Below are 72,089 nucleotides of genomic sequence, written 5' to 3'. Positions count from 1 at the left end.
GTAATCCGGGGTCCACAGTCATAAGCTGCCTCACAACCATCTTATTTGAGCTGGAGATGGAACAGAAAAACCTCACTTGTGCTTGTGACCCACGCAGCCCCTCGTGTCTGCAGGACACTGCTGTCCGAGCAGGCGAGCGGCATCTCCTGCGGGAACGGCTGCAAGTTGCCAACCTCCCGTAGGGCTGCCAGGCACTGGTATTACTCTGCTCTATTCCTGGTGCTGGCAACAGGCTATTCATGGATCTGGCCGTGATTACAGACAGGATAAGCAGGGCCAGTGTCTGGAAAGCCTCTCTCCGAACCTGCCTGTGGCTGCTCTGGGGGAGGTGGAGCTGCTCCTGCAGCCGTGGCACGTACCCCTCCCGCTGCAGGAGGTGATGTTCTCATCTCTTGTGCGCGCGGAGATGCAGTCAGGGAGCTCCAGAAGCGATGGTGTGACATTCAATGCTAACGCGTCCTCTCGTAGAAGCAGCCAACTGCACGCAGCAGCTTTGTGTCAGCTGCACAGTGACACAGCGTACTGGCGCTCCAGCCCCCTGGCCAGGGGGAGAGGTCCCTTCGCCACCGGGCTGTGCAGGGCAGCAGGACCGTGTCCCCTCAGGCCCAGCCGAGGAGATGAAGCTTAGGGGGAACGGGCTCTGCGGCGCGCTGTGGCAGGCAGACGTGCTCGTCGTACGGCCTGACGCCAGGTGGAGCTGCACAAAAAGAACGGCAGGCCCCAGCGCTCTCACCTCGACGTTCCCTTTCCTCAGACAAAATGTCCCCTGCCTTGTCTAGCTTTACTTCTGCACGTTCCTCTCTCTTGCAGGTCGTGGTAGAACAGCTTACGCCTGGCTCCCGGTGCATAGCTGCACGCACGCAGTCACGAAGCAGTTACACACTAACTCTCTTCTCCGCTTATGGGGGACTGCTATCTTCGCATCACCAGGACAGCCCTGCATCTCACTCCCCAGGATAAGCCATGAGCGTGTGGGCAGACTCAGGCCACAGCCACTGTGGGATCGGCAGGACTGCTGTGCTCCCCATTCCCTGCAGCCAGAGAAGGACCTTTATTGCTCCGAAAATGAACAGCTCAAAGGAAGAAGCACTTCTGTGCTTGTCAATCATAGAATCATAGAATGGCTTAGGTTGAAAGAAACCTCAAAGATCGAGTTCCAGGCCCCTTGACACAGCAGGGTTGCCACCCACTACATCAGGCTGCCCTATTGTTGTCTATTTCTTCATCTTTATTTTTTTCTTCAGTGTAATATGCCAGTGGCTTAAGCCCCGAGGATTTCAGAGAGCCCTGTTATGACAAGAGCACGATGGAATCGAGGCAAGGTTCCTTCAGCCCGACACTGCTCATCTGTTCCTGCACCACCAGTTCTGCATCTTCCTCACAGTAGCAGTTCTTCACTCCAGCATTCTCTGGTTCTTGCTCAGAGTGCAAAATTAAAAATAACAAAAATAATTTCCAGAAACAAAACAGACTTGTCATCTGTGTGGAGGTGTTTCTCAAGAGGCTCCTAGAAATTTTCTAATATCACTTTGCTTCCCATGTACTTCTCAAGCCCATTCGTGACTTCTGTCACTTGGAAGCTGGAGATTTTTAAATGAAGGAGAAAATCCCCACGGAAATAAAGCAGATGTTTTTCACATTATATACATGTATAAAATATATGTTTATTTATGTACATGTCTTTTATGTGCATATTTAAAAGGTTAATGGTATGTGTGTCTATTTATATATATATATGTATGTATGAATGCATACACATTTATATGTAAAAGGTCAATAGTGTGAGTAAGGAAACCGAGTTTCAGTATTTCTAGCTGTTCTGTTTAATTTAAAAACACTGTAGGTCACCTAGGATGGCCATAAAGGCTGGTAGTCATCACCACGTTCTGCAGGTTTTATAGGCTTACCTTCAGAGAAAATCCCCAATGCAACCTTTTCTCTCTCAGCCTGCTAAATTCAACAGAACTCTTTATCATGTGGTACTTTCCATCTAATTAGTGGAGGGAGAGGGCAACTGAAGATTGCAGTACAATTTTCCCCAAACAATCCTAATTTAAAATGAACTAAAGGGCCTGTGTGAAACCAATAAGGAGAAGAAAAAAAAAAAAAAAAAAAAAAAAAAAAAAAAGGTGGGTAACAGATGGTCCTAGAACTGAGGGAAGCTCTCTAAAATGAGCTCAACCAGACTAAGCTGTGAGAGGCTCCCAGCAAATAGGCCAAAATAGCCCCTGCAAAATACTGGAGTCATTATCAAATACACAGAGCTGTCTGCAAACAAGGCAGTGTTTGTACTGAAAGGAAGACTGTAAAAAGTACAGCCTCCTTATTCTGCATATTTACCACAAATGACTTTATTAAAAGTGTGTATTGCTGTTCAAGTGCCAATAATAAACTTTCACCAGATGCTTCTCTTTCTCTTGTCAGTCCAATACAGGTGTGAATGCAATACATGTATGATTTCGTCCTGCCAGTCTTACTGGGAGGTAGGGAAATCTGATTGCAGTTGATCTTACTTGTGTTTCTGTATTCCTCTTCAGAAGACTGATAAAGGCCCTGATCGAGTGGAGCACACAAACACATGCTTAGCTTCAAGCAGCCTTGTTTTGTAGTTGCAGTAATTTCACATCAATGGGAACAGGCATATGCTGGAAATGTGGTGCTGGCTTGAGTGCTTCTAGGTACAGCCTGCACAATTCTGTGCTTTCTGACCACTGTGTTGGTCTCCCTCTGGAGAGCATTGGGGTAGAAGCAGGACTTGGTTCAGGAGGCTCAGCTTCCAGATTTGGAATGAAGTTGATAGTGACTGCTTTCCACTCCCACTGCAAACATAGAACACTGTCAGCGCAACATAGTAAAGTCTTGAATTGCCTTTTTTTTTTTTATCCAATTTCCTAAGGATATAAGGTTAATGTGACCATATTCTGCACATCGCTGCTGTACCTTTCTCCTCCAAGAATGCCAGAGGCAGGATTTAAACATAAAGTTGACAACTTGGAGAAACAGACTGCAAAATATTAGGATGAAAATCTGTAAAGACAAGTGCAAAGCACTAAACTTGTTTAGGAGTAATCAATTTCATGAATACAAATTGGGACCCACTAGCTAGGAAGTAGAGGAGAATTGGTTCTGGAGATTGCGGTGGGTCATAGACTGAACAAACCTGTGACAGACTGCTGTGAAGTAAATGAACACTGTGCAGGGCTGTACAAGCATCAAGATGGCCAGCAAGACCTACAAGCTGTCCTGCAGGTGTTTCTCCTGTATGTTTGCCACTGGTAAGGCCTCTGCTGGAGTTTGTCTGCATTGTCATTCATAAATGCAAGATTTGGAGTAACTGATGTCAGAGGGGCTGTGGAAAGTCCAGTGTTGGAAGATTGTATGTGTGCAATAGCGAGATGCTAAACTGACAGATCAGTAACATTTGCTCCTATGCTTGGGCAGATATCTCCTGGGGTTCAGGTCACCATGTGGTGGCCAGCCATAAAACACGCTGATGGAATAAAAAGGCTTCACACATTCCAGCTGTGCATGGAAGCCCTTGCTTTCAGCCAGTACCCAGAAGGCAGGACTATCTGTGTAGTCTGTATACAGACTACACAGGCAGGACTATTATGTAGTCTGCATCACCATGCCTGTTTTAGAGGGAGCAGAGAATAACGCTGAGAGAGAGAAAAAAAGGCACAGCCACCAAAGATTTCCTGTCTTCTTATAGAAACATGGGAGCAGCGTCATGCAAGAGTCACATGGAAAAAGAAAGCAATTACTGGAATAACGTAGGTGTGTGCTGTGTTTGTTTTGTTTTCAGTTTTAATACGCTGAGAGACTTTGAACAGAAAAAGGCAACTTTGGCCAGCTCCTGTCAGTTCTCCTTTCTCTCTTTCACACTTTATCATTTGCAGATGACAAGGAAGATAACTGTGCTGCTCCACAAAGGCATTGATGGCAGTGGTATTTTGTCTTACAAAGGTTTCAGCGTTCCTCCAAAAAATATCACGCAGAAAAAATGCAAAGGTGCAGCAGCACAGATTACCTAATGAGATTTTGCTCTTGGCTTCCCTAACAGAGATCCTGGCTAACTGCGCTCAGGGAGACTGGAGAAATTTCTGCCCAACTGCATGTTGCTAAAGAGACGTCCAAAAAACCAACTGACCAATTTCTTAACAGCATGATACCCGAGTCCCTCACAGACATGCCTGGCTTTACCCTTCTAATCTTGCTAGCAGGAAGGAAAATCTGATTGCAATTAATCTTACTTGACAAATAGAGAAGTGAGCCAGAAAGGCAGAAGGGCTCGCTGAAGGCAGCTATGTGGCGCAGCATCAGAGCCAGGTCACGAGCTCAGCCCAACACTGCCAGGCATTGCCTCAGGTGCACAGACTGTACCTCCCCTTGCAGCTGGGAACAGAACACCCCAACTGCCCTTAAAGTCAGCATGCTGGTGGTTTTTTGTGTTCTCAGTTCTTCCTCTACTTTATCTTTACCACCACAGTCAATAAATATTCTTACCACTGTCACAGATGAGTCAGATTCAACATTATTTATTGTGTTACACTGCTGCGAGAGCCACGTAGTGAGCAGCTCTCCAGCTGTCTCCCACTGAAAAGGAAATATTTTGATGGAAAAATGAGACTCTGGTTGCCATTGTGCTCACCCGGCTGAGCTGGGGGTACAGTGATAGGTGGGCAGAGGAGAAAGTGTGATATTGCTCAGTGTGAGCAGCACTCAGATCTCCTGTACCCCTTGTGGTGTCAAGAGCTGCTAAGGGCTGGTGTGAGGAAACAATGTCTCACTTGTATCTATATACATAGATAGATATGCATAGAAAGAATTTGAGAAACAATATATCACCATGTAATACAAAGTAAATTACTTGTTGACATGTGTATTTCTAGAGGAAACAGAGATTAGTTTTCGGATACTTACACTTGTGTTGAAAAGACTGTGGAGGGCAAGCTTTTCAACTGCTTATCATACTCCTCTTAATTATTTATTCCTTTTCTTTTAAGGAGTGGTTTGAAAATGCAATACGCATTGCTTTATGCACACTGTTTGCATTACAAGGCAAACCTACCTTAGAAAAACAAATTGCCTCACCTGTAAGCAGCACAAAGACTGATGCAAAGCATTCTCTTGTTAAGCTGTGATAGCCAACGTGATGACTTTTTCTAAAATGCAGTTTTAATAGTTTTGCTATTCCTAAATATATTTGACTGTTTTGTTATCTTGTTCTGCAGCTCATTATTTCCCAGCTGGGAATAGAGCAGACTGTGGGCCAAGGCAGCCGGCAGATGGACAAGGAGGAAGAGCTGCCATCCCCAGCAAACCTCACCCACACTTGCTGGGGAATTGCTTTCCTCAAAGCACAGCCCCAGTTCAGGTTAGCTGGCAGCTATTCATTTCTGAAGGAGTCTTATGATACCCAATGCTAAAAGAAATGCAGCAAAGAGTTCTGAGATGTATTACTACATCTCACCCCTCTTTACAGCAGCAATACCCCCCCTCCCAATTCATGATACACAGAAGAAAAATCTATTGCAAATGAAGACTTTATTCCCTCCTCCCACTTCCATTTCTTCTTATGTCTTAAGCTATGAACAGAACTAATAGGAAAATCCACACCACTAATTTTCCCTTTGGTTTTGGACTGATGAATTCATCAGCTCCTAGACAGAGTGGCAATGCCAATTATTCCAGTCAAGTGTTTTGAGGGATGAAGAAAGGAAGTCCATCCAAGCACACTTATTTAGATGTCTGAGAAAAGAAGTCAGAGTGAACTTTTGAGTTCAGAACTTGGGGGTCCCCGGGGGCTATATTCACTGCAGCAATGGCAATAAATAGCATTGGTTCTGATCTCCCACAGTTTGACTGTACAGCTGGGAAAGCGGACGAGTTTCTTTAACATGTGCTCTGTATCCCAAAATACATAATAAAACGCTTATGGTGCATATGGGACTTGGCTGTGCAATCATTTTGCAGGCAGCAAAGCAAGGGAACGGGCTGCCGGGCCATAAACACACTGCTGACTGCACCAGGGCTTTACCCCCTCACTGGGACACCTCTCATCCCCTCTAAGTGAGCCCTCGTTTGACTGCCATCAAACCATGGTGACAATCTAGGGAGTCATGGCCAAAGTGGCACTGCGGAATTCCCCTTCCTGTGCCGTGTACCTGTTAGCATAAACAAATGCAAATCAATGTGCTTTTATTTGCACAGCGTGCTGCAAAGAACAAAATACATGACTTTTCCAAGACACTTCTCCCATGGTAAAGATGGCACAACTAAGTTATGGTAATTATTTGCGAATGACAATGTTTGTACCAGCAGCTGAGTTAGGGTCTTCTGTCCATCCAGTTGGAGGGCAGCAACGACAGCACTTGAGGTGGATTGTTCCTTTTTCTGTGGTTGGAGAGCTGCTGTTTGCTGTACATAACTGCCTCTAACGTATGGGAAGGGCACAGAATGCCCAGGAGACCCTCTGGGACCCACAGACAGTATTCACAGTGAGTTATTGGGATTATCCCACGCCATTCCTCAAATAAAAGCTGCCTCAGTTCCAGGAAAAGATCAAACATATTAGCTAAATCCCACACATGAGCACTGGGTCCTCCCAGGCAATTTCCAGTTCAGCTCCAGGAAGGCCACAGTGCTGTGAGTGACTGCTCCCCTGTGACTGACTGCGCTGGCATAGCACACATGTCAGGAAGTGCACTCGTATACTGCAAATTGCAGGGCTGGAGCCTGGGACTTCAGATCCTTTAGGATGGAGACCCCTTTTAGTTGGGGGTATATACAGTGCATAATAATAGCCCTGTGTCTAGCATAATGATAGCCTACCACGTCTACTCATTAGCACTGATGATCATGTCGCAGTATTACCAACAGTTTGCTTCTCCAGAAAGCAGCTGGATGGCAGAAGGCACTAAAAAGTTTCCCTCTGCTAACCTACCCGGTGGCATGAATATGGAATGCTAAATCCCTGCAAAAAGACAAAACCTAGACATCCTTCCTTCTCTCATTAAAAGGCACTTTCTTAGGAGGAGGTTAATTATTTAACGAGCTATCTGATTCACCTCCTTAACTCACTTAGCTTGGCTGTCCTGGTCCTCCTGTGCTGTGAGGATGCTGTGCAGTCTCTGCAGGCAAGAGGGATGCTCCAGCACCTGCCCAGGACTGCTGAAGAGAGCTCCTCTCTACAGAATGGGGAGATGAAGGTTGGGGGCAGCTGCACATTTCCCCCCCTGCCCTACCACAGCAGCCCCTGCTGCAAGGGCACGTGGCCAAGACTTGCGTGCAGGATGGCTGCAGAGCCCTTAATGGGAATGGATTTGTTAGGAGGATGAAAGCTGCACCTTTTAGGATAGTTGATATGATCTTGCAGTCTTACAACGTGGAAATAGATGCAGAGACTCCCATACAGATAATTTGGGGCTGCATCCATTCTGACTTTCCAAAATAACTCAAGAAAATACAGTTGTGTTTACCAGAAACCTTCTTTCAGTGAGTACCTGAGCCTCGGCTGCCCCTGGAGCAGTGGTGTGCCACGTCCACGTAGGTGGCAGAGCCAGCTAAATAGAGAGAGGGAGCAGCAGGCAGCAATAGCCCACATATGTCTGTGGGGTGTGCTTCTGTGGAAATGCAGCTCTGCATCCCATGTGCTCAGTTCTGCCCCATCCTAACCCTCTGGCACCTGCTCTCATTTTAAAATGCTTGAAAATCATCCAGCTGCATCTTTGACCTTCACAGACATTGCTTTCATAAGCCTTCCTTGGTCAGCCTCAACAGATCCCCATTGTGAGATTTTGCTGGGAAAAGACCCATATTTAGAGCAGAAGTCCTGCAGAGAAGAGCCTGCGCTATGAGCTGCTGCTCTTGTCCCACAGTGAGTGATGACGGGGCTGATGGGACAAGGCACTGCCTCTCCCTTTCAGAGGAAACCTGTGGTCTGAAACAGGTCGGTGCCAAGACCTCCAGGAGCAATTAATTCCTAAGTTGGATACAAACATATTTTCTGAGCCTACGCTCTGTATTCTACTGCTATACACATTGTAAAAATTATGGAGAGGAAAAAAAAAAATGCTTTAAGTGGCAATTACACTCTGCTAAGCATACTTTAGCACGACGATATTACGCCTAACAGACAACCAGAGTCCCATGAAAGAAGCAGGGGAAAAATTAGCAGCACCAGCAGAGCGCTGACTGCTGTGACAATCGGTCATTAGCAACATGGCTGTGTGCTCAGCCCAGCACAGCCGCACTGATGGCTGTCCTGCTGGCGCTGACTGCTTCCAGCACACGGCTGGCTGTAATAACGTGTAGGGCACGTCCTGATCACTCCAAATATCTGTTATCAGTAAAGAAATATCATACCTGAATAACAAAATAAGCTCCTCATGAGGTTTTTAAGACGGACACTTATTTGAATTTATTTTTTTCATTTGAAGCCTGAGTTAAGGCTTGTGCGGTATTTTAAATAAAAGCATGCTAACTGCGAATGATCAGGGCATTTGTTCCAGCTTAGTAAAAGACAAATGGCTTGATTAATAAGTACCTTGCTGGAATACGCAATCTAATCAGAAACTTCGTATCAATTGTTTTAATATATCAAAGATCAGGAGAGATAGAGATTCGCTGATTGCTTATTAGCATCACAGTTTGTCCTCTTCTGCTCTGCACACTGTGCTTCTGTACAGTACAGAATTTCTGTGCTCCTAATCCAGATATTATTCTTTTTCAGGGAGCTTTCAGGAAAAGGGGATTTGTAGCTGGTGGAAAGGTCTGATCTGTATTTCTAAGTGGAACGTAAATATGCTGTGTGACCTGGGGGAGCTCAAATATTCTGTTGGTTCCTGTACTTTCCCCAAAGAAACTCAACACTTACTTTACTCCTATGCACTATGAGAATTATTCCATCAGCACTTGTAAGCTACAAAGGTCATCAGTGTGAGGTAAGACACATGTATTATTTGTTTTCTCTTTTGAAACGCTTTGGAGCATGATGTTATGAGATTAAATTTGAAACAAAATAAATGCTGTAACATTGCTTCTAGATGAAATACATTTTCCTGACTTGTCTCTGTTTGCTGATGCTGAGCCCATGTGTCAGCCCCAAATTGAAGTAAATTCACTGCACCACCAGCAATACAGCCATCTCCATGTTTAGTATCAGTGCACGCAGCCAGCAAGCTAAGTTAGCCACACATCATGTAAACCTCCCTTTCAGCTTCACAGCTCCTTAAAATTCATGTGTAACACTGTAAGATGAAGCCCATCAAGTGGCCAAGCTAGTGAGGCTGCCAAGTTGGCTGTGTGTTGGAAGCTGTTTGTATGAATGTGTACATCACGTAGGAGGTTACACCTCTGTGTGAGCCTATCAGCCAGAGCCATAATCATCCAAAGGCTTTCAGATGCTCTAAGGACTGTTTTTAGATGCTCTCCTCCCTGTACAACTAGTGGGTTCAGACACTTCCATCTGTAATGAGCCTATTCTCATTAGAGTTTTGTTTCAAGGTGAGGAACACTTGGCAAATTTATGTTTCTGATGTGTGGCCAAAAATTTGAAATGAAATCAAAATGTAAAATACTACAGTATGATTTCATACATTTCTGTTCCTGCCTTCACAGACTCTGTGGCAGTAATGGGAAGAATATCTTATAAAAATCCCCAGATACTCATTCCTAGAATCCTCAGTGAACTCTGTGTGTCTTAAATCTCAAGTGTGCATTCAGCCTGTGTGAGTAACCTTCATACATAAATACATGTAAGATGAATTACAACTATGTCTATGTAATATATATGTATACACACATTCTCAGGCCCCCTTTCTATCTGAGACATCAGCAGCCTCAATTGTTAGTTGGCCTCTCCATTATTAGGCCAACTGCTAATGGCCAGAGCAAGCACTTCTGAGAGCATGCTTGAACTTTCATGTTTGGGACACAGGAGACTTCTTTGGCTGCAAAAGTATTGGAAAGATCAAGTTCCAGGGAGTTCCAACAAGGCAAAGTAAGACTAACTGCAGTTCATCCATCTGTTCTCCATCTGAAAGCACCAAACACCAAAAGCCAACAGGGGAGCTTAGGGGCAGGACAAGCATGTGTAGGTGTTTCAGATTCGGGCTGTGATGAGTTAAGATGCATGCACAGCTTCAGCTTCTTCGACCACATGAATCATTCAGAGCTTACTGACAACCATTAAAAGCAAGTGAGCTAAATGTTTTATCTTGCAGAGCTGTCCTTAGGGTATTTAATTAAAAATAGGCTCCTGACCAAAATAATTTCATCAAATTATTTCTCATGAAAGCATTACTGTGAAAGAAGGTAATTACTTGGGAAAGACTTATCCCATGACATGTTCTTCTATTATAAAAGTAATTTCCATTCACATTCCAGGTATTCTGGCAAGAAAGGAAGGACCATAGCTGGGTATGTAGCTTTTTTTTTTTCATCTGTAGAGTATTTCAAATGATTTGACAAGTGTTTGACAAATGACACTTTTTGGTTCTCCATTAAAGTTGACATTAAACTCTTGTTTATCGTGGAAGGCTGTGATGTCAATGTTAATGCTGAATTCTCAATTGAAAACAGTCCAAAAAACCTCACTCAGCTGTTTATACACATCAGAATTTATTTGATTTTTGCTATGCTTACCTACTTAAACATATAACAAACCACATGGAGAGAGTCCATCATTTTTAGGATTTAGTATCTCTGCCCTTTCAATAAAAACATGTGAATGGAAAACATGGTGAAAATCCCTTAATTTTCTCTTGTTTTGAAGTCTGTAGAAAAAAAAAAAATGCTATAGACTGAAGTTTCCTGGTATTTTTTGAATCTAAAAAAAATAAACATGACTGCTTTTCAATTACAGCTAGAAAACTTTTCAGGTCTCCTGTTCACATAATAAAGAAATAGTAAAGGACAGGAATCCAATATAGTCTTAAAAATAATAGTAATAATTTAATTTTAAAAAAAAAGCTCACATTCTAAAAACTGAGTTGGTAGAAGTGCCATTATTGGTGTCCCACTTGTCTTGCAATTCAGTCATTTGTCCACAAGTTCTTCATTTCCACGCGATCAATGTGTACATGGAATAATGATTCAATGTTCATCAATGCATTTCTCCCTCAATACAGCTGTGAACTGCTATTTTTTTAATGTCCGTAGCTAGAGAAATGAGAGAGTAAGCAACCCCTCCACAGTCACACAGGAATTCTGCCCATTATGGCAGCTGTCATCTCCTACATCCCAAGATGAGATATTAATCAGACTCTGGAGCATTCCTACTCATTCCTGGTCAGCCCAGACACCTTCCTCCTGCAGCTGAAATCCCAAGCCATGATTTTCACAGCCTACAATGCCCAGTTATTAAGCCTGAGAAACAGATTCCTGTTCTGCAACAGGAACATTTTCATCTCTGAATTATTATAGTACAATTTAATTCATAATAAATAAATGAAAACCATATACTTCGATTTTTAATACTGCATAAAAATCAGCAGCAGAGCTTTTTGACATTGTAATCCAACAGAAAACCAGGCAGCTAGGTTTAAACAGGAAGAGAACAGCAGTTTACAGGTGCTGTATCTGCTTCCCTCACTGGTCCAACAGTTCACAACAGCATCTAATGCAAACTTACCCTCTCCTTGCATTGGTGTCACCTTGTTAAAGTTCACACTTTGCTCATCTGTTCTTGGATAGCATTCTTTTTGATCAAACAAAAAACTTGTTTGTTTGCCTCAAAATATCAGCAAGGATTTGTCTTTCACGAATCAAACTAGTATGGAAGATGTCTTGGTTTGCCACTTTAATCTGGAAAGAAGTGCCAGCATGGCCTTTCCATTCCTCCTGCCCCACCTTCCATCTCTGCCTCCTCTGCCCAAGGAAGGCGAGCTGTGGGTCACAATCCCCAGACTAACGAGTAGTTCCAGCACCTCTTTTACTGCCTTGTTCTCCAACTAAAAGGAGTGCAGCATATCTTAACACTAAGGGAATCAGTAACCCAACTAAATGGGAGCACATTACTACCTCCCGAGGAGCATGCCACTCAGAGACATTGTACATCTGGACAGCATGGGCTCTGGTCACTGAATCCTTTCTCAGATGTAAGATACTTTGTTTTTTACATCTCTTAGAGCACTTTATGTGTTAAGCTCTCAGCTAGGCCTGTTCTGAGACCAATGGGATATCAGCACTAATGCAGTCTTGCACTAGCACAGTAAAGGAAGGAGATGGCAGAACCCTAGAGGTATGAAACCCTGAAAAGCACCACACAATGTGTAATCCTGGAATGCAGAGGGCGGACAGCAGTACGAGAGGCCTCCCTCCTGTGTAACCTGGCATTGGTAAGTTCAGGCAAGTTACATCAACATTGGCTTGATCCATCACTTACACTCGAATAACAGCACCACAGCTATTACCAAATATTTGGTGTATTCTTCCTCCTCCTGGTAAGAGATTTTTGCAACCTTTCCTGGCCCCTCAGCTGATATAAATCTGTATGAGCCTGGAATAATATCTTCTTATGTTTGTCGTATAATAACCTCTACAGCATTGCATCAGATCAATGTCCAGTTTCCCTGATTTATCCCCACAAAACAGTGCCTCTGGGTAGACCGTGTCTTACATTATTCGCCATTTGACAACAGTAACTTGATTCACTACACTGAGAAGGAAACTATTTATTTACACCACATGTAACAAATATCCCAGAGAATTATTCCTTGATTAAGCATTAGACAAGATGGTAATGAAAGATCTTGTTTCACCAGACAGCTAATTGCACTTGTTGGGCATGGCAGCTGAAGAATAATGCAAGCAAACACAGAGATGCAGTAATTCCCTTCAAGACATGCCATGCACAATTCTGCGGTGAACAAAATCAGCTGAGGTCCTGTTGGCCAAAATGTCATTAATGACATTAGGAAAATGCCACTGCTTGCTGATTTATGCAAAGTCCAGGAACTCTTCAGAACTAGGGAGAATGCTGCCTGTGAATTTTAAGTCCAGCAAAGATGCTGTTTCTTATGGCTTTTGCAAGTATTTTTGTCATTCCCACTTTTTATCCTAAAAAAACAGCAGTAAAAGATCACAACTTCTTACTTGATTCAGACACTGAACTAAAAATGTAATTACTTATACTGGAATAATGGACTTTGCACTACAAGGTTGCTAGAAGATTAAAATGTTATTTATTTTACTAATTCCTTGCACCTCTATGGAGGATATCTGGTTACACCAATCTTACTGCATTCACTCGCAGTTCATGTGCACACAGTGTATCACCCTGCCCTTAGATAAATCCTCAACACTGCAGGCCAACAGTGATCTCCAAACAATCTGTACAAGAAGTCTGTAGTTCTCCCTCTTTTATTGTGCTTGGGTCTGCAGCACTGGCTACATCAAGCTAACTGCTAAATGCGAGGTACAATTTTTATTTCTTAATTTTAGGCAGCCACAGTCAGTACCTGAGCCAGGGGCAGGACCCACATAATGCTGTCAGTGGAAGGCATGTAGGTATCTGCTCTGCCACTGTGCACCAGTCCTTGGTGGAGCTCTGGGGCACGTGTGTGGTGAGGGCACTTGGATCAGGGGACGGAATCAGCTGATGTAAGAGACTCAGCCTTCATGTGGCACAGGTGTAGGGACCTCAACAGCACTGAGATTACAGACCTGCCGCTTTCACAGTGCAATGCCTTAGCATCAACAAATACTGAATGTTTGTGGAATTTCATGTCACAACTTACTCCCTTCTACTGTATATCCAGATGATTCAATTCTCGTCAGATTTCTTTACTTGCCTCTAAATGGACTCCTGGATATTTGACCATACTGCCCTTAATTCAGCTCCTGAAACTATCAGCAGAGGGACATCTTTCCTTTTTCAATTTCCTTTGAATGTCATTTACCCATGATTCTGTTAGGAATAAAGCGCAGCTAAATGAATTTCTTTTGTCTGCAGTTAATAAAAGCAGAATTAATATAATTGAGATGGGAGTTTCAAACCCAACCTGCCTTCCAATTTCTTTCAATTATGTTTCATTAAAATTACCCCATGTCATCGGTAACAGTTATGTCAGGTTTACGTGTCAAGGAGAGAACTCAGCTTCAAATGACAATTTTCCACCAAACCAAAACCATGATAGTTCTGTAACTACATTACTGAGCATCCATACTGCTATTCCTCAAATGCAAATTTCTGTGTGTAACTCCTGAGTGAGTTCTTTCCTTATGCAGCTCTTGGATGTGCCACTTAGCTTATGCACAACTGACTGACATTGCTTTAATTTATAGTAAATATCCCTCAGCATCTTTGTATTCAAGTGAGACACTACTTTGGGAACACAGGAACTGCACAGCGCTTCATTCTGCTGTAACAGTATTTGAGTTGTTCAGGTGCACTGATAATTTTTTGTGGTTTTTTTTTGGGGGGGGGGGAGGAGGAGGGGGAGAGGTTACTTATACTTTTATAAAACCCCTATTAAGATCTGTCCTTACCCCATTAGCACAAGTAATAGACAATATGATTTTATGTATTCAAAATCACTGCCTTCTCTGATTTTGTCAGCTGAGTCTTATTTGCTCTGAATCTTATGATTTTCTAATTCTCTTTACCGCTATGGTAATATTTTTCTCTTAATCACTTCCTCACCACACAACACAAAGACTTTTTAGAGAATCCCAGCATAAGGAAGCCTTGTGAGCTATTCCAAGGAAGAAAAGAACAGAAGATACAGTCTTCTAGGGAAGGAGGGCTGTGAAAATTCTCCCTCCCCACATCCTCTGGAAGGGGCTCCAGAAGGCAGAGCAGACTTCCCCCTCACACAGTTTGTTTCTTGCACAGTGGCAGAAATTAGCAGATAACACCTCAGCTCCATACCCACACAGGCCCACTGCATTTATGCAGAAACACAGGTAGGTGTTGATACACCAGCCCTGTTCTTGGAGACTCTCGCTGTAGGAAAATGAGAAAATAAACTACTTAACTGTGCAAGTAATTTCAACTGGAGCCGATTATCCATCTGCTAATACAGTGCAGCCTGGAAGCTCTGCCAGTGACAGATTAAGGTCAAATAAATGATCATTCCTAGGAGATATGCTCCTCTTCCTAAACGTGTTTTTCTCTCCACATGCTGCTCTATGGGGAAATGCTGATCAAGGAGATGATAATAATGCCACGTTATTCATGTTTGGCAGCAAAGGTGCAGCAGTTTCTAGAGTAACACTGGGGTCCAGACAGCGCTTATAGAGACCCTGGTCGAAAGAGCTTACAGGCAAAAAGACAAAGCAGAGGAAGACTAAGAAAAAGAAAGCATTGTTATATTATAAAAACAGAAGCCTGGTGGGAAGTGGGCCATAGGTATATAGACATGGGGTGTGCCTCACAGCCTGCACCCAGCAGGGTGACAGGGTGAGGCTGAAGCCTCTCCACTGTGATATGCATATTTTCCCTTAACCAGAATTTATGACGTTTTTTTTTTTTTCCAGAAACACCTTTTCTAACAGGCTGTTAATGTCACGGACCCTCTGGCCTGCACAGCTGTGTGCACCCCCGCAAACTGCAGGCAACTAAAGGCAAACCTGTGCTATGGAGAGTCTTTAACAAAGGAAGTTACAGGCACGGCGTCTCTGCAATCTGAAATAGAAGAGGTCAGGCAGCCAGGTATTTGATAGCATTCAATTTTATGATGGAAAGGCTGCCGAGGAAGGTATCTCAGGCTTGTTTCAGGTTAGGACACAGGCCTTGAGCACTAAACAGGAAAGTCTCATTCACTCAGGCACACTGAACTGTTGCAAACCTTTGTTCTGACAGCACACACTGCTGTAACTAGGAGAAAGGCACTTTTCTAACAGCCAGGAGAAGCACAGGCACGTTAAGGATGGCTGTGCCAGTCTCCTTCTGCTTGCGCATCCCTCCAATGAGAGCTGCTGGGTGCTGTTACACAAACCCAGCATCCACACATGGTAATCCACAGGCGTCTGCCCCAGACTTGTGTAACAGCAGCAGGGCAAGGAGCCGCGGGGCCTGCTTGGCAGGATAAGGGCCTGGCAGTGCGTCCTGCCAGCTCTGAGGTCATGGCAGTGTAGGGGATTCTAGTTCTCTCCTTATCTTTTGTATATCCTGGTTAAAAAAGAAAAAAGAAAAAGGAGAAAGAAAAAGAAATGGTAGAAGCGAAGCAAAGATGATTTCAGAAGAGAACAGTTCACCGTGAAACAAAATTTGGCACATACAGAAAAAGCTTTTTCGAAGGGGTTTTAAGAATAAACAGTGGTCATAAGCATGCGCTAATTTACAGCACGCTGCTGAAGGTGCTAAGGACATGGATTTGGTCAGTGTTTCTACAATAAACAAACATATTTGGCTACCTGACACACTTTACCTTTCCCTTACTATTTTTACAGCTTCTATGTCTTTTTTTCTCTATGACATGGATACGTTTCAGTTGCAGCAGTGACAGAATAAAACTTCTGAAAAATAAATCAAGGACTTTGAAAAGAAGGAATAGAGACCCTTGGGGAACAAGGACCATACATCTGGTGACCAGTAGCCAGCGAGGCTCAAAGGGCTGCAGGAAGGCATCGCTGGGGAAAAGAATTCATCAGAATATTTATGGAAAGTCAGTATTCAAAGAAGACATCAGAGTGCTTTCTCTTTTGTTCTGGCTGGTTGCTTGCTTTTTTATCATGCCAGAACAACACACTTATATATATATATATATACATATACATATATATCTTGAAAGCAGCAAAGAAAATTAGGGTAAAAGAATAAAGTCATAAAGACAACCCTCCTAAAAAAATAAGGATTTTTGCTTGAGCGTTGCTGGAGTATTTGAAACCTGCTGAAGTTTTAAGGGTTCCTTGCAATGGGAAAATATTGAACTGCCTTAATCACAGAAGGACCAAGAGGCAAAATCTCTGTTATGGAATCCTTGATACCTATTAGGAGCTTCATGGACTTCTCTTCAAAGGTCCAGCACAGAACTTTAGTTAGTTTATTAACTTGTTCCCCATGAATGGAAGATTGGTCACATGAAATCACTTGTGATGTCCTTGAGCCACACATGAAAAGTTTGAAGTGCAGGAACAAAGGTTGAGAGTAGACACAAAGAAGTAGCCAAGAACTTGGGAACTTGGGAACTTGGGAACTTGGGAACTTGGGAACTTGGCTCAGCAAGGTATATTTCAAAATCACTGATTCCTAACAACTGAATTTTAAGTTAAGCAGTTTTTACTAATTAATAACTAACTTGTGTAGTCATGCCTCACATCAGCAAGTATTCAGAGGGTGGAAGCTGCATCTCAGATTGCAGCAGAATGAGCTGAGACAAATCACAAATTTGGGGGCTACTCATGATTTGTGCATTGTTTTGTAGTATATGTATCAGAGAAGTAACAGATTTCAAAGACTGCCACTTACAAGCTTCTAAAGATCCTGTACTTAGCAGCATAAATAACCACATTATCTTCAAAAAAGATTAAAATAGTTCATTTTTTCTCAGATTTCTGCTGACAGGTCAGGTATTCCCCTGCTAAGCAGCCCCTGACTGGTATTCCCCAGCTGAAACCATGGTGCTGGACTAGGGGAGGTTCTATTCAGCCTATGCCACCCACTCTTCCTTCACAGTTAGAAGATGGGAGCCCACCTGTGGCACAAAGGTGGGAAGGTTAATGACAGGGGTGGCACCATCTGTGCTGAGCTGCCCCACCAACCACACAAAGGGAGGAATTCCACCTCCTGCAGTGCTTGGGCTGCTGCCTTGGCATACACAGTGCAAAATGACTCACTCCAAAACACTGAAGTGGGGAAATGGGGAGTAAATTGAACCTGTCTCTCGCAGCACTCAGATCTGTATCTCTCACAATTCTGCACTGTTTTGGAGTGTTACTAATGCATTTTTCTTAGCTGCCAAGGGATTTGTTACTCGGAGGTAAATAAAAGCTGAGTGAAGAGCGTTGCATATGCCACTAGAATGAACCCTAAATCCCAGCAGCACAATTCCAGATAGCTTTAATATGGATAAATAGAAGGCAAATTTGTAAAATAAAATGTTAGATCTCAGTTGTTGTTGCTTTTGTGTTTTGTTTTTTTAATAATTGACTAATGTATTTTTAATTTAATCAAGAACAAAAGACCGGTACAGAAGGAGGCAGAGTTTTTGGTTTTGGATTTTATAAATTAAAGGCCACTACACTGTTTTTAATTGGCAACCTGTCCCTCTCAGCTGATCAGATAAATTTCTCAAAATCCCACGGTAACCTGTTAAAAACTTATCTCTTGTGGCTTAACTTCAAAGTATGCAGTGCAGCATATCACCGTGCAAAATCTTGTAATGGTACTGACAGGTTTGTTACAGTGAGATTGTGTTTTCCTATCTCAGTAATATTATTAGATTTTTGCCCTCGCAACAAAAGCAACAGTCTTTCTTTCCTTAATTATGCTGTAACCCATTGTTCTCAAAACAACATCTTCAGCAGTGTTTGCAATCAAACACAGCTCAGTATAGAAGTCCCTGTTGGTACACCACATTGCTATGTGATAAACAAGATATCGTTTTTATAAACCAATCAACAACAAAAAAATAACCTAATCAGCTTGCTAGCAAGTTCTAAATTCTCTCTTATTATTTTGTTAATAAAATCCCTCCTGGAAATTTCTAGGAAATGTCAAGATTTATGTTTCCTGTCTGCATTCTGAAATGGCATTTTTCTGCAGGTCAATTAGTTCACACTGAGCCCTTGTACCAATTATGCTTCATTATGCTTCTTGTAATGCTAGCACACTGACTGGTGTAATGAAACTCATGTGAGTAATATAACAAACAGTATGCACAGTTAAGACAAAACCTATACCTTTCCAAGGAATGCCTAAATACTGTCTCCAGGTTTCTGCTGCAAGAATTATCATACATCTCTGCAAGAGCCTCTGGCTTGTGTCCCCTTTATTGCCTGCCCACCCATGGGGCAGAGTGTGCTCAGGACACTCTTTCTGCAGCCAGGATATGCCACCTCTGGGCAGTAGGGAGAAAGGGGAGAGCTGATGTGACCTCTCCTCTATGGAGATAGAAAAGCACAGCACAAGAATGATGGAGAGTGTGTAAATGAAGAGCAAAGGCATCTCTTCTTCCACCACTGATTACTAAGGCAGTACAACTGTACTTCTATACTAACATTTTTCTGTTATGTCTGCTGAAAATGGGAAAACCTGTTTTCTCCCCATGCCTTAATGTGTGAGAGCAGGCTAAAAGGGTCATTGAGTTCAAAACATTTGAGTTTCACAGTTAAAAAACTCACGTCTTTAAGAGTCTTACAAAATCCATGCATTCTTGACATGCATTTTGAGTGCCACTTTATTAACAAATTGCTCATAAGTGACATGAACACACCAGCTGTATTGCTGCAGGCTGCACCTCTGCTCACCACTCTGGGCGTCCTTTCAAACAGAACTGTTCGGACACAGAAAAGAATCAAGTGCCAGCCTTGTCCTGAAGAAATGCCTTGACTTCCATACTCTCTCTTCCCTCTTCCCTTGTCATAAGGGAAGTGCATGCTTCAATCTCCTGCACCCATACGGTGGGCAATGCTTTTTCCCTTCAAGTGTACGAGCTCCTCCATCAGCAGTGAAGCAGTGGAACCAGAGATGTGGTGGAAGCCCCATCCTTGGAGACATTAAAGACCAGACTGGATGGGACTCTGAGCACCCTGATCTAGCTGTAGGTAACCCTGTTCATTGCAGGGAAGTTGGACCAGATGACCTTTAAAGGTCCTTCAAATTCGAATGATTCTACGATTCTATCTTGATATTACACAAGTAAAAATGAATAAAGGAAGTAATTTAAATGGGAATATCTACTGCTGAACTCCAAAAACTAGAAAGACTCAGAATATCTTTGACCGTGACCTAACATTGCTTTAATCATTAAAACAAGAATGTTAAACTTAGTTACACCATGTCTGGCATATAAATAAGTGTTCAGATTTTCAGGATTCCCAAGAATGTGCAGTACTTTTGACTTCATAGGTTTTAAAAATTTGTAGTTCATTTTACTCATTTAGTTGCTGAAGTACAACCATAGGTTTTAAATTAGAAGACGTTGACCTTGGCCTCTTTATTTCAGTTTCACCAACTGAAAAGCAGAGATAACAATATTTACCTATGAGTGTCTTCTGATTATTAATTGCTGTTTGTGAAGTAGTTTGACTGTGAAAATTTCATCCCTCGATGCTGCCTTCTTACAGAGAAAGCTAAAGACTTTCTTGTTGCTTGATATTCAAGATGCAATAAAAAGAAGTCACACTAGATTCACGGAATGCATCAAGAGAAAACAGAACCACACGATTCTTACACATCCTTTACTGAATCAGTAGCAGACCTTTTTGGATCTGTAAAGAAAATACATTTTACGAGAACAACACAGAAAGAAGATATTGTATTCTCAGTTTGGTATTACTTGTCAACTACCTCGGTACAGAGGGCAAAAAAAATGTTTCTGAACAGTGACAGCTCCTCATTTTCATAGACTATATCTGTACAGAAGACAGCTGTACAAGGCAACAGAGAGTAAATCAATAGAACCATGCAGTTTACTACAAAGAGGTTTAGGTTAGATATTAGGAGGAAGTTTTTCACACAAAGGATGGTGACGCACTGGAACAGGTTGCCCAAGGAGGCTGTGGATGCCCCATCCCTGGAGGCATTCAAGGCCAGGCTGGATGTGGCTCTGGGCAGCCTGGTCTGCTGGTTGGCGATCCTGCACATAGCAGGGGGTTGAAACTAGATGATCATTGTGGTCCTTTTCAACCCAGGCCATTCTATGATTTTGTGATTCTATGATTTCTTCCATAGAAAATAAAACAAAAGGTATTTTCTTGCCAAAAGGTGCTGAGAAAGGAAGTATAACAGTGTAAAACATTTTGAACTGCATAAATGATGATCAAATTGGAGACATGGTTTGTAAGGGGATATGCTATACGTATAACATTCAGTTTTTGCTTGAGCATCTCTTGGAACAAGTCCCATGACGTGTGCAATTTGTGGAAATTGCATTACAAAAGCACCAATAAGCAAGGAAACTTTTGGATGAGACAGGAGTGTCTTTATTTTAACCTGGCAACATGACAAATGTTTCCAGGAAAAAGAAATCTCCTTGAAGATCATCACATTTCTGCAAAGACGAGAAAGAGTATGATCCTATTAGAGGCAATGAAAGCTAGCAGGGCAAAATATGAAAATAATAATAGCCCCACAGTCATTCTACAAGTTTCTAATACATTTTCAAAGCACACATATCCTTATCAGGGCTCTAATTCATTAAATTGCTAAAATACATTCATCAAGCTTTTCCAGAATATTTAAGTGTATTTGTCTTTCGGTTGAAGCCCCTGGTTAATCACAGCACTGCATGCTCTGGTGAAACACCAGTTAATGCCAGAAAGACCAGTTATCTCTGGAAGAGGCAAAAGAGAGAAAAGAACTCCTCCTCTGAGGCATGACTCCTTGCACATACAATCACATTTTCAAATACAATGTGATATTATTTTGATGCCATGTAAGTGCAAACTAAAAAAATAAATTATGTGAAGCAATAAAGTAGTCTGGTATCCTTGCTGGAGAATACTTTGTTTATCAGTGCTCTAGTTTATATTCAATTGTCTAGAAGAAACAGACTGACAAAAATGCAGGATATTGAATATAATTACTGTGTAGACTTAGATGTCACAAATGTACCTTTAACAATATTTGCTGGCCAGCATTCATTGCATTCCAGAAAGTGAAATAGCTACAATATGAACACTCATAGCCTCAATGGAGATGTGCTATTTGTATATAGGATACTTTCTTTAAACATCTCAGTAAGGAGTCAGACCCTCTCTCCCATCTTCCTGGCTATATAGTTTTGGACAAGCCATTTAAACCATGACTTGTTTAAATATTTGAGTAGTGTCAAAATAAAACATTTGTATGCTTAAAGTCACATTATGCATTGCTCTGCTGCATCTAAGCACCCTCTAATTCAATTTCAGCACCAATAAAATGAGAACGATATTCACCTTTACAACAGGAACTCAGATTCTGTGCTGAAGCATGCCATGGTGCGAGCTCTATTCTAAAGTGCTCCAAATTCTCACAGGCAGGAGTGTTCATGAAATGAACGCATTTGAAATGAATACATTTGGCAGCAAAACTTTTAAACTTTGTCTTTAATTTCTTTACTTTGAAAATTTTTTAATTACTTTCTGTTTCTGTTTCCATGACAATGTTTTTCCACTAGTGGATCGCATTAGATAGCAGGGACCAACTCCCAGTTTGTATTAGACAAAACTGAAATAGAAAGAGGATTAAAAACATTGTATTTCAGAAATAGAAAGTGGGTCACATATTAAGGCTTTCTCCGGGGTTTGCCAGAAAATACTGAATTAGAATGAATTCAGTAATGACTTCCTTACGGTTTACTGATGCAGGACTACAGCAGGGGTACATATCTGGCACCTATCTGTGGTACTTGGCTAGCATTTGATATACCCATGGCTTGATGTTAAATACCACCTGAAACTCTTCCAAACTGTAATGCTATGTCCTGAACATCCCAGAGCCAAAATTTAGGGCTGAAAATGCTGATAGCACCCACTTATACATGGAAAATCTACAGAAGAGGAGTGAATGAATCTTAAATTTCAGAAGTGCAAGAGTAGATGTGCTACACATTTTGTCCATATGAAACAGCATCATCAGGCTTATTCATACTAGCATCAACACAACCTGTTACTGGTTGCCTCACCTGACAATAAAGTCAAAGGAACTATTTTAAGAAAATGTGAAGCAAATACATGACTTACTCTTTGCATGTAGAAAGAAATTCTGTGAGGGAGAAATGAAAGATTTTAGTGTAAAGATTACATTGCTTTTTTCTTTTAGATACCCACTTGAGTGACATCTTTTCACAGGTAAGTGTTCTGCTACACTAGAAGCAAAACAACAGTTTGCAAATACCTTCCCATGCATGCTAATACAGTTGAGAAAATCAGATGATTCAGTATTTATAATTCAGAAAGTAAATACATCTAGGGGATATTTCCCTAGTCATTTTTATAATTTATTCACTTCTAGCAAAGTATTATATTATCAGAAGATATTAAAACCAGGAAAAGAAAATTAAACTTTTAATTGGAGAAATATTTTGCTCTCCCACTCTCTATGTTCCTTAGCCTTCATCCAACAAAAAAGACAGAACCTGGCATTTCAGGCAAAAAATATTTCAATATCATTGTGTGCATGTGTGAAGTATTTTAAGAAAGAATATGCAAACTGAAAAAATAAACAAAAATGAAGTGGGGATTTTTTGAATCCACTCTTCAGACAAGGCTGAGATTTTATGCAAACTTCTGTTTTCCTCAGTATTTTAATGAAACAACATACGAACACTAAAAATAAATTTTCATCAGTTTTCTCCCAAGGAATTCCCTCAGAAATCAAGGGAAATGCAAACACAGAAGTTCCACACTGGGGAATTACTGGAAGCCTCAAGGAGCTTCATCATTAACATAGTCTACAGTAAATTTGAAAAGAGCAGCAATGGGGAACTCCATCTATCTCACTTCCCCTTTCACTTTGCTTGCTCCTTCACTGCCAGCCTTTTATTCACCACCTCCAAAAACATCAAAACAGCACATAACACATTCAGTGCCTTACCAGGAGCATGCTGCAACAATAGTTTTTCAGAGTTCTGAGGAAACTGTCCAAAAAAGTACGTGGCGAGTTTTTTGTTCTTTTCACACTGGGAATCCCCAAAATAACAGCAATTGAGAAAAGCAAGATGATTGCTAATATCTCTTATTCTCTGCCTCCGCTGTCACCACTGAGCCCAAGTCTTTGGTTTCTAGGAAACATCATGTAATTTCCACGTGTAGCAGACATTACTTCTCAGATCAAGCAGGATTTTGCATCAAATATTAGCTACAGCTTAGGAAAACTGAGGCTTCAAAACTACTCCCTCTAAACGGGGTGGACTTTGTAAGTGGAGTGGGTGGCTTAGTAAATGCTGCCAGGTTCATGTTTGTAAATGCTCTTCCCCATGCTCTTCCTCCAGTCAGGTAAGTACAGAAATAAATGTTCTCTCTTTGGCTCTTTTTATCAGCAGGAAATAATTCCTCATTGATCTCTTCAAATTAATTCTTCATCTTTACCTTGAATATCTTTTCCACCTGTCTCGCCAGGCCTCAACTTCTCTTGTTTGGAGGATTTTTGCAAACAGCTCATCTGAGGAGGAGGGAAGTGCCCTCAAATTTCAAAAAGGGTACATAGGCATCCTGCAGGTAAAAATAAGACATAAACAACATTCCTGTTGATCAGAAATTCCAAATACCTAAACAATCCAAGCAACTAAATGGATTTATTTACTTTTTCTTCTAGAAACCTACTCTTTTGTCCTGACCAGATTTTATTTTTAACTATCTCTTTCAGTACGTGAATTTTTTCCCTAGGTTAAATCATTGAATGTGACACTCAACACTCACTGAATCTTCATTCTAATTTTACTATTAGACATGAACCTCATTAAATCTCAGCCTCAGAGCTGTTTATAAAGGAAATGGCTTGTAAACCTTAATGAGGCAAATGATGGGGGCCCAATGCTATATTGTCATTCCAAAAAAAATTTTTTTCAAAGGAAGTTTTGTCTGCATGAGGACAGGTAGGATCTGCTCTGGATATTATAATTTCCTGCCTTGTTAATTCTCAACAATAAATTTTGATGAGATGGTGATAAATAGTTATAATACTAGGCTATTTGCTTTAAGATGGCAATCTTGATTTCTTTCTTTTTATTGCAAAATTTCTAAATACCAACACTTAACTCCAGTGACATTAACTGGTATCTATCCTAGAAGTAAGGTTTGAGGCTGTTCTCTTACAGGAGCCATGGAAACAGTTTCTTTCTGTTCAATTGAAAGCATTTTGCAGACTTATTCTATAGCCTTTCTTCACACTGTTCACTCTTGAATTGCACACTGAAGCACAAATGACAAGAAACCCTGTTTGCCATGCCATTGAAGGCATTTAGAACTGAGCACAATCTGGCTTACCTATATGGCTGTACTCAAGCAGATCAGCATCATGCTGGCAGGACCAAGATCTGCAGCATCATCTCAAGTGGCCAAGGAAGGGTCTGTGTGCAATAGGCTGCACCCTTCAGTGGTGTCTTGCTGCTCATTGTCACATTGCACAGCAAGAAAATATTTGTTCCTATTTTGTTAGAACTCACTCTTTTACTTTTTCTGCTGCTCAGAGTTACCACAGGCAAGAGCCCTTCTGGGCACTGAGCTCTTATGGTAAGTTCTGCCTGACAGCAGTGCAAATGCTCCCTGTCAGTATCAGGAAAACTGAAGTTCTTCCAAAATACAAGTGGTGCTCTAAGAGATAGCACTGTGTCAGCTGGACAGATGGCCACACCAGCTGAGTGGGAAACAGAAAGTTCTCTGAATGGAGCCCTGAAACTTAACAGTGCTGTCATGCTGTAATTTACACCAAGTCCGAAAGATGTGATTTGGAAGCAGACAGATAAGAGTGACAGTGCCAGGGAGCCTTTCTTTACATGAACGCTTGACTGGTGATGGGCAGCATCAGTGCAAGCATTGCTTCAAACATGAAGCAGTGATCTCCAGGATGCCTGGAGGTGAGGGAGCAGTTTAATCCCATTTCTTCCTGGGTTAGCCTCTTTGCAGAGGCAGCCAATCAGGGCACTATCTGTTGCTAATTCTGGTTACAGATATCTGTCTGCTAGACACCACACTCCCCCCCTGCAGCTCTGCATTGGCAAAGGCCCTCTGGCATGGTGGCAGTGCTGAGGTCTGGTTTGTATGGTGTACTCTTGCAAGGCTGTGGACATCCACTACTCAGACCCTGTTACTCATGCTTCTGCGTGACTTTAAATCGGTACTTTCTTTTAATTTAAAAAATGTCTCACACACTGCCTCAAATCACTGCAGAATGCTTGTTTCCTTCTCTGCAGACATGGACCCCAGACAACTGCTGAAGCCTCTCATGTACATGACGTTCACCTCAAGATGCTGTTGAAATACTGAATCATGGAATCACAGAAGGTTGGGAAAGACCTTAGTGGACCATCCAGACCAATTGTCTGCTCACCACCACCATGCCCACTAACCCATGTCCCTCAGTGTGATACCTACATCTTGCAAACCTCCAGGAACAGTGACTCCACCACCGCTCTGGGCAGCCTGTTCCACCATCTCACCACTCTTTCGGAGAAGAAATTTTTCCTCATATCCAACCTGCACTGATGCGACTTAAAGCCATTCCCTCTCATCCTATTACTTGTTATCTGGAAGAAAAGGCTGACCCCCACCTGGCCACAACCTTCCTTCAGGGAGTTGTAGAGAGTGATGAGGTCTCTCCTGACCCTCCTCCAGACGCAACAATCCCAGCTCTCTCAGCCACTCCTTGTGCTCCAGACACCTCTCACCAGCTTTATTGCCCTTCTCTAGACACACTCCAGAGCCTCAGTGTCTTTCTTGTTGTGAGGGGCCCAAAATCATGCACAACACACTAGTTGCAGCCTCACAAGTGCTGAGTGAAGAAATGGAGTATCCCACTGGGTTGACTGGTAGGTCTTTTCTCCCTGGATCCCTGTGCTAATCCATAGCATTTGAAAAAGAGTTACAAAACATCTATGGCAATGTAGAAACTCAGCGTGCACGCGTCACTCCTCCCAGTCTAATGTCTAGATGCCTTCCATTAGGGATACGCTCTTGGCACCTCTCTATCGAGCCGCAGTTGCTCCACTCGCGGACCCCGTTCCCTCTGCACCTCCCAAACGCGGAGTGCCCCCGCTCCGTGCCGGCAGCCCCTCTCCGCACCGCCGCCCGCAGCCCGGCTGTGTGCCGCGCCGCCCGAGCAAATCGCATTGTCAGATGCGCCCTGATGTCAGCGCGCTAAGCCCGAGCCCCAATCTGCTCCCGGGGATGCTGATCGGCTTACGGGCCAGGAGTTTGCCCGCCGCCCTGCCCGCACCCCAGACCGGCCTCTCCTCGCCGTACCAGCGAGCGGGCTGCCGGCAGCGGCATGTCCCGGCCCGGGGGCGGCCGGGGGGCAGGCGGCGGGACGTCCCCGCTCGGCCGTCGGGACGCCTAGGGAGAGGCGGCGGCAGGCGGCATGGTGCTGCTGTCGGGGGCCGGGGAGCAGCTGGCCGGGGAGCGGGTCTGCCCCGCGCCGGGGGCCGGCAAGGAACTGCCCGAGGCGGAGAGCGGCTCTGAACAGGGGGCGGACGGGGCTGCCGCCGAGGGGCACGGCGATGAGGAGCAGGAGGAGGAGGAGGACTGCGAGGAGTACGAAGACTTCTCCGAGCTGCCCGACACCTGCAGCATCGCCTCGGACGACTCCTTCTACCCGCCGGGGGGGCTGGAGGACGAGACGGAGGACAGCTGGTCCCTGGAGCAGGAGGACCGCGACAGCCCCGAGGCGCTGAGCCTCTTCCGAGCGTGCTGCACCAACAACGCCGTGGTGCTGCGGGCGCTCATCCGGCAGGGCCCCGAGGAGGAGGAGGTGCGGGAGACCGACCGCAACCGCAGGGTGAGCGGCACGGGGGGACGCGCGGGTTGTGCCGTGGGCTTCGGCCCCAGAGGCGCTGGAACGAGGCGGGACGGGACGAGGCTCCGCCGGGCGGCGATGTGGATGCTCTCCTTGGGGAGCAGGGGGCTGCAGTCCCGCTTTCCGGCCATCAGCTGCGAGTTTCTGAGAGCTTCGCTTTAGACAGTGCTACTGTCCCTCCCCTCCCCTTCTTTCTGCCGTGCTGTCTTTCCGCCTATTGCTTTCCAAAAACTTTCAGCTTGCTCTCAGCCCCTGCGCTGCCAGGCAGATATTGCAGAATTCTTGTGCTGAAATCAGACTGTTCTGAATTTTCACTGTATTTGTGTTGTGGGGATTCTATATCAGTACAGTGTTTGTGATTTTGGCTTCTGACTGACACTTGGCTAACTGCAGGGCAAGATGTGCATTTCACTAAAGCAGAGGGAGAAAACTTTTCCTAGTAATGTTACTGGAGTGTTTGAGTAACAACATCTAAGTTTAGCAATAGCAACTCCACTCACTTCTATTTCTACAATTCATATTTTAAAAAATATAATTTTTACTTGGAGTTTCCAAAAAAAATCTCCAAGAAGTTTCTCTGACTGTTATGTTCATAGAATGGAATCACAGAATGGTTTGAGTTGAAAGGAACTCTAAAATGTCATCTAGCCCACGTCCCCTGAAACAAAGAGGGGCACCTGCAGCTCGATCAGGTGCTCAGAGCAACCCCAACCTGACATTGAGTGTCTCCAGGGATGGGGGCTTCCACCACATGTGACATATATGACAGGAATGTTTTGAAATAAAGCCAGAGTGATTTTATCTGGGCAAGTAACTTGCATATTCTCAAAACATAAGAGGTCTCTGCATGGAAAATTGGGCAATGATTTGGTTTGGATGCTGTTCAAAGTTGTCTTTATTATGTGTACTTTTGAGATTTTTCCTGCAAAATGTATTTCCTTCCGTCAACAAAAGATTATTGTAATACACATATTTCAGTGACCTGACTGCAGCGAATTTCTATGAAAGAGATGAATGCAACAGGTTGTATGAACGCAGCTGAGGAGGCAGCCAGCAATGCCATGGGGGTAGGAGTGAGCTGTAGAGCCTAGAAATATTTTAAATCAACTTTCTACCAAAGCCAGCTGGTGTTGGCAGGTAACACAAGTTGCAGGGCTGCACTGGAGCAGGCCTGGAGGGCGTGCTGGTGCACCTGTCTGCATCTGAGGGTAGGCTTGAGCTTGGGCCCCAGCCTGTAGCAGCATTGCATGGCAGTGGCCTCCATCAAGGGTTGCAGGTTCAGTGCTCCTTGGTGCATGTGGCACGAAGCCTCCCTTTGTGGGCAGGAGGCCGTCACGGCAGAGCAGCCTCGTCCTCTTGTAGGCTGGGGTTCAGGGCTGTGAGCACAGCTGACTGCCCTCCCTTCACTATCCTGCTTCACAAAGCTGGTTACTTGTCATCTTTCCAGTATCCCAGAAAGGAATCAGAACTTTAGCTTGGATTCAAATTTGAAGTTACTTGTTCATACTATATAAAGAAAGTTCTGCTCTACTTAAGCAAATATGCAATTTGATGTGAAATTAAGATTTGACACCAAATTCTATTTTGTTCATTTTGGGGGAAAAGAAAGTAAAAGAAATTCTGGAATTCAGCAGCTTCTGGAAGCCTCATTGCTGGTGCAAGGAGAATGAATTCCATCTTTCTTTCTGCCTGAGGGGATATGACCCTGCACAGAAGTGCCCTAATGGCAGCGATGCAGAGCAAGGCAGTCTGGCTTTTTCAAACAGATGTGAATGGGACAGGAGAAACGTTTCTGCTGAATCTCCAGGTGTCCCACAGCAGGTTCAGGCACAGCATGGGACCAGTACACAAATGAGCAGCCTGGCTAAACCACAGCACAGTCTCCATTGGCTTTAAGTAAAGTGCCCAAGAAAATCGCTGATTCCTCTTCTAATACTGTGTGTCTGTTCCCAGTTGGTTTTTATTCTTTCCCAGACACTGTTGTTCAGAAAATCAGCAAATTCACATTATTTCGCAATAGAACAGCCATGTTTCTGAGAACTTTACCTGACAAAAAGGAATCCCTCAGCTCTTTCTTTTCCCTGTGGAATTTTTTCAGCTTTTGAATTTGCCTGCTATATAAAATCACTGCAAATGGCACATAAGCAAAACTTATTAGTACTGCCTAAAAACAACTGAAGGAGTTACATTTTCCACTTTAACTAACAAAGTCATGTTAAATTCCTCAAATTTCTACTAATAGCTTTCAGAGTCCATGATACTATTTGTTTATGATGCATTATTGCATGCAATTATTGAAAAGTTGGATGCTTCTCTTTTTTTTTCACTGAACAGATAAGAACTTTTGTTGCTTCTCAAATTTTTTCTACTAGGCAGGAGAGAGAAGGATCACTTGCTTTGAAGAAGTGCAGTGGTGAAGGAAGGGCTGCCTGATTAAGTAAACTGACTGTGTTCACAGCTCTGATCTGATAACTTCTGTTATGTATGTACTATGCACCTGCATTTCCACAATTTAATTTGTTTTCCTAAACAGTACTTTTTTAGAAAGTGCAATGTGTTATGGTAGAAAGATAAGATCACATCATGATTCTCAAAGTGATTAAACTCAAATATCCAAATATAACATGAGGAAGAAACTTCCAAAGGGTTAAATCCTTAAAAAGAATTTGGGAGTGAACAGCTGGAGTTTTGGCACTCTTCTGATTTTATATTTTGACCCCAGCCCTGAAGCAATCTATTCTGTGAGCAAATTATGATTTGGAAGAAATTATTTCCAAAAATGCCAAAGTCTAGAGGAAACTTTTCATATTTTTCTTGATCCTTTTCATAGAAAGACACCATTTCTCTTATTTGAGACTGTTTTCCAGGCCTCCACATTGACTTTTCACAGGATTTTTGCAGTAGCTGAGTTTTCCTGTGCTGTGTTCATGAGCTGCAGGATCTCCCACGCAGGAACCACCTGTCAGGCACAAACTTTCATTAAATCCACCTTCCTGCAGTAAACATTAAATTCACCATTCTTCACAACATCCGACTTATTAGTCACCACAGCCTCAGGACTGATGTCTCTCTGTGTCTCATTTTCATTGTCATAAAGGAAACAGCAGTTTATATGCCATGATGTGTACATGCAGGTTCCCAAAAAGGTTCATCCCTACATCATCTGCAGCCCTGCTGCCTGAGTATGGAGTCCAAAAAGGCCAGCTTGATGTTGCTTGGTTCCTCTCCTTGGCAGATCTGATAACAAAATATTTGGAAAGCAACTATGACAACGTATAATAAAGTAGATTCAGGTCAAGCAGGATTGCCTCTCCTAGCTTAAAATATTTACCTGTCTTGTGCTGCAGTATTTACCTGCCTCATTCTGGCAGTAAAGAGGGTTCTGCAAATATATAGAAGATAAAATCTTGGCTTCAGTAAAAATTCCTGACCTGACTGGGACCAATGTGCCAGTCAGACACTGCTTTCCACCATGTGATGGGGGGACTGCTTTTCTTTCCTCCTTGCTAGCTACATTTCAAGAATTTTAGTTATTTACATTTCATAAGTTTGACATAATATTAAATCCTGTCTGAAGATCAGGATAATGTATACTCAGAAAAACAGAGATTCAAATTTTGGTGTTACCTAACCACAAAATGAAATTTGCCATGTCAGGCAATGAAGGATGAGAGAAAAAGGTGGAAAGAAGGCAAAGAATATCCCCCCCAACAGGTTTAAAATAATCACGGTAGCTTATCCTCAAAATGGTTTTGCGTTAACTACATAAGTTGTGTAGTCTGTTTTACTAACTGTGCTGAAGGCCTATATTTTAGGGTTGATATATGTACCAAAACATTCTGTTGTAGTCTTCTGTGGCTTTTCATGTTTTAAGTCACTATTCAGTGGGTCTTTCACCTAGTTCCATGCATACTTAGGAACCACTGCCAGAAAAATACTTGGAATTAAACAGATCATTGTGTAAGCATACCATTATATAGTGGAGCTTGTGCATTTGTGTTCTTAGTTCATTCCTCGTAAAAGATGTGAAGACAAAATAATCTATGTGGCTCAACTTGTGAACTCCTCCTTTCAGAAAATATTCCTAAATCCATATTTGAGCGCAGTTGATTTTTCACATAAATTCTTCTTACAGGATGCTGTTAATCAGTGCTGCTCTGTAGTTGGTTTTCCCTTGGGGTGTGGTAGATCCACAGCTCTCTCATCAAACAGACCTGGATTTGTATCTTTGTTCTTCTCTCCCTTTTCTGTTAAAGGCAGAGAACTGATCTGGGGCTATTCTTCACGATCTAAATTTCTTTTGATTTCTTCTCTCATTAGTGGCTGATGCTCAGTAGAAAAACAAATGAAGAAATACCTGGGGAGGGACAAGGATGCTTCAGAACTCTGGTTCTCAGTACTCTGCTACTCAGTAAGCAAAAAACAGGTAGCAGTGTGCTTCTAGGCACTTACTTGAAAAACTGGTGAGAATGTAGGGCTGGAAGTCAGTCCACAGAGGATGGAGCAGGAGAGATTTTCTGTGGGGTGAAGTGAAAGAAGATTTCCACTTTCTCCTCCTTTGCTTGGCATAGAACAGTGGGTTTCTCCAGAGCATGTTTCAGGGGTCTTTGCTATGCTTGGACTCTGCCAGGTCAGGTACTGTCACCCTTCACAGATAGGCACAGTGAGTACTCTGTGGAGATGGCACCCAAATTTGCCTTTGCTAAAGGCATATATTCCTAAAACTGTGACTGACTGAGGACACAAAGCCAGTGGTTTCCATTTCCTTGGTAAGGAAATACTGATAAGACTTCTGCAGAAATCACACATCACAAGAAGTGTCGGAGCTTGGGTAGCATGGTTATTATTGTTGTTTTTATTTTATCTGCATGATGTTAACCTGTAAAAAGGAAAAACAGAGTCTGTAGTATTTTGTGGAAGAAGATAAGATAAATATAAAGATACATAAAGATCTTGCCACATACTACTTTATGGTTTTAGTGGCACACAGTATAAGTCATCCCCTGTCAGAAAAAGGACTTGACAAATGTCATCAGCTACACTGGTGGGAAATTTTTTTCTTATATTCATAGGCTGTTTCAGTTCCCTAGTGTTCTTTCATACAAGGTGTTCTCATGTGAGCAATTGTATTAATGTCATGACGCTAAACCATAAAAGGGAATTTTTTAGGGTGGAATTACTTTTAAAAAGACCCTAAAGGCAAACGTAATCTAATTTAAATCCCTCTGAATAGTTAAAAAAATCCCTAAATGCACACAAAAAGAACCCAATTCCTGGATATATTTATGAGTATATATTTAAAAAGGAAGTGAGTGAGCAAAAAAAAGCAAGGAATAAGAGTTAGCAAAATACAGATGCCACTCAAACCAGATTGGGAATTTTTCAAATACTGTAATTACAACTTCAAGGGAAGCCATCAGAAAGCAGATGATAGAGTGTGGAGAATGAAGTTAATTGTCTATGGGGGAATTTGGTGAAATAGTCAAAGGGTAGATAGTGATAAGACAAGAAGGAATGGTTTTAGCTCAAGGAGTGAAGGTTTAGATTGGATGTCAGGGGGAAGTTCTTTACAGATAGAGTGGTGAGGTGCTGGAACAGGCTGCCCAGAGAGGTTGTGGATGCTCCATCCCTGGGGGTGTTCAAAGCCAGGTTGGATGGGGCCCTGGGCAGCCTGGTCTAGTACCAGATGTGGAGATTGATGGCCCTGCCTGCAGCAGAGGGGTGGAACTTGATGATCTCTGGGGACCCTTCCAACCTGAGCCATTCCATGATTCTGTGATACGATTCTATGATACAGATTGGCACATGGAGGCATTGTCAGAAGAGTACATGCAGAGTAGGTGAATGCCTGTCCTTGTCTGTGTTCATCCTCTCTTTGGAAGGAATGCCTTCCTATGTCTGGCACAGAAACAAATCCTTTGAAACGACTGATCTGTAGAAGAAATATTTGCATGGAACACGATTTCTTTGGAGTAAAGGCAATGGTTAATATGGATTATGAGGGTGCTTAGAAGTAAATGGGAATGCAAATCTTTATCAGACCACTGGAAATGCATAATAAGATGTGCTGCATCCTCCAAGAAATAGGCAGGCAGTAAGACATAATTTGTACTTAGTGTCAAAAGCTGCATTATCTAACAGATGTAGCTCTTTCTGAAATTGATAGATACAGATTTGAAGACCTCATCAACCTGAGAAAGTCCTACAAATTTAATCTAATTTCAAGTGATGCAGCTTTTAAAGAAACCAGATAAAGAGTGATTTTCTTTTAAGAATTTTGACAAATTGCTTCTTGCAAAGTATATTGAACAGAAGAGAGGTTTTCAGCCTGACCTGACTATAGCCCAGAAGTAAAGGTCATAAAAATCTTTGGTTCCAATTTAAGCAGTGTTTCACATCAGTATCTTAAGTCACCTATATGGACTTGCAGAGCTCCTCAATGATGTGGTAATGATCCTGGTTACCCAGTGGAGTACAGGTTGCCCCCAGATGCAATGAAATGCAACTGCTTCAAGCATCCATGATGTGCAATACTGATAACCAAAAATCATAAAACCATGACAAGAGGTATTCTAACCAGAGTGGTTCCCAAGATATTATCATCAGTTATAATGACAGATGAATAATGATATCTTTAGTAAAACATGTCTGTAACACAGAAAAGAAATTTAACCTCATTAAAAAAAATGCCTTTCCAGCGAAGTCTTTCAGGTTTGTTTTACAGTGCACAGTGTGGCACTGCTAATTCCCTCACCTCATTATGAAATGCAAGTTCATATTGTTGGCAGAGAACTGTAAAGGAATTGCTCAAAAGAGAGAACCAGCACTAATTTTCTCACTTAAATGTTCCTATGTTCCTTTTCCTGAAGTCTTGTTGGGGTATACAATTCTCTTCAAAATCAGGACTAAGATAAGTTTTGAGTTCTTGTAGTTTGATAAAAGGGTTATTTGGAAGTAATATGTAGGCATTGTAGCTTTCTACGCAACTTCAGACAGAAGTTCCTTTTGATGCTGAAGCTGTGAAAAGCAGTCTAAAAGAACAGGAGGAAAGAAAGAGACAAAGGAAAAAAGAAGCTCAGAAAAATCCATGAAGAACAGTTGTCTTTAGAAATTCAGTTTTAAACTCTGTAATAAAAGAGATGGAAAAAAGACAGTGATATTTCTCTCCTTGCTTATGTTGAAAATAAAGACTCCCGTGCAGAAGAGTTAGGTTTTTAACTGAAGCCTAGTACAGGCTTTGAAAACTCTGGGACATGAAAAGGAAGGTTATTTTTCCTTTTTGCTATCAATCCCAACAGTCATATATCTTCTTGTAGCAGGAAATAAGGAATTTTTCATAATTTCTTCCTTATTCTGCTTTGCCTCACTTCAATTGAAGCGTTTCAGTTCTAGTTGTTCAACTGCATAGAAGGTTACTTTGTACAGAGCATTAGTACTGTCAAAGGTGCCTTAAAAGGAGCCCAACTTTGGACCGAGAATCCTCAGAGGATTTGATGGCATACATATTTTCATTAACAGATTTTGTCTTTTATTTTTAAAAGAGGATAAGATAGATCCAAAATTAAATGAAGCTGGAGTTCTTTGCTGTTTTGTGGTGGCATGAAGGCATTCATTTCTGAGTCAGTCATTTTCAGTGAGCACTGACAGATCCAAAGGACATGTGACTGTTATGGGGAATCCCTGTATTGTTTTGATCCCAGCATTTTTGCTGTTACTAACACACGTATTGGTGGAAGTGACTCATCTCCAAGCACTGTTGTTCTTCTGCTTTCCCCTCCTCAAGGTCTAAGATTTCTGATGCAGATTAGAATTTTTTTTAGATTCCAGTAGCACTTCTTTGTGAATCAAAGATAACACAAATGTCCAGTCATAAGGGTGTTTCAAATCCTGTTGAGTATCAGTAGGCTGTAGGAGGTACCACACTAGGAAAGGACGTGGGTCCAGAAGTCCAAAAGTCCAGAAATTCAAAAATTCAAAAATTCTGAGATGAGTACCAGTGGATTGTTGTCTGGTTACTTTGCATATTAAGGCTTTTGATCTGAAGGCAGGCCGTATGAAGAAGAAAAAATAAATTCTCTCAGTCCAACTTCTGAGATAGGAACATGGAAGCATCGTGCGAGTGATGGGTTAGGGTACAGACTGTATGACAACAGTTCCTCGTTCCATATCTTTCAGAGTCTTCAAGAGGGACATAAGTCCCTTCATGTCTGTTGGTCCTAGTAGTTCTGGAAGCAATAATTTGAGTTTTGCCTTCTGAAGGACCTCTGTCACCACTGCCAGAGTGAAGGGAGTGCTGGGCACCCCCCCAGCAGGAGACTTTTACCGCTTTTCCTTCTGCTGTTACAGTTTGTAGAGATGTGAGATTTATTGGTTTTCTGCTCAGTGTGGCTTACCTCTTTCAGAGGACATTTCAAAAAGGCTTTCCTGGCACAGGATTCACTTGTATTAATTTTAGTCACATGGCCTTGTGTTTGTGCTTTTAAATAACATGAACTATGAAAATAAATACTGATAAATGTTGAACAAAGACTGCAAGTAAGCAAAATAGATTTTTGGATCTATCCAGGCTTTTCAGCAGGTACATTTGAAATCATAGAATCATAGAATGGCCTGGGTTGAAAAGGACCACAATGATCATCTAATTTCAACCCCCTTACTATGTGCAGGGTCACCAACCACCAGACCAGGCTGCCCAGAGCCACATCCAGCCTGGCCTTGAATGCATCCAGGGATGGGGCATCCACAGCCTCCTTGGGCAACCTGTTCCTGTCCGTCACCACCCTCTGTGTGAAAAACTTCCTCCTAATATTTAACCTAACCTGACTTAATTTAAAACCATTCCAAAATCTGTTCTACTGCTCAAGAAGTGGCTTCTGAAATATAAAAACGCCATGTAGCATCTATATTTTTGTGATGATTACTGTGTAACAGAGACCAGCAAAAACTGGGTGATTTATCACAATATTATTATGTCTGAACAGTACTTATTTTCACAGAGAAGAATAATAATGAGACTCTTACATTACTTTACAGATGTTAGTTGCTTAGTGTCAGATGAACCTAATGTGCACCAGGTTTATTTTAAATTACATTTCATTAAAACATATTTTTCTTCTTCTATAGAAAAGAGATACTTGATTACTAACTAAAATTCACTGCTAATTTTGAAATACAGTTCAATTTGGAAAGTGTCAGCAGCCTTTTAATGCAGAGGGTCACACTGGACAAGCCCAGGCTGTTTGTGCAAGGCAAAGTATCTTTGACACTGGAGCTCTGTGCAGCCAAGTTCAAGTGGGCTGAGTCTGATCACAAGTGCTTCTCTAAAATCCACTTTTTTTTTTTCTGCTTTTCCAACAAATTGCTCATTATTTTTCCACGTGTTCTTCCTGTATTGTCTGTGCTTGCACTGAGGAGTTAGGCTTAACTTTAGAGTTGCACAAAAGACACTACAAACTTCTGGTAGTGTTTTTAAATAGAAAATGAAATCTGTGGACTATGTGACAGCCACAAGGAACTCCCACTGGCTTTAGTGAAGACAGGATTTCACCTTTAATGTTTTTATAAATAAAGTTACTCTCAGAAGGTTATGCTGTTAAGTTATTTAAGATGTTATGTCACGTAGATTTGGATTTACCCATCTCTGAGGGTTCTTTCATTAAAAACAAAACCAAAAACCCTCCCAACTTTGCTTAACTATACATTTTTAGCATGCCCAGTTAAGTTACATTAAGAAATAATTAAGTACCATGTGAAGGGGATATTTGTCACAGAGTTTGTAGTTGCACATCTGGCAGAGAATTAGCAATTCAAATCATATGCTCTGTGGGAAAAACCCACAGTGTGGAAATAGTTCCCTTTTTTTTTTTTTTTTTCAGTTCTATTATTTTCTATCACGTCTGTTAAATTCCACAGGGAGTAATTTGAAAGCAAGCTGATTCGAAATGGGAATGACGCACGATCTGGCTTTTGTTGCTTCACACATTTTGAATGTATAATGTTTTGAGCCTGACCCTATAATACTTAGTCAGCTGATCTAGTGATATGTTAAAACTCTCTCACATGTGTTATTTTGTGTGGTATTGATTTGTTTGTTTGTTTTTGTCTTTCTGCTCTTTGTATGCAAGGCCTTGCCTTCAGAGCAGCCTGTGAGTCGGGTATGCTGGCGCTGAGGCCCCGCCAACCACCGCTGCTGCCCCAGATTAGTGCCTGGTGGGAAGTCCTGTCTGTGTTGTGCTACATGGCCAGCTGCTACATGAGCCACTGTTGCAGACTTTTGGAAGAGGGATGGTGGCAAATAACAGAATATACTCAGTACATTCACAAAAAGCAGAAGTCTTTGGCATTTTTTTTTTAGAAAGTCTAGGTATCTTGTTATGTTTTGCTCCTATGAAAAAAAGGCTTGGGCTGCCATTTGATTGGGGAACGTGTGAAGACTAGCTGCGTATTCATATAAATGTTTTCAGGCATGGATGAAGGAAAAGCAAAGGACAAGCTGTATCAGCCCTCACCAACCCCAGTCCTGTGGCTGCTGACTGAGTGGAGAGCTGACTCTTCCTTGCCCTTTGCATGTCCTCTATGGGAAGGATACTGATGCTATTTTTGCTTTGCTTCATTTTGCTGCTTTGGGAACTGGTGTTTTCTCCTGCTGCTGTACAGGCAGTGGGCATTTCCCAGCTTGGAAATTCTTCCTCATGAGAGTGCAAGATGTCCATGTATTCCTGAACATAATTGCTTGTGAAGTAGGAGCCTTAGCACAGTACTAGTAGATCATCACCTTGCTAGTGCCTTACCTGAATTAAAATAGCTTGTATGCGGGTTGCTGAACACAGATGTCTTGATGCATTTACAATACCTATTTTCATACAAGTTCCCATGGAGTGCACTGAATCCATGACAGAAGTGTGGAAAACTTGCTGCAAAAGCAAGATAATTTGATGCAACAGACCAGAGCTGCCTCACCAAGTCACACCTGTTATAAGAAGTATAGTTGCCTGTGAACTCTGAAAAGTTGCTTTTGAATTTAAAAATAAAGCAGATACCACGGGGTAATCATTTCATGGACAACATGCATACCGTGAACAGCTCTTCCTCCAGGAATGTGAATTCAGATAAGAAAGAAAAAAATGCCTGGAGATTTCTAGCAGGGTGATGCTGCTCCACAGTGTTTTTTGTACATCAGATCTAGCACTGTCTGCTGTCCCTAAAGCTATCAAATCCACTATGTCACTATCATGTGACAACAAGAAATACTGCTGCCTTTCTTTGGAATTGTAGTACCTGAGCTTAAATGAGGTCTGCAACCAGAAGCTGCAAGATTTGGTTAGTAATTGTGAAAGTCATGAGAAAGATGTTTTGCCTGATGAATTGCAGGTGAAGGGTGACAGTGCTTGACCATATTTTTTGTTTTCCATCTCATTTCTTTAAAATTTTGCCCTTCTTGTTTGTGCAGGTGAAGGGAGATCTGAACAAGCCTTCCTTTTGTTTTACTACAGTGCACAGTTGCTGCACAGACCTACATCACCTGGTTGAATTTTAAATAAAAGCTAATGGAAAGAGCTTCACAGCCTGTTTCCATATCAAAGTATTTCTGAGAGTGATGAAAATTGTACTACCCTTGATAGGGAAAGTAGAAATGACTTCAAAATTTGATTATAAATTATCTGAAAATATTTTAAATCTCCATAAGTCTACTGGCAATTTTGATCTTAAGCGAGTATTTAGACCAGAGACTTCTGATGCAGAAAGCCACACCACAAGTGATTTAATGTGAATCAGTGAAGATACACAGAAGGCAAGATGCTGCTAAATCAATAATTTTCAATTCTGGCTGTAAAATCTATTTTCCTTGTTCACGAGTTTCAAGAAGAGAAGGAAATTGCAAATTGTCAGGTGTCTGACAGAAACAAGACTTCGATATTTCCTCAGTGTGCTTTCTAATATCCATTTGAGTTTTATGAGTTAGCACACAATTTTTGATAGAAAACATGCAACAACTCTGACTCAAAAATAGAAAGGATCATCACCTGAAAACAGTGTTTTCTTTGAAATCATTATGGCATTCATCTTGTTTTGTTTATTGCTCCTATATGAATCATTCTTACTGTGTGGCATGATACGATTTCACCAGACTTGCATGTCCTTCCTGAGGCAAGGAAAGGGACTCGAGGTGTCATTCGGTAGTGCTGGGCACAAGACTCATGAAGTTCTCTCAAATGGAGCATCCAGAGGCTTTGAGGGCCACATAGTAAACACGTCACTTCACGCCTATTCAAGATTGAAAGCAAAACAGAAAATACAGACTGCAATGCATTTCTTTTTGCAGAATCACAAATTATCCCAAGTTGGAAAGGATCCTTGAGGATCACAAGTCCAACTCTTGGCTACAAACAGCACCACCCAAAATTCGAACCCCATGTCCAGATGCTTCTTGTGTTCTGCCGTCTTGGGACCTGTTCCACGGCCTGATCACCCTTTGGTGAAGAGCCTTTTCTTGGTATCCAACTTGATCCCTCCTCCCTTTCATAGATTATAGCTGAAGAAACAGCATATGTATAGAGGTAGTGGCAGTGAATGGTCTTGCTGTTGCATTCCAGCTCAGCTCCACAGGGAGCACAGGAAGGCTAGACAACTCCAAGAGCTGCTGGTCAGAGTGGTCTGCTGCTGAAGGAGGACAGCTCATACTCCATGTGCTCAGATATGGACCATGACAAGATGCCAAGTGCCAAAAAGCTATAGAATTAAGCGTTTTCCATGTCTTTGTTTTGGCATATGTAAGCATCAGTCAAATGTCAATCTGGTTTTGCTTCAGACTCCTGCAAAACAATTTGCTTTGTCCACAAATGTGAAGGGTTGAGTAATTGCTAAAGGAACATGGTATAATGTCATAAAAATGACTCTTGTTACTCGAGTGGAAATGTCGTTTTTTTTTTTTTTTTTTTTTTTAAAAAAGTAATATATATAATTAGGCTACATGGCTGAAATTTTTCATTTGAGATGCCATACATCACTAATAACTAAATACGAAATTTATTATAGAGTATTTAGTTACACAAACACGTGCTGCCTCCCTTTTAGATGCATAAATACTCCTTTTTATGCTCATTATTCTTGTTTACTGCTAACCATCCTGCACTTGTCCAGTTGTTGGAGAGTTTCTTTATTATGGCCTTCATCTTTATGAAATTGAAAAAATTGCCCAAATTTTCATGGAATCACCTTTACAATATTTCTTCAAGGTAATCTGTTTCTTTGTTTCCATTTCTTAGCTAAATTCAGTGCTGTTGAGTTGGGAATGAGAAAAATGAAGAAAATTGTCTTGACAGGCCATCTCTGTGGTGGCTCAATGGGCTTGTCTCCAAGCAACCAAGTCAGTTTCTACCAAAGGTCCTCTTTTACCATTTAGGAATCCCTGTTGTTGTTGGTAGATCTTTGTTATACCTTAGCAGAAAAACATGTCCAGTTCCCCAAGCTTGTCAACCTCTTTGCTTGGATGCAACAGATCGGCCCTGACAGCTTCTGTGACCTAACACAGTGCTGAGCTGATGGGAAGTGTCCTCCTGTAACAGAAAAACAAAACATTCTGGGAAGCAACACACAGAGCTAAGGGATTTACAGACCTATTTGCTAATCCCTTTCTTTTTCAAGATGGCTGCAGCTAAATGTGCCGCTGTGTGAAAATGTTAGACCTGTAATTGCTATGATGTTTGGCAAACTTTGAAAACCTTCTCATGGTATTGTTCTAAGATTTAATACGATCAGTAAAGAAATACTATAATAAATGTTTCTAAAAGCTACAAAAAAGGAAAAACCTGGGCATAACTTTTATATTCTTTAGTATTAGCAAAGATAGTTCTTTGTACATTACTTGAAAATTGCATACCTGGTTCAAAAGTACTGTTCTCAGCCAGAACAGAAAATCTCCAGTATTCAGATAGCATGGCTTTCCTGAGGCTGAATTTAAGCCTCTGTCCTTGTGGAGAGCCAGCTTTCAGTGCCATTTGTGGAGCACTGGTAAACAGCAGTACAATAGTGGGAAGGAGTGAAAGAGTTCTCAGAAATGTGAGAATTGTGGTACATTCCTCCAAGTTTCACAAGCTTAAATCCAAGGCTGTGAGTTTTATCGGATAAATTTTATATCAATAAAAATCCAGCTGTTGGCCTCCTGCATGATCATCTGTAATATCCCACAGAGCTGTAGGATTACAGGATTGCAGACCTTTAGTATCACAGCACCTGAAACTAATCTATACATCCAAAATCCACCTTAGGTCCCTGAGTGAAAAACAGACACTTCTCATCAAATCACAACGGATGCTTCTATTGCTCAGAGAATTTTATGTATGTATATATAATATATATATATATAAAATAGATATATATTCATTTTGCCTTGTTGGGAGAAAGCAAGATGGGGCATTAATGAGACAAATACAGTTTTGGTGAAATTAGATGCACATCCTAGATAAAGGAAGCTCTTTCACTGTTGAATGCGTAATGATAAGGGCTTTCAAGGACCTGAATGCTTGAACATCAGAAGAACATTGTCACTTGCACTAACTGATGATAATCTGAAGAGGCAAGCTAATGGAAAGAACATTATTTTCACAACAGCGGGTTCTTTGGTTGGTAGTAGTGAAAAAAAACCAAAAACCTGCTACATCTGGAAAGCCTGTTTCATCTCTACCACTAATAGTTCAACACACTTTTCCTTCAGAATATCAGTAAGTAGCTTCTATATTTCATGAATGGCTCCTACTCATTGTCGTTACCATGTCATCCTCTTGATTGAAAAGGGGATGATGGTTGTTGCTATATGATAACTCATCTATAGTGAAGTATATGAGGTGAATCCAGAGTTTCATGTGCATACAGGATTAAATACTAACCTTGTTCTGCCCCTTGTTCTGTGGTAGGGCAGCTGACCTTCTCCCTTCTTTTCGTTCCCACTGGGAGGGAATGTTTACTGCCGCTTCCTGGTCCACTCAGTCAGTTCCAAGATCAATACAGCTTATTATTAGAAGATCCAACATCAGTAAGGAGGGTTACTATTAGAAGTGTCATAGAAAAAAAGAAACAGTGGGGTTCAGTGGATGGGAATGAAGATACAAGTGTGTTACTTATCCATTGATGTTATTAAACTTAATGTCAAACAGTGGATTAAGAGATTGGTCTTATTGCTCTTGCAGCTTCTTTAGATCACAAGGTGAAGAAGTAGAGTGATACTTCTGTGTGTAGGCAGTCCTTCACCTCTAGTATTCCAGGAAGGGCATGCAGTTGCTCTTTTTGCTAAGTATAAGGCCTCTGCAAGGAAGTTTTCATCCAAATGAATTTTTCTTCATCAAGATGATCTCTGTAGTATTTAAACCTTTGCTTTCAGTGGCTGATTGACCACTAGTGGCCAAATCTCTTCTTGAGCTCTTTAACAAGGTTTGAGTCTGATGTGATTCCACAGTGAGAAGGATCAGAGAAACACCAGCTAAATGAATTTACAGAAGTTTAAAAAAAGGCACTGGAACTTCTGGGATGCTTTGTCTTTACTAATATCACTTACAGGAGCTCACTGCCACAAGAGGGTGCTTGCAAACTCATCTCTGGATGTATCTCTTCAAAGAGATCTACAGTGAAAATGCACCACACTATGACCTTTATAAATAAATGTTGTTTATGGAAGAGAGATATTAGGAACAGAGGGGGTAGAACATTATGTTTTTATTTCTCAGCCAGTGTCAAGTTTAAATGTATGGTTTACAAAGACTTTGCGAATTAATATTTTTGGAGAGGTCTTCTGAAGAAAAAAAAACACAAACCAACATGATGCATTCAAACATTCCTTAGCCTCTTGCAACAGACCTGAGCTACAGGCAGTCTGTGCCTGAAAGAACATAGGAAAGAGCAAGGAAAATGCATCTATTAAATACATGGCTGAAGAGTTTAATGACAGGCCTTAAAATCAAGGGATATATTTTTTGACTGTTAGGTTAGTGCACAAAATGGATTTCATATTGCTTCCGAAGATGCTACAAAATATGTTTATAAAATGGTGCCACCTCTTCTTTTTAATATTAAATGTGTATGAACAGATACGTGTAGGTTGCTCCAAAAGTAATGCCTCCTGTTTATTTCCATGGAATGACTGCTGCAAAAAGCACAGTAGAACTATTTGATAGAACAAACTCTCAGATATACTTTTCTCAATATTTTTCAATATAATCATCACCATTAGCTATGCATTTTCACCAGTAATGAACAAGAGTCTGCGTGCTGTGCTCATAAAAATCTGCACCAGTGGAGATCACTGCCTTTCTGAAAAGAAAATTTTAAAAATTGTATGTATATATATATATATATACTTTAATAATTAAATTACAGGTAGATAATTATTATAACCTTAGATTTTGAAGTACTCTGGAAATTGAGAGATCTTTCAAAATGATCTCCATGCACTTATTTCCACAGAAGGTGTAGTTTGATCCTTATTACAAACTCATTTCTCTCCTGCAATCCCCTAGCTCCCTGTGGCTCTGTTTGGCGCTGGCAGGAGCAGCCAGAGTTTGTGGCCTTGTGCTCCTGCGGAAGTGTTCCACCCCACAATGTCTCACATCCACTGCTTGTTGAAAATGCCTGTTCATGGCAATGCCTAATAATGTGCAGTCTGCTTCAGTAATGAGAAATACATTATCCTTGACAGACATATCCCTGTCAACAAGGGCTGTATTATAGCCCTCAGAAGCCTTGATAAACGTTGCTTGGCAAGCCAGTGCTATGACATGAAATTTGAGATTGAGATGAGCTCACCATTACTGGAGCAGGATCCTGGTGTCAGTGGGAGGCTGCTGCACTGCCTCCTGTAGCCCTCTGCAGCTGGTGGATTGCTTTGCTAGTGATGGTATGCCCTGAGCTGCTGATGTGGGGTCTGTGGTAGGTTCAGAAAATCCAAATCAGCATTCCCTCATTAAAATGAAGTTTGCCATTTATACTGTTTTTTGAAGTCAGACCTCTTGCTTCTGTTTCACAGATATCTTCCCTCTTTGAAGCCAGAGAAGAGTGACCCATATGTTGCACACATACTGAAAGACAGGCATAGAGAGCAGGAATGTATAAACTTGGCTGCCGTGTATCATGTATTATTACTGTCAACACTATCAAAACTTCGTGCTAACATTTTACAGTATTAACACTGATTAGTATGTGCTATACAAACAGTAAAGCTAGGATTAGTAAGGCTGCATTATTTGTCAGAGATCATCACTGCTTAGTAGTTGTACCTGACATGATGGTATAAATAAATGGAAAATGTGAAATGTAACCTGATAAAAATAGTGTTACTTCCCCTACCATCTTCCCACAGCATTTTCTGTCCTTTACAGCCAGGCCTCCCTAAGCCAGAATACAGAATTTTTCCCCAGAAACAAAATCCTGCTCTGTTTTCCATGTTAACTGAATCCAGTGATAACTTCCTCTTTGTGTATGGCTAATGAAAGTACAGTAGCCTTTGGCATGTCTACTGGATGAACTGTCAGTTCATTTTAAGTATGTGTTGTTTTTATTATACACTGTTTCATTACATTTCCTTGCACTCCTTTCCTAAGATTGTACCTTATTTACCTTCTGCTGTGACCTATGGTGTCACATATGCTACATGTTTAACTGTGTACTATCAGAATATCTCAAATGTAACTTCTGTGATTCTGTTCTTTCTTCTGTTCTGTGAAAGAATGATCCCAGTTCCCTCCCTTTCCATACACATTTCTTCGTGCTGTTTATTGGTTTTGCTGCACAAGCCTGCTGTCACTAGCAATGGCATTTCTCCCACCTGATGGAACTTAAGGCTGATCAGTACATTCCTAATATAGTCTCACCAGCTGTCACTGTAAAATAATATATTATTTTTATAAAATTGGTCTTTAGCATGAATGTGTATACCTGCTAACATACTGATCAAATAAATTAGTTAAATCTATATATTTATTAGCATGTGTATATTTTAACAGAATCACATTAAATTCCTAACTGAGGTGCCCCAAAGTTAAGGTATTGCTGCGTTAGCTGTATCCACAACTTGCTCTTCTCTATGTGCTCAAGTCTTCAGTTCTTTGTTTCAAGCTGTGTCTAGAAATGAAAGAACAAAATAACATTTTTTTTCATGTGACAACACGATTCCATTTCTACTGTTTTAAGAAGAATCACCAAGTGACATCTGAATGCACATTGTGAGTTCAGCTAGCAATGCAGTCCTATCCTCCTGCAACTCAACTCAGTGCCCATCAGCTCATTTTATTTTTGCATGGCTGTTTCTGCTGCTAGATCTAAACAACAAAAAATAATAAAAGAAACAAAAACATGTTTTCTGTACTTCAGCAGCCCCCCAGCCCTTTGCAACCAATGTGATCTGGGGACAGTGCATGCAGAAGATAACACAGATAAAGGAGTTTCCTTTAAAAGATAAGCTGTGGGAAGTACTGATGAGTATCAGGTTGCCTCGTAGGAAGACCAGGAGAACTTCCTGTAGGAGTGATAAGGGTAGAGGACTGCTACTTTCTGTGTAACAGTCTCATTCTCTTCTCATCAAACTTCTCAGGAGTGGAAGGTTTAATCATGATAAAACATGATATTCAGGTTTGGCACAATCATAGAATCGTTAAGATTAGATAAGACCTTTAAGATCATCTAGTCCAAATGTCAACCCATCTCCACCATGTCCACTAAACCATGCCCTTCAGTGCCACATCTGTCCTTTTCTAGAAGACCTCCAGGGATGGTGAATCCACCACCTTCCTGGGAAGTCTGTTCCAGTACTCTTTCTGAGAAGAAATTTTTCCTGATTTCCAACCTGAACCTCCTCTGGCACTACTTAAGGCCGTTTCCTCTTGTCCTGTCACTGGTTATCTGGGAGAAGAGGCTGATCTCCACCTCTCCACAACCTCCTTTCAGGGAGCTATAGAGATCCATTACTGTCTCCCCTGTGCCTCCTTTTCTTCAAAGTAAAAAATTACAGTTCCCTCAGTTTCTCCTTATAAGACTTGTGCTCCAGATCACCAGCTTTGTTGCCCTTCTCTGGACACGTTCCAGGGCCTCAGTGTCTTTCTTGTAGTGAGGGGCCAAAACTGCACACGGTGCTCAACTTGTGGCCTCACCAGTGCTGAATGCAAAGAGATGATCACCATATTCTCACATGCACCCTTCCCACTGGAACATCTCTGACCACACTGTGTGTTTGGTTTCCCCTTTGTGTTTCCCTCACAGCCCTGAGCAGCAGCTTCTGAGGGCTTCTGCCAACTGCTGGTACCGCTAGTAAGACTGAAACCAATGCAGACTGTGCATGCTGGTAAAGAAGAGAAGTCACTGTGATGTTAGTGCCTGTTCTTGTTACTTGGTTCGTTACACAAGTGGCAGTGGTTTTATTTGTTGTGTAAGGCAAGCTTTTGTGAGCTCATTCAAAAATGAACTTTCCTGAGACTATTTTTAGAGGTGATTACCAAGATTTAGATTAGACTAGATTAAGTAAGGGCTTTTGCAGAGATGATACATCTGCTAAGCTATACCTTTACTTAAAGACATGCAGCCTGACTGGTAGAAGGGGGATTACGAAATGCGTGAGTTGAGCATATCCCACAGAATGGAGGGGGAAAACTGTGGCTCTTCATTTGCATGTCTGAAGACTGCCCCGTGTTTGTTCCTCCTGGAGTGGGATTCACCCTGTAACATGAATTGGTTTGTAATGCTGAGAAGCAAAGGTGGCATTTTTGTGCCTTGCATGTTCAGCCGCTGGAATGTATAGTGTCATTCAGGCTTGCTTTTGTTGCCAGGTTCTGCTTTAAGCACTGTGCTTCTCTGCAGATCATTGGGAATTGCATGCTGCTGCATCCCTCCGCACCAGAACACCTTTCTGCACCTGTCTCGTTGCTTTCCCCTGCAAAATCAGCATCTCTCCAGGCCAGGTGCTGGGTTTTGTCCTAACAGTGGTTGAACAAAATTCATTTAAATTCCTGACTTTTTTTTTTCCTGATATAAATTTGCACATGGCTAAGCTGTTACAGCTCTTTCTCTCAAAGGTCAGCTTGAATTATTTTGTGCAGATAATGTTAAAGCTTATGCGCCTGATGGATTTCTGTGGCACATAACCACCACTTCTCATGGGACTGATGACCCAAATAATTACCTCATCTCAGTCACCACTGATCTCATCAACTAAACCAATTACAATACAAGCTCAAGCCACTTACAAAAGTTTCTCAGATTGCTTTATATGGACTGGAAGATTTTATGCGTTGTACACAAATTGGTACATAGCCGATAGGGACGTTCAGCACTAAATTTTACTCTCTTTTACCAGGACACAGATGAGGAGCTTCATTATTAACCTAAGTTCCATGGAATGGCAGAGTAATGGAGGTCTGCTTTTCCCTCAAATAACATTAGGGGATTTCTTTTGCAGTACTTACGCTGATTATGTGGCTTTATGTAATTAAAAAGAAATACATTTTCATGTTATGTATAACACAAAATATTAATTTTCTGAATTATTTTTTATTTTAGTAAATGAATGGAAGTCAGTTTAAAACCTCTTGTTACTCTATATGTTATTTTTCTTCCATTTCTATTACTTGTAATATTGTTTGTGCAATATGCTTTTAACTTAGGCATAATTTTCATAGCTCTCTCTACTTATGATTATAGATTGTAATGAATCATTATCATTTAATTCAATTACAGGCTGGTTTAATCTGTTAAGCCAACCTTGCAGAATTGTTGCTAATTGTCACTAATATTATACAGACTGCTCACAAAACAAACTGGACAATTCTTTATCCTGATGTTTATAAAACAAAGTGGATAATGTCAGTTCAGCCTTCTGCCAGAAACATTTTTTTTCTGGGATAATAAGCAAAAAGCTATAATAATCTGTTTTTATTTTCAGTATTTTAGTAGAAAATAAGTTGCCTGAAGAAATTTTTTTTAAAGCGAAACTAATTGTGTGCTGTATGTGGTTTGCTCTGCTGTTCAGCTTGAGTTCCTTATTGATCCTCTGGTATTTTTCTGATCTCTATTATCCGTAATGATCTAGTTTACAAGTAGCATGACATCTGTATTTTTGTTGTAAAATCTGATCTATAAAATTGTCTCCTGAGATATCCATTGTCTCACTTAATCAGACTTGTTATGTCATTAGCCAACAGAGCTGAGCAACTCAGAGTCTGTTTTTGTAGCGGCAGCATTATTCAAGTCTTAAGTGGAATTAAAGGCACATGAAGGCATTTCAGTTTAAAATGAATGACAATTTATCTCCAGCTATTTTATTATATTACAAACATGCACATTTCAAAATAATGCCTCTATGGGAATTTTTAATAAATACCATTATTCCAGTTACAGAAGAATGGTGTAAATTTCTTGGAGTTCTTAAGCACTGCTTGAGGAAGATGCAGCAACATGTGGTTAACTTCAGGTAGTCCCACGCCTGAAATTGTCCATTTGAGAATGAGCCAAGGATATTTTATTTATAATACATGGAAAATTGGGACTGTCTGCTTTGCCAGATAATCTAAATAAAATACTGCTAATTATGCCTTGTCACTTTAAAACAAAGGAGGTTTTTTCAAAAATGTTAGTTACATAAACATAAAAAATGTCACACTGTCCAGAAGAGCTGTGGGGCAGCTCTGTGAAATGCTAAATATTTCCTCAGCACCTGGCAGTATCACGGCTTCTAGTTGAACAAAAAAACACAAAACCTGTTACTGAGATCAGTTTGAACATCTCTCCTCTTATGTGACACAATCTGCAGTAAATTTTAACATAGAAACAATGGATGAAATGCTTTCTTGTCTGTCACATGGAAACTGTGTGTGATAGTTGAAAAATGAAAAGGATCTCCTGCGCAACTCAGGGAAGCCAACAGGCCAAGACTCCTGTAGTGAAGAAATCAGTTTTCTTATAGTCCAGAAGCACCACTGCCATTTTATGTTTATGATATCCTCAGCTATCCTTCTGCACAGAGAATCAAAGCAGATTTTTTGTTTGTTGTGTCTCGTTGGTCTTGGTAGATGACTGGCAGAACCCTGGCTGCCAAGCAGGAGAGGACGGATGTCAGCTAACAAACCAGCCCTTCAGAATCAGGAATACTGTGCTTGCATGGTGGGATACACCAAGAGCTATTTCTCCTGGTCACTACTTTTGTTATGGTATGCATTTGAGAACAGTTTGAGTCATTACTATATCATTTCAAGTAAGTGGTGGTTGGGGATATGTAAAAGGGGGGGAGGGAAAACATAGATGGAGAAAGGTTGGGTTGAAGTTTTAAAGGGAGGAATATGTCTGGGAATTTATATTTTTGACAACAACAACAACAAACAAACAAAAGGCAAATTCATTTTTTTAAAAAAGTTACTACATTCTACATATGCTGACCATTTCACAAATGCCCTAAAATCATTTGTATGAGAAACAGAATAACTGATGCCTTAGTAGAATTGTAATTAGTGTATAGGAACTGTTATGTCACAGCCTGAACCACTGATTGATCACCTGGGACAAGGACTGAGTCAGCTGTGGGAGCACAGGTGAAGGCAATTCAGCTGTGTGACTGGAAGGGGTGGAGCCTGGCTACACCTCTCCTAGACCCCCCCATTTAAGGGCTGATTGCCACTGGGGAAGGGTTTCTTTCTGGAGTTCCTTCCTTTTGGAGTTCTTTACTGTGAGCCTAGGACATGAGTGAGCATTTCATTTTTGATTGTGTCTTTCCACCATGATAATCTTTCTAACTATAAACCTGTAAAATCCTAACCACGCTACTCTTCTAACTGTACATTTGTTAATTGTACAAATGAGGTAAGATGTTGTGTCTAGTGTGACAACAATCAGGTTGTTCAAATTTAGAATTTCTGAGATAAAATTATATATAATGCTTTCTTTTTATCTTCTGAGAAACATAAGATGCACAGCTGTATCATAATGTATCAACTGCTGTACCAATTGCTTCAAGAAACACTTTTGAAAGAAATGTTGTTTTTATAATTATTAATTGAGATTTTTAGAAAGAGCTCAGTACATATGGTGGCTGTGGATAGTTGCTACAAGAAATTAAAAATTCTTAACTGCTAACTCATATTGTGGTAGGTTGAGTGTGTTTGCTGGTCAACCTTTACATAGTAATTTTCAGCAAGTGGAGGACAGGCAGGGCAAGAAATGAATGCAAAGAAGAGAAAAGGGGGGAGAAAAACAGCTTAAAACTACAAACTATCATGGTGTCATTGATCCAGGTTTAGGAGAATAACAGACAAATCCAAGGGTTTATTATAATTCTTGTTCTGAAGCCATAGTTGTCTCTTGCAAGTCAAGTTATCTGAAGTATCCTTAAATGTGGCACCAAGGACAGCTGCCTTTCCCACCACTGCACCGTGATGCCGTGAAGCACCAACTGGTGGGTACTCTCGGAGGGCCTGCTGGTGGCTCTGAGGCCCTGTGCACTCATGAGAAGCATGTGACTGTAATTCCAGTTTAAAAATACAGAATGGTTATTGATTTATTCTGAGAAAATTTCTGCTGAAATCAGAATGCTGGTGTCTAACATTGGGAAATAGACCCTATATACGTTAATGCCAAAGCTGTCTTGCAAAAAGAAGAGCTAATGTTTGTCATTTTTTATTTTCTTGTTTTAAAAAGTTTTTCTTTTCACTTTTAAAGAGAACAGTATACGACACGTCATCTCAGAATCACAGACTTGCTGAATATGTATCTCCTGTGGAAGTCTTCTGCAAAAACATCTCAGTACTGAGTGAAACATTCTTCCATCAGTGAAGATAACTAGTCCAAATAACTTGTACAACTTGTTAAAAATACCACTTTCCTCAAGAATTGTCAGAATTTTCAAGATTAGGATTCCTCTTCTTTACTGAATTGCAGAACTGTATGGGTTGGAAGTGACCTCAAGAGATTGAGTCCAGCTCCTTATTGTCAAGAATTTTAGGTCTCCAAATTGTTGTATGCTGAGTTTTCTGATACTTGTAATTGACATTTTTCTGAATGGCTGGCTGATGTTTTAAATCTGCAGAACTTTTAAAGTGGTAAAGACCTATATCCCAAACATTACATGAAAGATTAATTTTTAATGAACTAAAATAAGTTTGAAATTCTTACTGAGTGGACATTGATACAGTTTTTTAAAGCTAAGACTGATTATATTTTAGTAAAATTTAAGTGCATCTGAACAATCCATCAGAAGAATATGTATTTTTTCTTAATGATCATTACCTGAGGTCATAACTATGTGTATATGTATCTATATATCTTTAAACAGAATCTTCTGTACAGTTTCAATAAAATGCATTGAATTATTACAGGTTCTTCACAGAGAAAATGAGATGCTCTTTATAAAGGAGTTTGGGGTTTTGTTCCATATGAGGACAGTGGTGAGCAGAGAATAAAATAAATCAGAGTAATTATCTAATGATGTAATTGAAAAATATTGTAGATAACCTGTGAGCATCCTAAAGAGCTGGCCTTGCCTCCATATTTTTATGAAGCTGGTTGCTGCCTAAACCAAAGGAGCTATCCAGAATGAGAGTGAGCCAGGACACTGAAATATTTATACCTGGTTATGATGACAATATATCAGAAGCCACAGTTGTGATCATTTGGTGAATGGTTCTGCCTCACATGTGTCTACAGGGGATAAAAAATAAAAAGAGTATAGGGGCAAGAGCAGTTTAGAAAAGAGACAGAGGAGTCAGGCTGGGCCATGCTGTCTTTTACACTTCAAAAGGTTTTAGTGTCATCTTTTTCTCTTATTTCTTTTCATAACTGGATTTTATTTCCTGCTGCTACTTGTGGTGGTGAGCAGGCAGTGCATCTGGGCATGCAGGGACACCAGAGAGGCTGAGATGTGTCTCTCTCACCCTGTCCTTTTGGTAGCCAGAAGCTAATGCTGATTTCAGGGCAGTGGTGCTGGCCATATAGGGCAGCTGAAGGAAGCTTTGGTGTGTCCACAGGTGCCTTCACTTGGTGTATGTCAGCTTGGCACACCTTGACATTGGACTGCTGAGATATCCTGATAGCTAGAGATAATGGAATTGATCACCGTGGTCAAGCAAGTAGTCAGAGTTTAGCACTGTAGTTCCATGTAATTAAAGACAAGCGTACTTTGATGCATTTTAGAGAAGCTCCCACTTTGTTGCTGTTGAGAGATAGGCTGTCTCAATGCCAAGCCAAGGTTTGAGGTTCACTTCCTGGGTTGGCTTCCTCCTGGAAATTGTACAGCTTCCAGCCATCATAAAGCACATTAAAGAGGAACTCTGACAGTGATTATATTTATGCTTGTCAGGAATGTTAGGTTCTAATGGCAAAGATCAAACATTAAAAGATAGCAACAGGTAGTAAGAGCACAGCTCCTCCCCATTGCTATCCCTTCAGAGAACAAGCCTGTTGTTCAGAGAATTCCTATTCACATTAGGTACTATTCATCCTACCTGCCTGGTTCCTTTTATTGTACAATAAAATTTGATTTATTCTCATTTGAATACAGAGTATATAGCTGTGTAAGTTTAAGATGGTTATAAACAGTTACTTTCCAAGTAGAGCAATATAAAGCCTACTGCCCGAGGTATTTCTGAGGCATGACAAGCATTACTCGCCAAAGGGCAGAGACAGAAAGCTGTGTTTTGGATCTGAACATTGTGCCTGGAGCTAATCACTGGTTATGCTGATACCTGCTCAGTTCTTCACTCTTAAAAAAAAAAAAAAGCCAACAGATGAAAAGCATGCAAATGTGCTTCCTCAGTGGACTTATCCTGAGTCTGGTAAGCCTAACTCTTTCTATTTTGCTTACAGAATGGTCTCATCGTTGCCTGTTACCAAGGATATGTGGATATTGTCATAGCCTTATCACAATGCCCTCATCTTGATGTGAACTGGCAGGACAACGAAGGGAACACAGCCCTGATCACAGCTGCACAGGCAGGTAAAGGTCTCCTCTGCTTCTTGTGTGGGGTCTTAGGAGGGATCCATGCTGTGGCTGCTATTTTTAGGATTTTTTTCAAAGCCTTAGAAGAAATTAGTTTGCATAAGATTATCCTGGCCAAGCCTGCTCCCAAATAAACTTGTCATTATTTTTTTTTTTAACTAATTAATCTAAAGCAATATTTATCCTGTAGACTAACAGTGAATAAGCTATACATTTCCATCAGATGCCATTAAATATTTTAATTTAAAAATAAAGTGTGACCAGAATGTGCAGTCCTGAATGACTTGGTTTCTTTAAACTCATTTCCTATGTTTGCTTGGATGAGCACCCGGTCACCACTGCTGTACCATAATGTGCTGTATTGCTGCTCATAGCTCTCTGTCTCATGTTCATTACACCTTCCTCAGTGAGTTTGTAATGAGTGCTGACTGTAGGAAAATGTATCATCATTCAGAAATTTCAGTGTACATCTAAAAAACATTTCTAGTGAGTAACCAAACTTTGCCCTGTGTTGCACCTAAAAGTGAGCTCTGATAGAGAACCCTGAAAGAAGGAATTGCAACCACAGTTATGTTCAGAGCAAAGTTGTGAGCGTGGCAGCTTTTTAAAGTGGAGAAGTCTCCAAAGCTCTCATCTTTTATTTATCTGCCCTAACACAAATTTGGACAGTAGAAGGTTTAACATTAACACCAACTCCTTCCTGATAGTTATAACTCACGCTAATGAGCTCAGAATTAATCTGGAGGGCTGACATTGACTTGACTCTGTCTGCCAGCACTTGTTATTGATCCCCAACGCCTCTGCAAATGACTGCAGTCAGCAGAAGCATACACAAACCCCTGACAACTGGGAAGTTTTCCCCTGCCTATGATAATCCTGAGCTCTGACACTGACACCAGTTGTTTAATTCATCATCATGAGACACAGCTGTAGCATTAATACAGATTACCATGTGGTTAACACTGCAACCAGAGTAGCTGCAGTGTGATAGATGCTGCTTAATTACTGCTGAACTTTAAGTAGCAACACTAAGCAGCGTGTTAGAAAGAACTGAAAGAAAAGCCTGTGCTATCTCACCTTCAGTGGTGGGTTGATTCAGTTTTACTGAATATCATTTCTGCAAAACAAATTATTCGAGAAGCTCTCTGACATTTATGCAAAAATATATATATTTATATATTTTCTACAGAAAGTCTAGTTATTTCAGCTAACTGCAGGGTGGTATCCAGGTGGTTTCAGAGAGTGCTTCTGCTCTTGTTATGGTCCCATAAACATCTGTATGTGCTTAAGAAGTGTCATGGCTGCCTAGACGTGTTGTTTCAGTGTAGTCAGCATCTAAAATTAAGTAGAATTATTTTACAGACCAGCAAGAGTCTCAGAAGAATACTGAATTCAGTTCCTTTTACCCCTCTGGTTTTGATAATTTTAGATTCACATCTTTCAAAGAACCCGTCTTAAACTGAAGCCTTTCTGCATGGGTTGACCTGAAGAAAATAGTCTGAGGAGATCAGATCAGTGAGAAGCAGTGGGTTCTGAATAAGAAATAATTCATATAGAAAAAACAACCACAGACAAAGCATTTTAATGTCAAATGTAGATTTCAGGTTTGAAAATGGGTCTGTTTTCTTGATCTCTCAGCATTTCTTACAGACATAGTATCCTTCTCAAGAGGCATTTCCCTTGGAAAACTGAAAATTGGTAGTAGCCAGCAGGGGGTGAAATACAGAAACAGGCGGTGGTGCTGCTAAAGGAGAAATAAAGTCATTAATTGGCAGAACAGGGGGAGTGTAGAAAAAAGAGTAAGATTGATGCAAACGAGAGAATGAAATAACATGCAGCAAAAAGGAAGGAAGGAAAATGGTTACAAAGAAGGAAAGAGGATGAAAGACTACATTAAATAAAAAAACTGTTGATTCTCAATTCTGCTGTTGATGACAGCATAGTTACATTAGTGGCAACGTATGGTAATTGGCATGTGCTGGGCTTTAGAGCTGTAATTGTTCCTTTTTAAAGTATGGATATTATACATCACAGGGTCCAGTTTGGGGCAGGCACACAGAAACACAAATCACAAAGTAGCCTATTTCTTTGCATTAATGATGGTATTAGAATGCAACTACCTCAGACATACAGATCATAACAACCATGCATCTTCAGTATTACTTGTCTGTCAGAAAGCAGTCAGTGTCTATAGATCAAATGCAGGCTATCTGGAAACACAAGTTATGTCCAAGCATTGACACTACATGACAGAGCATCCTCCTTATTACACAGAGTATCCTTCTGTCTGCATTAAATAGATTATTAGGAATTATTGTAACCATTACATACATTCTCTCTGTGGTAGCAATAAAGTGAACTAAGCTGTTACAGACATCTGTGCTGTTTACTAAATGTGTCTCATAGGGCGAAGAACTGTGCCCTCAGCATGCCAGTCCTCCAGCAGGTAAAGCTGGCTTACAGACAGCAGAGCAGCAGCTTGATTCAGATCCCGTGTTGCTGCCCTGCCTGATGCTAGGCTCATTTATTGCAGAGCTTCATGCAGCTTCCATTGCGGGCTTTAAATCATGAAAGACTCACTCACCTGATTTATGGCCTAGATATGCACTACTAGTTCCTACAGATACAGGAGAACTGAAGCAAACATTGTGGCCTTAAATCAAAAGCATATGGCACGGTCTGAACACAAACTTGGCAGATCTGAGTTTTGCTTTGAATTTGATGTCTGTTTGAACTTGAAATTTGAAACAAACCTCAGAGGACAGAACCTCCTGCAAACTGAAACTGAAGTGATTTTCAGGAATCCCCATGAAATGAAGGTGCTGGATTTTGTGTTTTATTTCCCCCACGCTGTTGGGCCATCTGTAGTACCCCAGAGAGTTTTGCTTGAGCAAAGTCCTTTGGGTTGTCTCTTAGGCTTCCTCTGATTCACAGAAAAAACATCTTACTTCAGCTATGGTCCTGACAAAGGGAAGAATATCTTTAGTAATGTATAAGTGCTGAAAAATTGTCCGTTTTATTATTTCTCCTTGGTTTGCTTCCTGTCTCCAATTTCTCTGTCAAAAAGCATTATTTCAGCTGTTACAAACCAATCATGAAGCACACTATACATTAATGAAACAGAAAATGTCCTACAAAACAGCTTGGACATGAAGCTTCTCTTGGTAGTAACTGATACCCTGTCAGAATTTGGTCTCACACAATAAAGTCAGTGAAGCTGAAGCCTCTGTGCTGAGTAAGCAGAACTGGGACACTCAATCCTGCCTTGAGCATGGTTCACTTTTGCTGTTCAGCTTACTGCAGTTTGCTGTTTTTTTACGTTTCATTTCCATCGGCCCATCCAAGGTACTGTGAGCATCTTCCCTGATTTTCACTGACTCTGGCACTATTGAACTGATCCATGCTCTCTCCCCACCTGTTCAGGTTTCAGCAGGGTATCCAGTTACATGGCAAGGTAGCAGAGTCCAGCATATTCTAGGAGACAAAGAATAACACCTGGAAAACATTTGAAATTCAATGCTAAAGCTTTTCTTAACTTGCTTTCCAAAGTGAGTTCAGGACTGCATTGGTGCAAAGCAACATCTGATGAAATCTGCACCAGATGCAACACCATAAGCTTTGAGAAGTGTCCTGTATGAATTATAATCTGCTTCAGTAACATTTCTAGATAAATTTGAGTGATATGCATCACAGAATATTCAGCTGGACTGCGGAGAGAAATGAGAATATTTTTATAGTGCCTTGTAATTAAACTGTGATTGTCGCAGCTGCCTGGCAGACTGCATTATTTCATAGAGCATGAAAGCATCATAAAATGAATGGCAAAAAAAGGGTAAAGTTTTTTGAATGAGTCATAATGGCACTGGATATTTGCCTTGTTCTGAAGGTCCAATTATAAAGGCTTGATGTTTTAATTAGTCTTCCCACCAGCTAGCCAGAGATAGTTTCAGCTACTAAACACACCCCTGCTGACACCAGTTGTTCCACACTCGTGAGGCACATTAATGGTAAAAAGTTGCTTCTAGAGACAGAACTCAGGGTGTTTATTTTGCTACCTAAACTGAAGTGCAGCTCCATTTTCCTGCTGCTGAAAAATGGACAAGTGGCTTTGCATGGTCAGATAGGAAAGTAAAAATGTGGGAGCCAGTGCAAAATATTTATTTGCCTAGTATGTGGCTGGCATAGTTTGCTTGTAGTATTGGCTGGAACTACCACATGTAATTACTTCTTAATGAAGCACTGTGACTGTAAGGCTCAAATGTATCAGAGGGGTGAAAAAGCTGAATCTTTGCTAGGAGTTCCCCCAGGGGACAGTCAGTAGGACCCCTTATTCAAGAGGGTGAGGCCCCTTCAACCCCAGAGTGACCACCTCTGATCTTTAATTTTTCCTGTACCTTAGATTCATTTTCAGAGAGGGAGAAAACCTTACGAGGGCAACCCGATAGGCGGTAGGAGTCCAGCTTTCCAGGACTATCCCACGTTCTGCCACAGGACAGTGCCACCTAATGCTGAAGCCAATGACTGCAATGAGCAGAAAAGTTACTTGAGAACAGATCCCATTCATCGTCCGTATTTTTGCAATAATCAAACCTGCAGGAGCAATTTTTGGTTTGACCTTGAGGCTGGCTCTTAATTCTGTGATGGATTTTCTCTGCTTCTTCTTCTCTCTTTTTTTTTTTCTTTAAGGGCACATAACCATTACAAACTATCTGTTGAACTATTTCCCTGGGCTTGACATTGAGAAGAGGAATGTGTTTGGATTTACAGCACTGATGAAATCTGCAATGCAGGGACGAACGGAATGCGTGAAAGCTTTGATGATGGCAGGTATGCAAAGTGATTTGCTGTTTCTTCTTCATCTTCTAACTGCAAATACTAGACCATCACACATAAACATCTGCAAGGGATGGTGAGAACATTGGGGCAGCATCCTCTGCAGGAGCAAGGCTGACTCTTGACAGGGCCATATAACACCTTTTAGCCATAGCGTTGTGTGCTTTACTGTGTTAAGTAATTGGTACATAAATTATTAGTTAACAATTAAAGAATTAGTATATACGTATGTTAGTGTACCTTATTTTTTTTACAGTTGCAGGCATTGGACACAAATAAGTTTTTATGGAAATGATAATAGATAGCATATGAATATCGTTGTTTAGACCCCAAATCCCACAAGTCCATTTAATTGTAGGCTGAGATGTTGAATAGGTAGTTCATTTCTGCTGTTTTGCTGCCACAGAAGTTTAATCCTTCATAATTTCATAGAATTGTAGAATCTTAGAATGGCCTGGGTTGTAAGGGACCTCAATTATCATTATCATGAATCTCCAGCCCCCCACCACACAGAGGGTCGCCAGCCTCCACATGTAATACTAGACCAGGCTGCTCCATCCAGCCTGGCCTTGAACACCTCCAGGGATGGGGCATCCACAACCTCTCTGGGCAGTCTGTTCCAGCACCTCACCATTCATCATAGTAAGCAGAACTTAAATTTGACTGTTTAAGTAGAAGGCATTTATCAAACATAGTGACATTACTTTCATCCATTTTTATAATATCCAGTTTCTTGATGTTGATTTCTGACACAGAAATGCTTGAATGATATGGCAACTGGCATTATTTTCTGCAAAGTTCTCCAGCCTGTTACACTGGAATCAAGGTTTTGTGGAGTCAGATCATTCATTTTGGAGTTAAATTTTTATGAAACAAAGTTATGAAATAATGGTTAGAGCTGGTATATTGCTAGACACAGGTGCACTTTCTGAACTAATGTCTATTTCGTGCAGATGCTAGTTCAGAATTTTCCAGTGGCTGTTATAAATTATCACTTAAAATGAAACTTCAACCCCCATACCTTAAAACTTGTCAGATTGACCTGACAGTGTCATGGCTTTTTATTATTATCACTGGGGATCTGATGGAAACTTGTTCTGCCTGTTTTGGTCATGACAAGCTATTTCACAACTTTCCATCATTGCAGGTAACTCAGTATAGACATCAAGTTTAACATATGGTTGCTGCCTCTTGCATCTGAATAGCCACCTACTTTTCTTCCTGTTCTGTAAGCAAACAGATCAGTGTGAAGAACAAACCTTTCACCAACCAGAAAACGACTTTGTTAGCCTCCTGTGATGTTAACATACAGAAAGTTATGTTGGGCTAGTTGTGCATTAGAGATAGTGAGGGTAGCAGAGAACATCTGTTGGCTAAAACGTTGTAGGATTAATCATAGAATATCCAGAGTTGGAAGGTATCCATAAGAATCACTGAGTTCAAATATACTACAGATTTCTAAACTGCAGTTTATTTGAATGTTTTAGTGATCACTTTGCAGGTCTGCACATTTTCAGCTGAAAAACAGGGACCATTTCAATATCCAGTTATTGCATAGCATTGCACAGCCTGGTGAAATGGAGGGGACAGAGCAGCTTGTTCAGAATGGATTTAGAAATAGTTTGGGGGTGAAGGAATTCTGAGTGGCTGCTGACTATAAAGTGCTGCTTTGCTGAAGAGTGTGTAATACATTGTTGTTGAATGATCTGGGGAAAAAATCAGTTTCATAAATAAAACAGTTCCTTAGGTTCCAGCTAAATTCTATGTTAAACAGTAAGAACACATGGAAATATGGGGGGGGTGGGTGGGGAGGAACCCATAATCAGCCATGAGTCTCTTTGCGTAACCTCTGACTGTTGTACAGCAACAAAACAGGCATGTGTGCTGATAAAAGAGTTAAATCCAGTATCTGCTTAGTGGCTTGGGTGAGATCTCTGTTTTCTGGCAATTTCTTATGGCAATGCAGGATATCAGTAAAGGGAAGCTCACTTTTCTAGCTGCCTAAGTAGAATTTGGCTGCTGGATGGGAAAGGGACATGAGCAGAGTGCGATAGATGGTTGGAGATGGATTTTTTAAGTGGACGTTCTTCCTGAAGTTTGAGTTCCTGGAGAGTGGCCGAGGTCAATCACTGTAAGACAGAGGTGCTCTGAGACACTTGGCTGTAATGTTTCCTCTTTCAAAGTGATTCTTTGGAAGGTAGGGGTTTGTGATTTGGGAGTGCAAAGTGAAAAAGAGAGGAGCTGAGCCACTCATGGGCAGTTTGTCATGGGTGGTTGCACAGTGAGGACTAAATAGTGCCAGCAGCCAGTGAGCCTGGGCAGGAACACAGGAATGCATCATTGCTCACCACTCAAGCCTTGCTGAAATCTCCAGTGCAAACTCAGTGCTGCTTCAGTAAAGCCGCTAGTGTGGCAGTGGTCATAGAGACTGGGCTTTAAATACTGTGTATGAAACAGCTGGTTAATAGATGCCTGCCTCACTGTGCTCTCCTGTTAAACACAGAGTGCCCCAGTGCCAACGTGTTGGCCATGCACGTGCTGCTCTCACCTGCTCCTTCTGTTGCCCTCAGCCACCTTCATCAGCTCCCTCCTGGGAAATCTCTCCTGTGATTTTGTTTTCTTCTTTTTGGTCTGATGCTTATACCTAAACTAATACAGGAAGTTTATGGGTCTGAGCAATATTTCTGAGCTAAGAGCTCCCAGACCCAAAGTCCTGCCTCTTGTGGACCTTCTGCAGTAATGTGTGTGAGCCTCCATGATTCTGTGCTGACAAGGCCATGCCCCATTCTCCCCCTGTCAGATGGACTCAAACTCAGTCAGAGCATTGTCTGAAGGGAATCAGAGCTGATCTTTGTGAATTTCTCTCTCAAGGCCCTTCAGCAAGGCAAGGCCAAGCAAAAGGGGCATGGTTGCCTGTCAGCAAACCCTCTAGGATTTGATGGACAGTCTGAGGTTCCACCTCAGAGATGAAGAGCGTGGCCAGCAGGTTAAGGGAGGTGATCCTTCCCCTCTATTCTGGCCCGGTGAGGCCACATTCAGACTGTTGTGTCCAGTATTGGGCTCCCATGTTCAGAAAAAAAGACAGATCTCCTAGAAGAAGTCCGGCGAAGGGCCACAAAGATAATTAAGGACCTGGAGCATCTCCCATATGAGGAAAGGCTGAATAACCTGGGTTTGTTCAGCCTAGGGAAAAGAAGACTGAGGGGAGATCTGATAGATGTTCATAAATATGTAAAAGGAGGTGGGAGGCAAATGGATGAGGCTCTTCAGGTGTGATGTGATATGATAAGGAGTAATGGCCTAAAACTTGAACATACAAAGTTCCATATAAATCTGTGAAAGAACTTGTTTACACTAAGAGTGACAGAGCACTGGGACAGGTTGCCCAGAAAGCTTGTGGAGTCCTCCTGTGGAGATATTCAAGATCCATCTGGACCTGTGGGACCTGCTTTAGGAGTACGGTTGGACTTGATCTCTTGAGGTCCCTTCCAACCCTTGGGATTTTGTGATTCTGTAATTCTGTGTCTAGTTTATATTTTTAAAAGGACATGACTATTCATGTCTCATACAGGTGTGACATTTTGTTAAGTGACAGTTTTTTTTAAAAAATGCCTTGGATTTGAACAGAAAATCAATACCACAATAGCAAATCATGCCTTACAAGAGATCTTGTGTCACGAGTTACAAAGTCAACATCGATTTCCACTGAAAGATCAGGATTTCTACACTATGTAGTGTTCTTTTCTGAAATAAAGTTTCCCAAATACCTGGGTACACATCTGTCAGGAGCAGTGAGGGATGGCTTCACCTCAAAGATGAGTGATCCAAGGGCTGCAGCAAGGCACAGAGGCACTGGCCTCCTCAATAAAGGCACTTCTTCAAGGAGCAGAGCAGGTTGGGTGACAATAACCACAGTCAGCTAAGTCCATGGTGTTTAGGCAAGACCACAGGGACAGGGGAGGTCTGAGGTGAAACCAGTGAGTGCAGGGCAAGGTCAACAAGACACGTGGCCAGGCACAGCTGCAGCACAGCTCAGGCAGCCTCCAAGCAAAGGTAAATTTAGACACAATTCCTTTAGCTTCTACTTCTCCCTTAGTAAATCTTTGCCTGTTATGTGAAAAGCAAAGAAACAACTTCCACATAGTCTGCCATGTTTCCAGTCAGGTTTAGGAGTACAGACACAGGTGAGTATTCAGAAGGGGACAACACAACAGTCTAGAACAAGAGAGTCAGGGGTAGGAATCTGGGCAGGAGGATTTCAGAAACAGGCTCTAGTGTAGCAGGAGGAAATGTCTTTTTGTGCCTTTCTTCCAACCTCCTCTCCCTGGTCTATCTGTAGCTTCTGTTGTCATGAACAGCTTCAAACTCCTTGCCTTTGAGCTCTCACAAGCCGACAGCTAATGAACTCTTTGTTTTGATCAAATCTTCCTCTTCTTCGCTTCCTTCAAGTTTGGGCTCCATGCTTCACTCTTTCAAGTGTTTCTGTGCTTTCTCTCTGGATGATTCCACAAACTTCACTTAAACTCCTCTTAAATTGAGATCAACTTCTTTGCTTTGGGTTTCTCCTTCCATTCACATTCACTCTTTTTTCTCTGTCTCCAACTTTCTCTTTTAGAGGTTTTCTCAGGGAATTTGGAGTCAAATGATACTTAGTAGGGTTAAAACTGAACTTCCAGTCACTTTCCCTGTGCTCTCCTTTTTCCTGTTTTCTGTAACAGTTGAACACTCCTTGAGTGGAAGATTAAACTAGAGCCATTAGAAACCAGTTTCTGGGTGCCTTTCCTGATACCTATTTCCTCTCACGTTGGTTTGAAATGCTGTCACTGAGATAAATCCAACTGGGAAAAAATAATTCATCATGATTCTTCTCTGGCCTTTTCCCCAGGTCTCAGTCTCTGTGCATGTTCATCTTCCAAAGCAATGTGACAGAACGCCTTTCTTTTTTGACAAGATATCTGTAGGTCGGTGATGTGTTGGCTGTTTGAAAGTGACACTTCATCTGATAGAGAAGCTCGTCAAGAAGTCAGAAGTTGTAGCCTGTTCACATTTCAGTTTAAAACTTTTTCAAAGAACTAAGAAATTATCTACAGGAGCAGTGATACATGTACATCAAAGGTGAATATTAAAGTGCTCAGAAATGTAGACAGTTTCACTAACACTGTTTGTTTTTCTTTTCTTCGAGGGGCAAATGTTCACACAACAGACCCAAGCCGTGGACTGACTTCATGGGAATGGGCTTGTTATACAGGAAGGTCAGAATCTGCTTTCATCATGCAAAGGCTGATGGATAAACCATGCCCTGAACAGTTTTGTGATCAATATAAACCAGAATGGCCAAAGATGAAGGAACTCCTTGCCAAGGCTGCAGAACCAAAAACCTGTTTGCAGAGGATTTCTGAGTGTATGAGGTCAGTTGTCTCATTCCGGGCTTTCCATGGCCCAGAAGAGGATGGGGTCCTTGATCACATGGTGAAGGTGACAACAAGCTTAGGCAGTCCTTTCGTTGCTCTGTCATGTAGGACTGTGTGTCCAGGAAGCCCACCTTCTGTGGGAAAACGCAGACTGGCTGTGCAAGAAATCCTTAGGAAGCAGAGAGCTGAGGAGATCCGATCTCAGGACAAAGACCACGTTAGCAGCTATGAGAAGTTATTTCAGAACTCCAAAATCACAGTAATCCCCAAAAAGAAGGACCGTCGAGCAAGTCTGCAGCCCGTCAGCCTTGCAGTGTCTCAAGTGAGCACCATAGCCACCAGGAAAACAAGCCTCTTGCCACTCCACCTGCTCAGAAGAAGTAGCGTGAGGCCAGGATTTGTCATCCCCAAAGTCCGTGTCAGCAAAGCCCCTCCACCCACCTTTCAACCGGAAAAGGCAAGAAGGAGGAGCAGCGCTAAAGATGACCCCTACTTGCAGATTCCTAAGTGGAGATACAAGGAGCTAAAAGAGGAGCGGAAGAAGGCAGAGGAGCAGGAGAAGAAAAGAGTAGCAGAGGCTCAAAGACAGAGGCAGGTGTCTCCTGCCAGAAGCAGAACCTGACTTACTGGCAGTTACTTGGAAGGTTTTAGAGCCATTAGTCTTGTTATCTGAGCAAGATAACAGACTGCGTGCCGTCATGCATGCCTGCTGTTGATGGAGCTGGAATACTGTATAGAGGCCTTTGTGGTGCAGAAACATGGCAAGGGCTATACCACAATGCGTCTGATTATGGAAGGTGAAGTTATTTTTGGGTGGAAGACAAAAAAAAGTTTACCTGTATGCCGTTGATAGGAAGTTCAAATGTTTTTTTTCTTATTTCCAGTTCCAGCTGAATGACTGCAAAACTGCTTGAAAAACAGTGTGTGTGAAAGGATCATATTTTGTGTTTGTTCATTTTGTAATGGGCACAATTAAGGAGTTGTATTTTTGACACTAGATATTATTTCCTCTCCTTGTATAGGTAGGCATATTACAAAGTTTTATAGAAATAATGAAAAGTGTAAAATATATCACAGTCTCAATGGGCAGTGAAAATCTAAGTCTACTCTTTTTTTTTAATGTATGAAGCACTTTATGGCATATTAATTCTAATAATCAAAGATTAGTGCAAGGTAGATATTGAACTGTATATCTCTATATGGTCTGTGTGGATACATTTCCTAATGTTTTTGTTCTGTGTTGAATATAAAGAGGGCTGCATATGAAATATTTCTGTAGCTGAGGTACTCACATCATCTACAGATATAAATCAGGGATAATGACTGGTTTCTTTGGAGCAACAGAGAAGTTGAACTAATTTTTGTATGACACAGTCACCTCTAACATTTGCCTCCTCCGTTATGTTTCCCTGTATCCTCTATCTGTTGTCTCTTCTTTAGTCTCAGGGATTTTTTTGTCTTGGCATTTAACTGTGAAATAATGGAGATGGTGAACCTCAGGTGGGTTTAGATTTGTCTTTTTCCTTTGATATTTAAATTTCCTGCTAATAAATAAATAAAAAAGCACCAGTTTATTATCAGTGTCTACTCCGCAACTTTTCCAGGTTATAACCAAGACAGATTAATTATGCACTGCATGGGAATTGTTGAATCACAGCCTGTTGAATCACTGATTGATCACCTGAGGCAAGAACTGAGTCAGCCATGGGAGCACAGGTGAAGGCAATTCAGCTGTGTGACTGGAAGGGGTGGAGCCTGGCTGCACCTCTTGCAGACCCCATTTAAGGGCTGATTGCCACTGGGGAAGGGTCTCTCTGTAGATGTCTCCTTCTGGGGATTTGCTTAGGACGCAGGTGAACATTTCATTTTTGATTGTGTCTTTCCACCATGATAATCTTTCTAACTATAAACCTGTAAAATACCGTCCTAACCGTGCCACTCTTCTAACTGTACATTTGTTAATTGTGCATGCACATTACAGAAACAGAAGGAATTTTCCCAGGTATCAGGTCCAGCCACAAGCTGTGAAAATCTGGTTGGAGATGCGGTATCAGCCACTGATGTTTGGAAACTGTGGCTGGATTTGCTGTGAGATTTGATATCATGCTTTTGGGTACCTGAAGAGTATAGGACTTCACTCTGTCTTAAAAGCAGCAGAAAACATTCCTTAGTACTGAAGTTAAAGCAGGATTGAGCCATGCTGCTCCACAGTTGAAGGCTGAAATGTCAGATGTCCAGTCTCTGAGCCTAAAACCCACTGGATATATGAGGACCATACTATCCTCACTATATGAAGACTTTCAGAGCCATTCCAAAATTAGATCTAAAATGTTTTGTTGGCCAGAGAAACACATTGTGCTTATACAAACGCCCCATCCTTTGGTACGCATGAGTGCACTTTGTTTCACAGGTTGGTGCTGGTTCTCGTGGTCCAGATTAAGGCTGTATGTGCTTCTACCAGAAGGCAGTCCGAGTGATGTGCCAGACCCTGGAAAATCCTGGTAAGGAAAGGCTCTATTCTTGCTGCTTGCTGAAAAAAGAGCACATTCACAGAGGTGGAAGCCAAAACATCTCAGAGGCTGACCAGAAACTCACTGAACTTGTAATGAAACTGTACACATCATGGGAAAAATAAATTCAGTTGGCTATAAACTCGCATTCAGGTCGGTACTGCTAGTATGGGGTCAGGTCTCCACAGAGGTTATAGCTGACTGGTGCAACAAGGATGTTAGGCAGAGCCTAGTCTTTGTATGTCTTGCTGGAAGAGCTGTGCTGACTGGACTGCAATATCAGATTGCTTCCTTTGTCCTGAAGTGATGAAGTAATGACCCTGCTGATAAACCTCTCCACCCCTATGAATATAAAGATGGTTTTGGTCTGCACAATGCATTTGTCCTGTGCAATTCATAGGCACTGCTTTTGTAAAGGGTTTGCTGTGACCAGAATGTAAGGCTGCTCTTGTTTCTCCAGAGAGTGGGAAAACGCCCTTTTAGTCATCTGTAGCAAAAATGGCAGGATGGATTTGGATGTGGTGCACTACATTGAATGGCTTTACTATTAATTTCTGCTTACTGCCAGCCAAGTGTACTGGAGATTTAGCATTTGGATTGAGTGTGGAAAAGCAACCTGTGCTGCAGGTGAAATTGCACTCAGTAGGACTTGCAGGAGGCACATAGCTGCCAAGTGCTCTCAGGGTGAAGGTGCAGTGTGTTAGTGATAGGAGCTGAAGCCCTGAAGCCTGCTTTCTAGCCCTTTGTACTTCATTGTACAAATGTAAGTGCGTGATGTTTCCATTAAAAGAAGCACAAGCTCAGGAACTTATTGGTGACTTTATTCCTCAGATGGACTTGGGGTGCTGCCTCCACTTCTCAGTGCAGGGGAGCAGGGAGGGGAAGGAGCACTGCTGCTGGGTGGTGGAAGAGGAGGAGGCCCTGGCACAGGCTAGGCAGCTCCAGATGGTGTTCTGCTGGGTGAAACCCAGAGGTGATGCTGTCTGATAGGTATCTGTGTCCCTTCAGAGCCCACAGAGAGAAGCGTGAGCTGTCTGTTGGATGCTGAGGGTTCAAGGCCCTTCTCCCCAGTCCATGTCCCAGATCGCTGTTGTGGGCCCAACGAGTGCCAGCAGCTGCAGAGCTGCTAGGGAAGGCCAGCAGGGCAAACCGATTTGTGAGAAATGGGAATAACCCTTCCATTTTTCTTCCTTTTAAATCATCGCTTGCATAATTACAAACCAACCATTTGGGTCATTTAAAGAGGTTCTTCATTACTTAATTAATTGCTCACCAAGAGAGCAAATTCAGCAGAGATATGGCTGATGAGCAGCCAGCGGTCTTCTTGAGTCAAGCAGGACTGGATTGACAGTTCTGCACTGCCTCTCAGTACAGTAAATCATTCAATTAAACCTCTGAATTCCCAGCCACTAATGAAAAGTGCTAAGCTGATGTTATTCGAGATAATGATGAGCAGAGATCGTCTCTGGGCAGTGAGGAACGTGAACGTGGGCTAACGGAGGCAACGGGGGGAAGAAAACACGTTTATGTTCACTTTGTAACTCTGATGTAAAACAAGATTGGCTTTTGACCCAACTTCTGACTGTTGTGCAGACAAGACTTAGAAGCAGCCACAAAGGCTTTCTCTGGTCCGCCAAGGAGTATATTATTTAAAAAGAAATTGATTTGGTGTGAGCCTCTTCAGTGCCTTCTCAGTTTCTCAGAAGCTGCTTTCCTGGTCATTCAGAGTCACTGTTTCCAACATTTTTCTGAGCACCAGATAATTAGTCTGTACATCACACACAAACATATCTACTTACTTTCTTAGAGAAGTTGGTATAGATATTAAAATGTTTTACTGTGAAATATCACTGCAGTCATTAGGGGGTAAAAATTGATTTTTTAAAAAAATTGTTTTAAAACTTTTTTTTTTTTAAAAAAAAAAAACAACCCTACAAAATGACTGAGACCTCAGTGCCTCTCTTTGCTGTTATGAGTGGCTCTGATTGATGCAACAGCAGTGTATGTCCTGCATAGCGCCATGTGTGGAAAAGAAAATAAATAGATTGCAAGTAGCACGAAGAAAAGGACTTACTGAATGGACAAATCCATTGCTGCAGTAATCCCAAAGGCTCTTTTGAGGCTTTTTATTCATCAGTGGCTTTGGACAAAGAATTGCAGAAGACTTGATTTGGGGGAAAAAAGAAAAAAAAAAAGGTTCATTTAAATCGATAATTAAATCAATGTTTAGATGAAGCCATGCTTTATAATGCTGCATATTCTGAATAAGGACATCCCAAGCATGGCAAACTGAATGCCCCAAATCAGCGAACAACTTAATTCTCTGCCTGTGTAATGATATTAATTATGCATGGTATTAAAATAACCCATAAAACTAACTATAGGAAACACAGCCATACATCATTAACATATATAGTAGCAGATTATTTAGCACTTATATACTCATGTGCATTTACACATCTATAAAATATACACATATGAAAGGCCTCTCACCTCCTAGTGATGATATAGGGTACTCAGATATGCTAACGATGACTGCAGTATGAAAGCCAGCAGTAAGTAATTGTTCTCTAATAGCCTTTCATTCAGGCCATAAAACAGGCTACAAAGAGAAACCAGACCAGCTGCCTTCTCACTGAACACCACCACGGAGCTCTTGCATGGAAAAAGGCAGGGTGTTCTGTGAAAAATTGTACTTCATCGGGTAATTAAAGTTACTGTGCATGTTAATTTTGCCTAGTCAGGTTTAAATCTGGCATTCTGTCTGCACATTTAAATTCACAATGCTCTCACCATTCTTTCATGGCTGCAGAGCTGTGTCTATTGAACAGGTCAAATGCTTCCGTTTCAGTCCACTCTGAGGAAGCAGAAGAGGCTGGGGAAATGGATTTGGGTGGTTCCTTTCCCCATTGCAGCAGCTTCCAGCACAAATGGCATTTGCTGCTTTACAAAGCCATGCTTTACAAAGCCGTTCTTCCCAAACCAACCAACAAAACTGTTAAGAGGCAGATGAGCAAAGCCTATGCTAGGAGGCTCTATCCTGAGTGCACTTATCTCATAGAATCATGGAATTGTAGAATCATTAGTGTTGGAAAAGAACATCAGCCCATTCCTGCCATGCCCACTAACCACATCCCTCAAGCCCGCATCCACACATTTCTTGAGCACCTCCAGGGATGATGGTGACTCTACCAACTCCCTGTGCCAGTGCCTCACCAATAACCAGTATACCAATATCTCAAAAGGCTCCAATCCAGCTAGGAGCACTTGTAAATGCAGATCGAGAGATGGGCACAGGAACTGCCGCCAGCTTCTCTGTCTAGCAGGCAGACATGAGCACGCATATGGCATTTTTACAATCAGTGCCATAGCAACTAAGACCTGCTGAGGGCAATGTTAGCCATCAAAGGTGTTTTCTGAGTACCTGTGTTCAAGGTGATAAAATATTTACATTCCAACTGCATCTGGCAGAGGGAGCTAAGGTTTCCTAGTGCTTGTTGCCATTGTGTTGCAGCCAACTTCTTGCAGGAGCTGGTGGCATTGGGATGTTCTACATCATTGTGTGGCAATGTTAATGTGACACAAATCAATATATGATTCAGTTAAGTAATAGCCCCATTAAAAGCCCTGTTCCAGCATTTCAAAAGCATATACAAATGCAGTTGTATTGAAAATAGACTTGCTTTATTGCCAGCTTGGCTGCTTTCCCAGGAAAGGGCAGTGAAATAGTTGTCACTCAGGATTTGCCCAGCTTCTATGGTCTTACATGGAAAGATAAGATATAATCTCAGCTTCCCCGAACATATCATTATAAGCAAAATAAAACAACACTCTTCTGCTGAGCAACAGAACTGAACAGACTGATAGCACCAGATTTAGGGTACTCTGTTTTCTCTTGAAAATCTGTTTTGAAAACTCAAGTTCTACCAGCATGTTCATTTTAGAAAGTACTTTCTGGATGTGTTTGACACGTCATTTTTTTTTTTTTGATTTGTGAAAACTATGGGGTTTAATTCTGCATATGATGGGTTACATTAGCTTTTATTCTCAAGTCCATGGGCACAATGAGCAGCATTTGCCTGTGGTTTTCCAGCCCCCATGAAGCGATCTTCTGCAAGAGTCTTCTTGGACCTATGTGAGGCTTTCTACACCACAGGGGGAGTGTCCCTTCAGTGTCAGTGGCTGTTGAGTCATAAGCAGCAGCCCTACAGGGCACCTGCAGGCACTGCTTGTGGTTATGAGCTCACATTGAGCTCTTTGCAGTCTTGAGTAACCACATCCCCAAAAACCCGTCCTTTTATGAACCTTCAATTGAGCTGTCTTAAGGTTTCTGTGACTGACCTATTTAATGTGCTCTGAAAAAGTCAAGAGCAATGTGCTGGAGTTACACTGCACATCGGCTGTCCGCACAGCCAGGTCTCTTGATTAGATCTGGTCTGAATTATAAATAAATAATTATTAATAAATAAATAAACAAATTTACTAATTAATAAAAAAGCAGTTGAACTGTTTTAAGTAAAGAGTTAAGCTGAGCAAAGAGGTACAACAAGTAATGCAGACTTGGCCTGGCTAATATTCACTTGGCTTAATCAGAACTCATTTGAGATTAAAGTGGTAGAAATTATTCATTTTGTATATGATGTATGTATGATGAATGTATATATATGATGAATGTAGAGTTTCTGGCCAGAGAGCTGTAGCCATTTAACTAAACTGCTGACTTTTTTTAATGGGGAGTGCTGCCCATCCATGCACAGCGGACCATCCCCTTCCCTTCTGCTGGTGCTCTCGCTTGAACCCTGCTGCATCCATTCTGTTTTCATTGCAGCTTCCATTTTTCTAGGAGGAGAGGGAGGTCATAGAATCATAGAATCACAGAATCACCAAGGTTAGAAAAGACCTACAAGATCATCCAGTCCAACTGGCCTCCTATCACCAATAGTTCTCTCTAAACCATGTTCCTTAATACAAAGTCTAAACATATGCAAGGCCCTCACCCCTCATCGCGATGGTTTGCAGTTGCCCCTTCCGCAGACTCCGGCACCATGTTACAGCATTGCATTACTGTTTGGGTTTGGATAACTTTAAGCACATGCAGTGCTGGGTGAAGAGCCATTTCCAAACATTCCCCTTTTTCCATCAAGTAAGACACTGGTTTCATCTTTAATTCAGGGCTGTCTTTTGAGGATCACAGACGCATCTCGGGAACAAAGTGAGCCTGACAACAGTCGGAGGCAGATGATGAAATATTAATCTATTCTTTTGTGACATCCAAGCTGGATTATAGTAATTCCCTGTTTGCGGGTCTTCCCAAGGCCTACTCATACAAAACACAGTGTGTGGAGAAGTCAGCTGTGGGATTTAAATGTGTCCTACAGACAAGCAGCCACCCTCAGCCACTGAGCTTGGAGCTTACTCAGAGCCATCCATCAGCTCTTTGTTTAAAGGTGTGTGGGTGGTTATTTATAGTCACTAAAAAACAAATCTTAAGTATGTCTTTGAGAACGAAATAGTGAAGAAAACCTGTTAATGTGGTAGGAAAGCTCTAGCCTTTTCCTTCCAAAACTCATCACCCCAGGACACAGAATGAATGCTATGTTGCTTGTCCTATTTCTAAGGGGTTGAGGGGCCTTTACATAGGGCAAGAACTAGCTAAACTGGAAATCTAACACAATGAGGCAGCAGTGAAGAGCTGAGGGCTGGTACCAGGCATCTGGGATGCGACTGCAGCAAGAAGAACAGGAAATGCATAAACAGTGTACAGACATTGAAGTTAT

At 41.5% G+C, this 72,089-nt stretch overlaps 1 protein-coding gene and 1 long non-coding RNA gene across 5 annotated transcripts; both read left to right on the top strand.

Annotated features, from left to right (window-relative positions):
* The first annotated feature begins 26,760 nt into the window (after window positions 1-26,760).
* On the top strand, window positions 26,761-65,390 carry ANKRD33B (ankyrin repeat domain 33B). Of its 3 annotated transcripts, XM_090137104.1 has the most exons (5): window positions 26,769-27,583; window positions 53,426-53,555; window positions 58,245-58,385; window positions 63,574-63,799; window positions 63,911-65,389. In XM_090137104.1, exons 1-5 carry the CDS (start codon window positions 27,167-27,169, stop codon window positions 64,422-64,424), a joined length of 1,428 nt encoding a protein of 475 aa, XP_089993230.1. In that variant the 5' UTR covers window positions 26,769-27,166; the 3' UTR covers window positions 64,425-65,389. The 3 variants fall into 3 exon arrangements, with proteins under 3 accessions (XP_089993229.1, XP_089993230.1, XP_031445078.1); XM_090137103.1 differs by having other exon boundaries at window positions 26,761-27,583; window positions 58,326-58,385; window positions 63,574-65,390; XM_031589218.2 differs by having other exon boundaries at window positions 26,771-27,583; window positions 63,574-65,389.
* Window positions 50,288-53,332, top strand: LOC116226358 (uncharacterized). 2 transcript variants are annotated; one of them, XR_016465050.1, is made up of 3 exons: window positions 50,288-50,311; window positions 50,914-51,020; window positions 51,284-53,332. It is a non-coding gene; the product is annotated as an uncharacterized LOC116226358 (long non-coding RNA). The 2 variants fall into 2 exon arrangements; XR_004166306.2 differs by lacking the exon at window positions 50,288-50,311 and adding an exon at window positions 50,318-50,428.
* Window positions 65,391-72,089: the final 6,699 nt, after the last annotated feature.

This window comes from Phasianus colchicus, chromosome 3, assembly GCF_987193195.1.
Source record: "Phasianus colchicus chromosome 3, bPhaCol1.hap1.1, whole genome shotgun sequence".
NCBI classification, from domain to species: Eukaryota; Metazoa; Chordata; class Aves; order Galliformes; family Phasianidae; genus Phasianus; species Phasianus colchicus.
The sequence above is the reverse complement of the archived record's forward strand: the minus strand, read 5'-3'. Positions and strand labels throughout refer to the sequence as shown.

Coding starts and splice junctions, on each gene's coding strand:
- ANKRD33B (XM_031589218.2), top strand. CDS start 27,167: ATGGTGCTGCTGTCGGGGGCCGGGGAGCAGCTGGCCGGGGAGCGGGTC. Junction 27,584..53,425: donor AGACCGACCGCAACCGCAGG/GTGAGCGGCACG, acceptor TTTTGCTTACAG/AATGGTCTCATCGTTGCCTG. Junction 53,556..58,244: donor GATCACAGCTGCACAGGCAG/GTAAAGGTCTCC, acceptor TTTTTCTTTAAG/GGCACATAACCATTACAAAC.